Source organism: Myotis yumanensis, unplaced genomic scaffold (assembly GCF_028538775.1).
Source record: "Myotis yumanensis isolate MYYU_CA2020_CCGP unplaced genomic scaffold, mMyoYum1.0.hap1 SCAF_2, whole genome shotgun sequence".
Lineage (NCBI taxonomy): Eukaryota > Metazoa > Chordata > Mammalia > Chiroptera > Vespertilionidae > Myotis > Myotis yumanensis.
The window spans coordinates 148373472-148445560 of record NW_027223753.1 but is presented as its reverse complement, the minus strand read 5'-3'; the positions used below and the strand labels follow the sequence as shown (position 1 = coordinate 148445560).

General features: G+C 37.3%; 1 long non-coding RNA gene across 1 annotated transcript; it reads left to right on the top strand.

Annotated features, from left to right (window-relative positions):
* The first annotated feature begins 37868 nt into the window (after positions 1-37868).
* Positions 37869-59367, top strand: LOC139002141 (uncharacterized). The gene is made up of 4 exons (XR_011470126.1): positions 37869-38022; positions 51145-51205; positions 57935-58031; positions 58458-59367. It is a non-coding gene; the product is annotated as an uncharacterized lncRNA (long non-coding RNA).
* The last annotated feature ends 12722 nt before the right edge of the window (positions 59368-72089 follow it).

The following is a 72089-nucleotide window of genomic DNA, read 5'->3' as shown; positions in this document are numbered from 1 at the left end:
CTGGGAGGTAGTATCATGCTAGCAGCCTGGAACTGCCTGCATAGAAATCTACTTGAATGGAAACAGAGATAATAAAGCCTAGATAGTACCTGGGTCATCCTAGGATAAAGGAGCAACAAATATTCAAATAATACTTTATAACTTACAGTTCTCCCCAAATGAATGAAAATCTCAAGTTGAAATCTGTTTTCATAAGCTAAAGGTGATTATATTTTTAAAATTTACTTGTTTATTTTTCATTGAATTTATTGGGGTGACATTGGTTCCCAAAACCATACAGGTTTCAAGTGCACACTCAATAAAACATTATCTGACACTGCATCATGCACCCATTGCCCCAAGCAAAGTCTCTTTCTATCACCACGGCCCTCCTTTTGCCCACCTCCACGTATCTCCCACACCTCTTTTCCTCTGGCTATCACCACACTGCTGTCTGTGTCTATGTGAGATATATGTACTTCTTTTTTGCTAGTTCATTCACCTTCTTTTATCTGGTCCCCCAAAACCTCTCCCCTCTGACAGCTATAAGTTTGATCTCTGTATTCATGCCACTGTTTCAAATTTTGTTCAATGTAAACAGAGACACAAATTGCATTACTAAAATACCTGAAATCTACTACCCAATAGCAACAGAAAAGCAATCCAGTAGCTGGCTAGGTACCCCTAATCAATAAGTCAAGGATATTCTAAAGCAGTGGAGCAATGATATACAGGGATACGGATTATCAGTCATAAGATGTTCAATCCATCCCACTTGGGGAAATTAGTGATCACTCAACAACTTTTCACAGTGTGAAAATTTCATACTGAAGCAAAAATAATATCCTGTAAATGGAATATAACAAATTCATACTACTGAAGCTCTAGCATTTTGGACAAGGGTAGTATGCTAGCTGGCACTGTAGGTTTTATTTATTGATTTATTTGTTTCCTTATTTATCTACTAGAGGCCCAGTGCATGAAATTTGTACATGGGTAGGGTCCCTAGGCCTGGATGGTGATCAGAGCCAATCTTTGGGGCGACCGGTGGGGCGATTGGGGGCCCCCTGCTGGCACCTGTCTTGGTTGGCCTGGGGCAGGGCTGGGGGCAGCTCCTGTATTGAGCATCTGCCCCCTGGTGGTCAGTGCGTGTCATAGTGACCAGTCATTTCGCAGGTTGTTCCATCATTCAATCAATTTGCGTATTAGACTTTTATTATATAGGATTATTGCTAACTGTATTTCTTTCTTCAAATACAAGGTATTTATTCCTTCTAGAACTATGCAAGTGGCTAAAGTCTCATTTTTATTGTCTTGCTGTGGGTTCTGAATAGGTCCAACATACTGAAAAATATGAAACATAAACTTTAAGTTCTATCACTGAGGTGGCATATCCTTGTTTAAATAATTCAAAGAGAAGAGCACTGATGAATTTGTCATTCCAAAGAATTCAGTCTGCTATACTTGAGCAAGAAATACATTCTTCAGATACAGTGACATAGTAAGGGATGACAAAGCATTACATAAAGAAGGACATCAAGAGGACTACACTTCTGAGTGGTCTCCTCTGTGATTCCTTTCAGGAGATCAGACTATTTGGCAGATATACATGGAAATTTTATACTTTATAAATGTACCTAAATTGCAACTAAAGTTATCTATGAAATTCTATGATTTATGATATAATGTTGCTATTTCAGTTTTTAGATAATCCTGTCTTTTCTTTGGACTGAATTTATAGAATCTATAAATTTTTGCCCTGAGTTTGTCAAATATATTTTTCTCATTTTTTTTCACTTTCAAATTAGATTCTGATGATAGTTCTAAAACACATTTTAGCTCTTTTACCTTAGTTAATATACTTTTTATAAAGCAGTAATAAATATTTTAAATAATCAATTACAGACACAAATAAGTTATAAATTGCTTCATGTTTAGTATTCAATGCAAATTTTATAGCAGAAGAAAAAATAAAAAGTAAACAAAACACATTGGACAGATCATGTCTAAAAAAAACCATTGCTATGCTGTATACATAAAATAATATGATACTAAATGTAAATTGTAATTAAAAAGAAATTTAGCCTAGCCAGTGTGGTTCAATTGGTTGGAGTGGTAATCCATACACTGAAATGTGGCAGGTTTGATTTATCTTATATAATAAAAGGCTAATATGCAAATTGACCGAACAGCAGAACAACCGGTCACTATGACGTGCACTGACCACCAGGGTGCAGACACTCAATGCAGGAGCTGCCTCCTGGTGGTCAGTGTGCTCCCACAGGGGGAGTGCCACTAAGCCAGAAGCCTTGAGCCAGGCTCAAGGCTGGCAAGCACAGCAGCGGCGGTGGGAGCTCTCCCGCCTCCTCAGCAGTGTTAGGCCATCAGTGGGACATACCCTGAGGGCTCCCAGACTGCAAGAAGGTGCAGGCTGGGCTGAGGGACTCCCCAAGTGCAAGAATTTCGTACACCAGGTCTCTAGTTGAGATATAATTGACACATAACACTGTGAAATGTTAAGGTGTATACAACATGATGATTTGGTACACAAATAAATTGCAAAATGATTACCATAATAAGCTTAATTGGCATACTGATTACATCACATAATGACACATTCTTTTGTTATGAAAAATGTTAATTTCTATTTTTAATAATATTCAAGTATATAATACAGTATTGTTGACTATAGTCACCATACTGTATAATAGATCGCCAGATTTTATTCATCTTATAAATGAAACTTTGTACCATTTTACCAACATTTCCACATATCCCCCAACCCTTGTCATGAACAACCACCGTTCTACTCTGCTTCTATGAGTTTGGCTTTTTTTAGATGTTACATAAGTGTGATAATAAAATATTTTTCTTTTTCTGACTTATTTCACTTAACATAATGTCCCTAAGGTCCATCCATGTTGTCACAAATTGCAGTATTTTCTTATTTTTAAAGGTTGAGTAATATTTCATTATATACCTACCATTTTATATGCACACAGGTTAGCAAAAGTAGATTAATAACAATAAATAATATAATAATCAATCAATAAATGATAAAGAAGAATGAACTTTGTGTTTCTCTTACTCAAAACTATAAACTACATTTGACCACTCCTATTTATATAAAAAATCTTTACCCATTCATCTATTGATTGACACTTAAGTTGTTTCCATATCTTGGTTGCTGTTATTTCATTTCCTTCACATATATATCCAGAAATTGGAGTGCTAGATCATACAATATTTCTATTTTTAATTTTTGAAGAACTCCCACATTGTTTTTCATAGTGGCTGTGCCAATTTATATTCCCACCAACAGTGCACAAGGGGTCCCTTTTCTCCACATCCTCATCACTTATTATCTCTTACCTTTTTTATAGTAGCCACTATAACAGAAGTGAGGTGACATGTCATTACATCATAATTCATTGGTCTGAAGTAGAACCTGCGGTTCTACCTTTCTGCCTAACTTCCAGATGATGCAATGCCACTCATACATGGGCCACACTGTGAGTGGCAAGGTTCTCATCTACTTACAAATCCACTGACATGTTACTTCTTTATCCATAGATTTCTATAGATTTCTTTTTGTGTGCATATTAACTGATTTTGTTAGGATAAAGACCAGGGTGATAAGAATATGAATTTCTAAGAACAGCATATTCCCTAATAATCAAATGCATAAGTTATTGTAATATACTCTGCTTTTATTAGATGATCAGCAAAGAGTTATTTACCAATTTATAGCATCTATATAAAACCCACCCCCTGTAATTTTGAAACCATTCCTTGGCCCTCTTTGAAAGGAAACATGGTGCTTTCCACAAAATGAAACATTTTAAACAGCATTAAACAAAGCAGAAGAAGATTATTAATTTGTCTTGGCCAGTGTTTCTCAGTGTTAGAGCATCCCTCTGTGCACAGGTTCAATTCCTGGTCAAGGGCACATACCTGGGTTGCAAGTTTGTTCCTTGGCCCCTGTCAGGGTACATTCAGGAGGCAGCCAATCAATGTGTCTCTCTCACCTCTCTCTCTCTCTCTCTCTCTCCTTCTCCCCCCCACCCCTTTCCTCCCTCCCTCCCACTCTATCTAAAAGCAAAAGAAAAATATCTTTGGATGAGGATGAAAAAAAATAAAAAGAAGACTATTAAATTATGATAGAGTACTCTACAATTACAAACTATTTACCTTAATTATATGCTGCCCTGACATTCAATAAAAATGCAGATGAATGATTTAATGTATTTATAAGCAAGATCAAATTTGAATATTTTCACTAAATATGCCAGTGGTATCTATTAGTTCCTCACTTGGCCTTGTTTTCTTTCTCACCTTTGGCTAAACATTATTGGAAGAGACATACTGGTTTCAGGCTTTTAATCCTATAAAATAATCAAGAAATAAAACACCACTCAAATAATCATTTTTTAATTATAAGCCTAACTTGACATTATTAGAGTCAGGCTATTAGTTCTGCTCAGAGGTGATAACCCTTTCTCTAACACAAAGTCCACATATTACCATTTGTGCATTCTTTTTCATGAAATAAAACACAGAGACATGGGTCTGATAAAAAAGATAAGTGCATAATCATGGAAAGAGACAAATAAAAATTAAGAATAATTTTTTCTTCAATGACACCATTTCAGAGCTGACTGTAGAAAGAGTCATGCAGGCTCTTTATTATCTGAGAGTCAGGACCATTTGAAAGAAAGAACCATGCCAGGATAATTTCTCTCAAAATTCAAACACACACACTTAGAAATCTTTGAAAAAACAATCTGCCATGGACATCACAAATATCATAAATTCCTTCATATAAATGTCATGAGTTTCATGTCCCTTAAGATTGTGTCTACATGGGAGCATTGGTGACTGAAGGGAAAGTACAGGGGATCTAAAGAGGGAAGAGTAAAATGAAAGACTAACCTAACTCACTTTTGCCAGCCCTCCCAAAGCATATAGATGAGAATACAATATTAAAATGTTAAAACCACACACAAAAAGTATTACTTCAATCATAGAAAAAAATCTATAAAATTTATTCAACACTTTTAATTAAATACAGCTAGTTTTTATATCCAATCACAATAACCACTATTGAGTGCTTTCAAAGTAAGAAGAATTTTGCATGCGTACACTCTTTAAATTTTGTCCTTAAACAACCCTATGATGTAGGTTTATTTTAATCTTCAACTTACAGGTAAAAGCATATCTAAAAAGATTAATTTATCCAGAATCATACTTCTAATTTGTGATACGGCTGAGATTTTTTTTAAAAAAAATCTTTATTGTTAAAAGAACTACAGATATCTCCCCTTTTCCCCATTGATGCCTTCTAGCCCATACCCACACCCTGCCCCAGGTCATCACCACAGTATTATCTGTGTCCATGGGTTATGCATATATGCATACAAGTTCTTTGGTTGATCTCTTCCCACCTACGCATGCTTTACCTCTGAGATTCCACAGTTGAGTCCATGCATAGTACTCTGTGGTGTAAATGTACCACAGCTTCTTTTTAAAATTTAAATACTTTATTGTTTAAAGTATTACATATGTCTTCTTTTTCCCCCATTAACCTCGCCCCTGTCTGGGTCCATTAGTTATGCTCATATGCATGCATACCAGTCCTTTGGTTGATCTCTTACCTACCTCACCCTTGCCTTCCCTCTTAGGTTGGATGGTCTGTTCAATGCTTCTATGTCTCTGGATCTATTTTTGTTCATCAGTTTATGTTGCTCATTATATTCCACAAATGAGTGAGATCATGTGATATTTATCTTTCTCTGACTGGCTTATTTCGCTTAGCATAATGCTCTCTAGTTCCATCCATGCTGTTGCAAAAGGAGTTCCTTCTTTTTTTACAGCAGCATAGTATTCCATTGTGTAGATGTACCACAGTTTTTTTCAGTAATTATATCTAATTTTTATTTTTATTTTTTTTCCTGAGAATATACTTCATTTATGTAAGCATCGATTTTTAAAAGGCAATTAAAAACTGTACCACAGTTTTTTAATCCACTCATCTGCTGATGGGCACTTAGGCTATTTCCAGATCATAGCTATTGTAAATTGTGCTGTTATGAACATAGTGGTGCATACATTCTTTCTGATTGGTGTTTCTGATTTCTTGGGATATATTCCTAGAAGTGGGATTACTGGGTCAAGTGGGAGTTCCATTTTTAATTTTTTGAGGAAACTCCATACTGTTTTCCACAGTTGCTGAACCAGTCTGGGTTCCCACCAGCAGTGCATGAGAGTTCCCTTTTCTCCACATCCTCACCAGCACTTGTCGTTTATTGATTTGTTGATGATAGCCATTCTGACAGGTGTGAGATGGTACCTCATTGTCATCTCAAAATTAACACCCAGAAATCTATGGCTTTTTTATACACCAATAATGAACTCACAGAGAGTGAAACTAAAATAAATCCCATTTATCATTGCAACAACAAAAAAATAAGATACCTAGGAATAAACTTAACTAAAGAGCTAAAAGACCTGTACTCAGAAAACTACAGGACATTGAGAAAAGAGATAAAGGAACAGATAAACAAATGGAAGAATATACTGTGTTCATGGATTGGTAGAATCAACATCATTAAAATATCCATAATACCCAAAGCAATCTATAGAGTGAATGCAAACCCCATTAAAATATCAACGGCATATTTTACAGACCTAGAATAAACTCTCCAAAAAATCATATGGAATAAAAAAAGACCCTGAATAGTCGCAGCAATCCTGAAAAAAAAAAGAACAAAGTTGAAGGGATCACAATACCAAATATCAAGCTATATTACAAAGCTACAGTTCTCAAAACTGCCTGGTACTGGCACAAGAACAAATATATAGACCAATGGAACATAACAGAGAACCCAGAAATCGACCCAAGCCATTATTCTTAATTAATATTTGATAAAGGAGGCAAGAACATACAATGGAGTCAAGATAGTCTCTTCAATAAATGGTGTTGGGAAAATTGAGCAGATACATCCAAAAAACTGAAACTAGAACACTAACTTACATCATACACAAAACTAAACTAAAAATGGATAAAGGACTTAAATGTAAGATAGGAAACCATAAAAATCTTAGAAGAATCCATAGGCAGCATAATATCAAACATATGCCAAAGCAATATCTTCACCAATACAGCTCGTAGGACAGTGGAATCTAAGGAGATATTAAACAAATGGGACTACATCAGAATAAAAAGTCTCTGCACAGCAAAAGAAACCATCAACAAAACAACAAGAAAGCCCACTGCATGGGAGAACATATTATCTCCAATAACGGTTTAATCTCCAAAATTTATAGGCAACTCATACAACTTAACAAAAGAAAGATAAACAATCCAATCAAAAAATGGTCGAAGGACCTAAATAGACACTTTTTGAAAGAGGACATACAGAAGGCCAAGAGACATATGAAAACATGCTAAAAGTTACCAAAGCTTTTTTATCCACTCATTTACTGATGGACACTTGGGCTCTTTCCAGATCTTAGCTATTGTAAATTTAGCTGCTATAAACATAGGGGTGTATATATTCTGTCTGATTGGTATTTCAGGTTTCTTGGTTATATTCCTCAAAGTGGGATCACTGGGTCAAATGGCAATTCATACTTAATTTTTTGATGAAACTCTATACTGTTTTCCACAGTGGCTGAACCAGTCTACATTCCCATCAGTAGTGTACTAGGGTTCCCTTTTCTCCACATGCTCGTCAGCACTTGTCATTTGTTGATTTATTGATGAAATCATTCTGATAGGTGTGAGATGATACCTCATTATCATTTTAATTTACATCTCTCTGATGATTAATGACTTTGAGTATTTTTTCATATATCTCCTGGCCATCTATATGTCTACTTTAGAGAAGTGTCTATTTAGGTCCTTAGCCCATATTTTAATTGGGTCCAATACCCATTTTTGATAAAACCTTTCAGCAAAGTGGGAATAGAGGTATCATACCTCAACATAATAAAGGCCATATATGAAAAACCTACAGCCAATATCGTACTCAATGGGCAAAAACTAAACACATTTCCCCTAAGATCAGGAACATCCCTGAATGTCCACTTTCACCAATCTTATTCAACATAGTGTTGGAAGTCCTAGCCACAGTGATCAGTCAAAAAGAAGAAATAAAAGGCATCCAAATTGCAAAGGAGGAAGTAAAACTTTCAGTATTTGCAGATGACATGATATTACACAGAGAAAACCCAGACTCCACCAAAATATTTCCAGATATAATAAATAAATTCAGCAAAATAGGATACAAAATTAATATCTAGAAATTGATGGCATTTTTATATACCAATAATGGAAGCTCAGAAAGAGAAACCAAGAAAACAATCCCATTTACTATTGCAATAATAACAAAAAATGAGATACCTAGGAATAAACTTAACCAAGGATGTACAAGACCTGTACTCAGAAAACTATAGGACATTAAAGAAAGAAATAGAGGAACATGCAAAAAAGTGGAAGCATATACCATATTTATGGTAGATATTAATTCATCCAATCCAATGGAAGATATTAAAATACCAATGGCATATTTCACAGATTTAGAACAGATATTCCAAATATTTATATGGAAGCAAAAAAAAAAAAAGAAAAAGACCCCGAATAGCCTCAGCAATCTGAGAAAGAAGAACAAAATTGGAAGGAACACAATACTGAATGTCAAACTATATTACTACAAAGTCATTGTAACCACAATAGCCTGATACTTGCACAAGAACAGGCATACAGATCAGTGGAATAGAACAGAGAGCCCAAATATCAACCTCTGCTTTTATGGTTAATTAATATTTGACAAAAAAAAAAAAAAAAATTTGACAAAGGAGGAAAGAGCATACAATGGAGTCAAGACAGTCTCTTCAATAAATGGTGTTGAGAAAATTAGACATGTACATGTAAAAAAAATAAAATTAGACAACCAACTTACATCATTCACAAGAATAAAATCAAAATGGATAAAGACCTAAATATGTCACTAAACCATAACAATCTTAGAAGAAAACATAGGCAGTAAAATCTCAGACATCTCTCAGTAATATTTTCACCAATACTTTCATAGGGCAAGGAAAACAGGAAAAAATAAAGAAATGGGACTACATCAAACTAAAAAGCTTCTGCACAGCAAAAGAAACCATCAACAAAATGAAAATGGAACCCACCGTATGGGAGAATATATTCACCAATGATGAATTTGATAAGGGGTTAATCTCCAAAATATATAAAGAATTAATACAACTCAGCACCAGGAAGATAAACAGTCCAATTTAAAATGGGCAAAGGGCCTGAATTGACACTTCTCCAAAGTGGACATACAGATGGCCAGGAGACTTATGAAAAAAATGCTCAATGGGTTCATTCTCCATTTTCCAAATACATACCAGCAACTACATAAAATATGAATGAAGGCAGCAATACGGCTTTACATTGTTTATAACTATTCAGAAATTGGGAAATATAGTAGGTTTACAACCATCAAAGAAAAATCATTGCATTTCTTCCAAATGTCAAGCACTGCTACTGATGACTTACTTAAATCTGCTTCCTTATTCTGTCAGCTGTTCACATATCCACCCTTTATTGACATTAATTGATTGACCAATATATGCGGGACACCAGACTGAGTGTTAAAATAAACATTCTTCACAACTATTTAAGACCAAGAAATTTGTCTAAAATACAAATATCTCTTTCATATTGTCCCTTAGGACTACTTGGTGCCAGCATGTTCTATATTTGTCTTCTATTTCAATAAAACTAACTGGTAAGTAAGTAGAGTCTTGTTTTTAATTTAAATAATCTTTATTTCTATAAAATTCACTCTGTGCCATTGAGGAACTTGCTACTTCTTGTGATCAAGATCCTTCCTATTGATGTATCTTATTGCCCTCAGTAACCTGATACATATTTTGCTTGAGCTATACTGTATTTGTGTGCTGTATCTACTTACAAAACACAGTTGAAATAGATAAGGCTTTTGAATTTAATAATTACTGAATAAACAAGGCATAAAATTAAGCAATGTTTCTCTCTGCCAGTGGGCATACATATGCCATATATAATATTTTCATTAATATAGGAATATTCACTAAACAGACATATTTATCATTAAAATAATTATTTTGGTAAAAAGAGACAATTGCAATTTTTTTTACATTTAATGTTTCAGATTTGTCATAGAAACCATAAAGTCAAAAAAAATTATATGACTTATACTTCAGATTTTCATTAATAGTCACAATTTCAAATATTCTGCCCCCTATAAGCTCATGTTTACTCATCTGAAAATATGTGCTAATATGTAGACACTAAAACATGTGCTGTCTGGCTTTCTTACCACTTTCTCTTTTCCTTATCCCCCGACTCCCGCCCTAATTGTGTATAAAGGTGATGGATAAAAGAAAGCTTCAGCATGTTCCAGAATATTCTCTGCAGAATTCAGACTCATTCCATTGTATTTAGAAGTTTTATAACATATACATTTATTGTTAAACAATAGAATGACTATTACTTTTAACATGGTGATGTTAAAAAAAATGAGAGGAGCTAGAGCTGTAGATTTGGAAAAGGGACAGAAATTAGTGCATTCATTAATTGAGATCAGCTTCACATTATCAATAATATTATTTAGTTTCTTGTAATAGCTTTTTTTTTATTCCAGTAATTACTACCGATCTGAGACAATATCCTTGAAAAAAACATGTAAGTGAAAATCAATTGTATATTTCCTGGTATCACTGTGTATCAATCACTCCATTACTGACAATCTTAATAGGGTAAAAACAGATGCTAAATTACTATTCTTCATTTTCCATCACAATAGAAACACTAAGATGGTCCTAGTTGATGAATTTGCTGAGAGTTATTTTCTATTCGTGAACAGTATATTCCAAGTTTGGTCTTCACATATACAATATACATTACACACTTTTTTGTGACATGTCCTTGTAAATGGTAATTACTTTTCTATGCAGAAAATGTAGGAAGAATCTAATGTCATGGCAGCAATTGAAGCAAGAATACTCTGCCTATGGTAAGGTTTAGGAATAAGAGAATGGCACAATAAGAAGAAGCTTAGAATGAAAAAGAGATAGATACAGTGAGAGAAGACAAAAGGGAGAAGAGGAGTAGGACAGAAAGTGGAGAAGGAAATGGGAAAGGGAAGGAGGAGAGAAGAAGAGAGACAATTGAGAGAGAGATGTTTTGTCAGCTTTATATGCATAGATTCATCACTGTTGTTATGGCTCAAATACATTAATTTTAAAAAGCAATTTCACAACTTCTTAAAGACAATATTTATCTTGCCTTCAATTATTTTCCCTGCTGAGAAAACAAAACAGAACAATGAAATTACCAGAAAATAATGAACATTCTTCAGTTTTGCCTCTTTGTGGTGTGTGTATGTGTGTGTGTGTGTGTGTATGTGTGTGTGTGTTGGGGTGGGTGTGGAGTGGAGGGGTAAGATGGGAGATTAACAGGAATTATGGGGAAGGCAGGCAATTACTGATGATGAAAAACTTAAATGGGTCAATATTAACAGAGAAGAAGATTTCTATATCTGATTTCCATACCTGAAGGAAGTTTTCTATACCTGAAAAAGCTAATGCTGTCCTGTCAGGATGCAAGACTTCTGGAGATCCATTTGGCTTGTTTGTTTGTTCTGTTGTGTGCAATGCTCCTTATCTTTGTCCCTTAATGAATCTAGGTGATAAACATCTAGAGGAGAGAAACTAAGACAGTGAGAAATAGCCATGCCCTGAGAATACTTAAAGGACCATGCATGTGTAGTAAGAGAAGAACTGACATTTGCCAGCCATAGTCAAGTTGCTGCAGAGAAAGTGTCCTTTGCTGTGTGACCCAGGAATGCTTTAGTCAATAATTAGTACTTACTAAGCATGGATTCTATGTGAAGCACTCTGCTAATCATCAAAATTCATGGGTGACACTGACCATGACATTCCTACCCTCATGGAGCTTCTTCTGGTAGGTGTAGGTGTTGGCATGGATAAGGTGTGGTTATCATTTTCCTAACCACTGCTCTTCCTGGGGAGTTTCCCATGAGCAAGTCTTCATAAACACCCAGAGCAATGAGTAGAGCTGACATCTACAATCACAAAGGTGAGAGAGTTCAATTAAATTCAGTGAGTTTCTCGCCCTAGCCAGTTTGGCTCCACGGATAGAGCGTTGTCCTGCAGACTGAAGGGTCCAGAGTTCGATTCCCGTCAAGGGCATATGCTTGGGTTGCAGGCTCGATCCCCAGTGTGTGCTTGCAGAAGACAGCCAATCAATGATTCTTTCTCATCATTAATATTTCTATCTCTCTCTCCCTTTCCCTTCCACTCTGAAGTCAATAAAAATATATTTTAAATAAATAAATAAATTCAGTGAGTTTCTCTAACATAAACTGACAGAAAGGAAACTAGGGCATTGGGGATTTTGAACCAGAGGATTTGTGTTTTTGTATCTTTTTTAAATTTCACCCTAGGAGAAGATGCTGAGGGACAACCCTACTATGAAGGAAAAGAAACCTCGGAAGAACCAGAGTGCAGTCCCCGACATCTACAGGGATTAGGAGTCAACTAAAGCTCTGCCAAGATTTTTCTGAAATTTAGAACCAAAATCCTTCCCTGATGATATTTCCCTCTGCTTGTGCTTTTAGAGTTTTCTGAAATTATTCATAATTTTACCTCTCTTAATAATCTAATCTAATAAAAGAGAAACATGCAAATTGACTGCACCTCTGCTATGCCCTAAGCCATGCCCACCAGCCAAACAGAGTGACTATATGCAAATTAACCCAACCAAGATGGCGGCAGGCAGCCACGGAGCTGGAGCAAGCAGGAGGCTTGGTTGCCCTGGTGATGGAAGAAGCCAAGCTTCCCGCCAGCCCTGGCTGGCTGTGGCCTGCGCTCAAGGCAACAAAGTTTCAATTATAGAAGATAAATAAATCTCAGATACCTGATTCCAGCCAGCCTCCACTGGGAGATTGGGTGGCTGGGGGCTGTAGCCAGGCTGCAAACAGCCATCAGCCCCTCACCCAGGATGGCCACACCTTCATGGGGTGAGGGTCCCCGCTGGGGGGCTTGGCCAGCCTGCAAACAGCCATCAGCCCCTCACCCAGGCTGGCCAGGCACCCCAGGGGGGACCCCACCCTGAAGGGGCTGTGGCCAGCCTGAAAACAGCCATCAGCCCTTCACCCAGAATGGCCACACCTTCATGGGGTGAGGGTCCCTGCTGGGGGGCTTGGCCAGCCTGCAAACAGCCATCAGCCACTCACCCAGACTGGCCAGGCACCCCAGAAGGACCCCCCACCCTGAAGGGGGTGTGGCCAGTCTGCAAACAGCTATCAGCCACTCACCCAGGCTGGCCAGGCACCCCAGCGAAACCCCTACCCTGATCCGGGACACCCTTCAGGGCAAACCAGCCAGCCCCCCTCCCATGCCCCAGGCCTCTATCCTATATAATAAAAAGGTAATATGCAAATCGACCCTAACAGCAGAACGACTGGGAATGACTGGTCACTATGACACACACTGATCACCAGGGGGCAGATGCTCAATGCAGGAGCTGCCCCCTGGTGGTCAGTGTGCTCCCACAGGGGGAGCTCTGCTCAGCCACAAGCAAGGCTGATGGCTGCCAGTACAGCGGTAGTGGTGGGAGCCTCTCCCGCCTCCTCAGCAACGCTAAGGATGTCTGACGGCAGCTTAGGCCTGGTCCCTGCTGGCAAGTGGACATCCCCCGAGGGCTCTCGGGCTGCCAGAGGGATGTCTGACTGCCAGGTTAGGCCCAATCCCCCGGGGAGTGGGCCAAAGCCAGCAGGTGGTCATCCCCCGAGGGGTCCCAGACTGCAAGAGGGCACAGGCCAGGCTGAAGGACCCCCCCCCCCCCACAAGTGCACAAATTTTTGTGCATTGGGCCTCTAGTGAAATTAATAATATATCAATTATACATTTAATGATAATGCATGTAATAACTATCATTTATTGAACACTATATTCGAATCATTGGACCCTAAGTAAGTTCTTTATTACTATTTTTTTTGAGGTAAGCAACACTCTGAGATAATCATTTTCTCCATTTTTACAAATGAGAAAAATTAAACTTCATAGAGATGAACTGCTTTTTCTGAAAGTCTCATAGACTTGAGATTGGCCTGAATAATTCCTAAGTCCCTGCTAAAGCCAAAGCTTCTGATCATTTCCAAGTAGCCAGTTAGAATACCATTGCGTATAGTGGGGAGAAGAGGGAGCAGGAATTGTATGTACATGCATAAAGAAATAGCACTGACTGACTATTCCTGAGAAGGAAAACTTCACAATGTATACTTTTTTGTGTATTTGAATTTCGTGACATCCTCGTGTATAAATTTTTTTTAGCACAAATGCTAAACTGCCTTTCAAATTCCTTCCTTCCTGTCCTAAGTTATGCTAAGACAATCCGAGGGAAGGGATTTTTGTCCATGCTCACCTAAATGACAGGGGTGTACTAATATGTTGGTCGTTTGACGTGAGGAAAGCAGAACTCATGCAAGAGTGAGAACACTCCTGCAGAAATGACTGTTAAAAGGAAAAGGTCAGCGCCTAGCTTCAATAGACTGGACGGTTTCCTTCTTGGCTCCTTTCTGCTGACGTCAGTTGTCTACTAGAGACAGTCAAGCTTAAAGCACCTTATTTTACACATAACTCTGACCCAATAGTGTTTTCATTGAGGCATGTGAGTATACAAATATATGTTCCCAGAAAATTATTTTACTTACAGACATCTCTTCCTCTCTTGCGCTCACTCTCTCTTGTTTCTCTCCCTTTCCTCCTCCTCCTCCTCCTCCTCCTCCTCCTCCTCCTCCTCCTCCTCCTCCACTCTGCCTCTCCTTTATTTACTTCTCATTGGAGGGGCTAATTCTGACTCTAGGAAGAAGCAGCTGCTAGTTTAAAACATTAGAGAAACCTGATTCTAATTATGTTAAGGTATCAGTATTCCTTTAGCCCCATCCTGCATAAATTTTTAAAAATATTTTTTTATTGATTTCTGAGAGGACAAGAGAGGGAAAGCGAGATATAAACATCAATGATGATCGAGAATCATTGATTGGCTGCTTCCTGCTTGCCCCCTACTGGAGATCTTGCCCACAACCCAGGCATGTACCCTGAACGAGATCGAAGCAGGACCTCCTGGTTCATAGGTCAATACTCAATCGTTGAGCCATGCCGGCCAGGCTCCTGCATAAATTTCACGAACCATATCTATAGACCACGGCATCCTAGACACTCAGATCTAAGAACCCACCTGTGAATTCTAGCTGACCAGAACACAAGGTTCATAACAGCCTTTCCCTAATTGCATCGGTCAGTTGGTCCACTGCTCAGTTAGCTGAGAATCCCTGAAGCACAAAAAGGAAGGGACAAGCATCCTAGGAGGCAGTTTCTTATTCCCTGGCTATGCTGGCCTGCAGACAGTGATTGAGAACCACTAACAATTCTTAACACCTGACATTTAGTTTAAGGGCCTTTTAACGTTCAGAAGCATTTAGGAAAACATTGGTAGTAGCAACTTACAGAGTTATCTTTATGGGAGCTACTGTATCTACTAGCCAGAAATGCTGAAATGTTTAAAAGTAAACTGTTGCCCCTAGCAGGTTTGGCTCAGTGGATAGAGCGTCGACCTGTGGACTGAAGGGTTCCGGGTTCAATTTTGGTCAAGGGCATGTACCTCGGTAACAGGCTCCTCCCAGGCCAAAGCTCCGGTCAGGACATGTGCAGGAGGCAACCAATCGACGTGTTTCTCTTACATCAATATTTCTCTCTGTCTTTCCCTCTCTCTTCCACTCTCTAAAATAGTAATAATAATAATAATAATAATAAATGAAAAAACATCCTCAGGTGAGGATTTAAAAATAAATAGATAAATAAAAGTAAACTGTCCTCTCACGTCATTGATAATTGATTAACTCTTTTTTCTTATAACTTCAAGCCTCTATTTATTTGGAAGATTGAAGGCAGAACCTTCAGCTTTTAGGCATTTTCTTTCCAAGTATAAAACCATTGTATTTTCTCAGAGCATTTCTTTTGCATGTAGCAGCATGTGATTAAGAGGAAGAATAATAGTGTTGTTTCTTAGTTCTCAACAAGAAGTATATCATAACTAGGGAGATTTTTCAACAAGCATATTTCCTTTGCAAAGATATGCTCTGGTGAAAAAGGGAGGAGGGGAAGAGAGGCTGTGGTTGGTGACTATGCCCTTTGATTGAAACCCCTAAGGATTGATGCCCTCTTATCAATCATTGATAGAAAAAGACTGCACCTCTGAATCAGGAAACCTGGGTGTCTGTCAGAGCCCTGCCATTCCTCATTAATTTATTCATTCAACTAAGACGCAGTGTTTTCTCTGTCAGGCACTGAGTTAAGTTCTAAGTCTAGAGTGGTGAAATAGAGAGGTTTCTTGACCTCCTAAAGCTGAAAGTCTAGTTGGTGCAACAGATATTAAACAGATAATCATCCTAAAATCAATTCAATTTGAAAATTATACGAAGGGAAATACAGTACACTCTGAGAACATTAGCTATGTGACCACAGAGAGGTAACCAGACCTCTGTGCCTTAGCTTCACCACATGCAAGATGACATAAGCCAGACTGGTAAGAATACTTAAAGAGGAAATAGATGTAAATGAGGCTTAGAAAATTTCATATGGTAAACATCATAAGTTAGAGAGATTTTTGTCAAAAACACACAAGTAACCCATGTCTTCTCCTTTATCTAGCACATATATTCTGGTGACCACCAAAGAAAAGGAAGCTACAATAGATCCCGTGAGGTTCAATGAATCCTGCAGCAGGTATGGAATCACTTAGTCATTGTTAACTGATGACTAGGCGCAGATTGTTCCAGTCACCTATTATTGCAACAAACTACCTCACACTTCAGTGGATTAATATAGTTAAGAGTTCAGAAAGGAATCATCTGGAAAATTCTTCTGCTCCAGATGAATGTAGTATCAATTGCAGTCACTGAGTGGTATTTATCCTGTAGCTGACGTGGTGGTGGTAAGGGTGGGGTGGGGGTCAAAGCCTGATACTTGCAAGGAGATCTAGAAGACCAGGCTCAGTGGGCCCTTTTGCCCCTTCAGATAGTCACTGTCTTCACATGGTCACTATGTTGGGCTTCTCATAAGCTAGATGGGGGCTCTAAGAGTGAGAGTGCCAAGAAACAGAAAGTAGCACCTGTCACTGGGCCTGGGAATTATCATGGTACCACTTTAACTACATTATAGCAGTCAGACCAATCACAGAATCTGCCCAAATTCAAGGGGAGGAGAAATAAATCTCATTTCTCTGTGGAAAAAATGTCTAAGAATGTATAGCCATCTTTAACCTGCTGCACAAACACTGGTAAGAATCAGCTGTAGCTTAACTCTTTCTTTCTTTGCCTCAGTCTTCACTCGTCCATCTTTGTTTCCACAGCCTATATGGATCAAGCAAGCTCTTGCATTTATATAACATTTATAACAGAAAGAAGAAATATATATGAAAAATATTTCTCCAGGGGCCCCCATTAGAAAAGTGATTGAAGGGAGAAGCTAGAAAGTTTCTCTAAACAAGCCAGCACTAGGGCATTCAACCCAAAAGCTCAGAAATGAGTGAGAGTGCGGTTCTCATTAGACCTTTCTCCTTCCTGCATTGGGTGCAAAAAAAATTATTTTGTTTTTCCTTCTGACAATTTATTAACACGTAGAAAAAAAAAAACAAAAACAAAAAAGTCCTCAGTGCCTGTTGTCATATGTTCAGATCCTGACTGAAAAGGGCATTTCTAGGCATATGCTCATTCTGATCAAGTGGCAGGTGATTCTAGGGGTCTTAAAGAGTTTATTATGACAGAATTTCAACTGAAGTATATTCTTACCAGCTATATAAAATGTACAGGAAATGATGCTTTATCCCAGAGGAAAAGGCATGGCATAAAATGAGAGCATGGGTTTGGAACCACATAAATAGGAGTTTGAGAAGCACTTCTGCCACATGGGAAACTGTGAGACTGACAATATCACATCCAAGCTTCCATTTCTTCAGCACCGTTGCTGTTGAGGAAATTGAGAGTAAAATGTGCCTATGCAATGACTGACACATAGCAGATTCTCAAGAAATGGTTGCTGAGGGAACGAATAAAATCCACATCATCAAAGCAATCATCTGCAAAATAAGATTTGATCAAGAAAGTGATGACCTCTAAAATAATAGAAGAGGAAGTGAATGTTTATTAAGTGCCTACTATGCGGTAGGCATTGTGCCAGCTGCTGGGAAGAAAGATGAAAAACTTAGGCTTCCTCTCAGAGAAAAGCATGTCCCATAAGAGCTATGAGAGACAAAACCAGAGTGTGCTGTGGAAATGCAGAGCATATGCAGGTCTCACAGAAGGACAGGAGAGAGGCCTGGGTGGATTTTATGAGTGAATAGGAATCAAGCAAAAAAAATGGAGAGGGTAAGATTATTTTTAAAAAGGCAAAAGGGCCCATTTAAATATCCTTCAGATCAGGGCTGAGAAGTGGCGGGGAATGGATTACTTGAGTGTTTTAAAAAAGGTTTACTAATATATTCCTTATTCATCATCAGATCCTTGGCAGTGAGCCCAGTTCCAGGCACATAGTAGGTACTCAATAAGTACTCATTATGTGGGAAAAGGAGGAAAGAGAAATGTGGGGGGCCTTATGAATTTTATATGTTGGGGATTTCAGGTGGGGCCTATGTGATTAGATTTCTCTTTTCCAAATGTTTATCTCATAAGACTCTGGGGAAAGAATTGGAATGAATTAAACATATAGGAAGGAACAGCTAAGAACCTGTTACAGTGATCTTCCTGTGGTGGGTGGCTAAACTTTGACAAAGATCAAGGCAGGCGTAACATTCTCTCACCATTTCACCTGAATCAGAGAATCTCAAAGCTGCTTCCTCACTTGCCTTGAGTATGACATTGAGACATACATCAGAGTACCAGTCAGCTCACAGTATGTTCCTATTGACCTACCTGAGTGCTCTCCCACCAACAAAGCTCTCTCCTGATGAAGTGGCAATTTGGCTTCTAAGCACGTTTTTGCTGTGAGAAGATGTGTGAAACACAGGCCAGTAGAAAATGTTCTGTTTTGTGGGAACTTTATTTTTCATGTCCTTTCAGCTGCATTTTGGATTTTGCTCTAAGCTCTAGACCAGTAACCTCTGGCAGTCAAAAGTTCAATCGAAGAAAACACTAGTTTGTACATGATTCTCATCATGGCAAAATGGCATCATCTGCTTGAGGCTGTAAGATTGTAGATGAAAGGGGATTGAACATGAAGTCACTAGCATTCTGGCTGTCAAGCAGAAAAGAGCAAGTGGTCAGTTGGATGGAATGACTTACAAGATCCCTTACAGGGTCAAATATTTATCTAAAGGTGGTCAGAAAATAATCTTGATCCACTCAGCTTTACCTCTTGCTTTTCTCTTACTTAGATTTACATCCATTCATTCACTCAACAAATATCTCTTGAGAGCTCATTTTACAAGGGGTGTGGGAAGTGAAATGGTGCACCAGATAAAGACAGGCCCTGTTTTCAAGCACTGCCTCGAGGCAATTGAGAATTAGGCCAATCTTCTCAGGGTTTCTGAAATACAGTCTAATTGGTTTCACACCAACACTTGGTTTGTGCCCTCATTTTCAGAAAAAATATTTATTTGTTGAAGGATTTACTCTTCTCTGTCCTGTGAATCTTCCTTGTTATTCACAGAATAATTCCTTTGTTTTATAGCCATTTCATAAATGTTAGCCTTTGATGATATAAAGTGTTACTTTCTGACTGACATTACTTGAAAGGACAGATATAAATATATACTGGTATACAGTATTGCAGCATAACGTGGTTTTCCAAATTGGCACCACAAATAAAGATTGGTGTCTACAAATGATGATATATTTGAAACACCTTCAGCAAGATTGAATTCCAAATAGTTTACAGGAACTTCACAAAAGATGAACTTAAAGTGATTGTTTTAGCCCTCAGGTCAGAATCCATTTAAGAAGTATTGTAAGATGAGTTTAACAGGAAGATAATGTTAGTTCCTGGATGTGACAAGTCACATATTTCAACAGTGAATTTTTTAAAGTTGGCATATGAATCAATGAAGAAGGGAGAAGAAAAGAAATTCGACTGCTCATCATTTTCTAAAGAACACATAAAGCTGTCACAGAGAACAACGAAACTGTTCTCTACCCTCCAGCTGAAATATTCCAGAAACAAGAGATTAAAATGTGACTCGATCCTCCATGCTATACCTGGGAGAAAGTGTGCTGTGGATTTTATGAGCAACTTGCCAGTAGGGTCAGGTTCAGGGGAGGCTCTCAAACCTTATCTATCATTGTTATCTGTAATCTGCTAAACACAAAAGAGGAAGTAAAGACAAATAGGACATGGAGGACTCAATAAATACTGAGACTTTTGTAATGTAAAAATGTTTATTCCACTTCCTCATCTCAGGTCCCCATCTACTATCTGAACACTGCCCTCACTACCACTCTCCCCAAAACCTATAAAATATTTCTTCACTATTTACACGATAAGATATTCAGTCTTCTCTCTTGTTATATCCAAATATCAAAGGAATAGCTTTCTACATTGCACTGTCAAGTAGATATTCAAAAGAAAAAAGAGAGCTCTATTTTAAGTAGTGAATTCTCCACAGTCCATTAAGAGTTGAGAAAAATAGATGCTTGATAGTTATCAAAAGGTCAAATATTAAGAAGGCATACTGTGATGTATATGTTTATAAAAGATTCCACTTAATCCAATCATTTATAACCTCAAAAATCCTTTTTCCATAATTATCAATCAATGTAGCTAACTGATTTGTAACCTAAACTCCATCTCTGAAAAGTTGAGCAAATTATTGCTATTTCTAACTACAACTCTAGGAATTTTCATGTTATACATAACAAAAATGCTTTTTAATGTTGGCACTGCTTGATAATTTAATTTTTTTGATAATTTAATTTTAAATTAGAGATTAAACCTAAGAATATCTGAGGATGTTCTAATTTTCATAAGTTATGTAAATAATTGTGAATGGGGGTAGTGGTAAATTAAACATAAATTGAAGTACATGGGGTACAGAGTAGTCACTTAAAATACACTTATTGAGTAAATGAATGGCTTTTGAGGGGAAGAAAATTAGACTAAAATTCATTGCCTGGCACTTCTTCAATGAGGCATGTAATCATCAGCACACACTGATACAAGACCACTCAAGCAACTTGTACAAAAGGTCAATGCAGGAAAAATTCATATGAGGTTGATCAGAGTAGGGGAGTAGTGCTAAATTTTGTTGCTCAATGTTTAAAAAAAAAAACAAAGAAGAGAAAACAGTCACTTCTTTAGGGGAACAGGAACCATTTATAATTTATATTTCTCCCGTTTCATAAAGAAACATATGTGGAAACCAGAGTTAACTGGCTCTGTTAGAGATGTGTGTGCCTCCACCCCCAAATTTATATGTTGAAAGCCTATCTCTTTACTTGGTTGGGGCTTCTAAGGAAGTAATTAAGTTTAAATTAGGTCATAAGGGTGAGACCCTAATCTGCTAGGATTAGTGGTCTTAAAAGAAAAGATACCAGAGAGCACTCTCTCCACATCCAAATACTGAGAAGGTCATGTGAGGACATGGTCAGAAGGTGGCTGTCTGCAAGCCAGAAAGAGAGCTCTCAGTAGAAATGGAATTGTCTGACGCTCTGATCTTAGACTTCCAGCTGACAGGCTGTGAGAAAGGAAAATTCTGTTGCTAAGTCACTTAGTGGGAGGTATTTTTTTATGGCAGCCCAAGCAAAGTAGGACAGGCCCCATAGCTCTTCTTTATTCCAGTGAAGGGGTAGTAGCCCTTGGAGACTGGTATTGACAATATTTCCTGGATGACCCACACTTTCATCTGAATTTGCATCCAGGCAAAATGATGCTTTTGGCATTCAGATCTCCATCAAATGGCTTTACCTCCTGCAGTAGATATTTTGATATGCTGGTCAGATCCCCCTTCAGGACCAAAAGACTTACTCCTCCAGAAATTGGAAGAGTGCTAATAACTCAGATATCTCACTATCTTATAAAACCGTTCTCAGCTGGAGAAAACTGTCGCCACTGAGGTTCCACCTGCTTCCTGGGTATCTCATCCTCACGTCAGAAGCTGCTTCCTAGAGAACCCAACCTGTAACTAACTCCCCTCACCAGAATTGCCTCTAGTTTTACTTTGCTGGTAAAAACTGGGTTTCCAATTAAAAACTACAAGGGAAGAGAGTCATAAATACAACCTGATTCAAGAATGGAAAGGAAAACTTGGAGGGAAAATAAATTACTAAACATGTATGCCTGAATTGTAGTTTTGGTTCTTTAACATGAGTTACCAAGTTTTTCCTCCCTAACATTTTTTAAGTGGCAATATATTCTTATTATTTTTCAGAAATGCCACCAAATTAAAATAATTTCACTACTAGCAAACTTCATGTTAGAAGAAACCAATGTCCATTTTAAATAGGAAGAAAATTGATAACTTCAAGAACTCTAAATATGCGAAGCCTACTCCCATTTCCGTTGTTTTATTAAGTCTCTCCTCTTCTTCCCACTCTTCCTTGTATTAAAATATAGTGTATGCTACTTTGCCTTCAAAGCCCAAATCAAGTCTCAATTTCTTTATGTAATCTTCTTTGTACAACTCTAACTCTTATACCTGTAGATTTTATGTGTATTATTTAATTAATGCACTGAAAACATTTGAGTTCTTTAGTTTATCTCTTTTTTTTAAAATATATTTTATTGATTTTTTACAGAGAGGAAGGGAGAGAAATAGAGAGCTAGAAACATTGATCAGCTGCCTCCTGCACACTCCCTACTGGGGATGTGCCCGCAACCCAGGCACATGCCCTTTGACCGGAATCGAACCCGGGACCCCCCAGTCTGCAGGCCGACGCTCCATCCACTGAGCCAAACCGGTTTCGGCAGTTTAGTTTATCTCTTGAAATGTCTCATAAGCTTTATGAGACAGAAAGTATTATAGTTCTTTAAATCGCTCAATGAGCCCAGTGCCTTGAACATCACCTTCTGGACAAAGGTACAAGAACTCACCATTGCATATTTTTAAAGAAAAGTGGAGGTAATCCTTTCATGAAAAAATGTCTAAATTTTCTTTTTCTATGTGAAAAATAGAGGATACATTCCCAAGCTGTAATTGCATGGAAAAATTATCTGTATCAAGAACCTTCATCTATATTTAATACTGATGAGTGGGGTTTGGAGATACCTTGTAATCCTTATTCAGACATTCTACAGGTTAAAATGAAGTGGTTATAATAAGTACAGAATGCTGGTTTAATTTTTGCTATTAATTAATTCAACACATACTTTTTATGCACTCATAATATTCCAGGAGTTAGGGATATAAAGCTCATTGCTGTCTAATCAAAGCAACATCATTTCCTTTATTAGTTCCAGTGAGCAAGTAGGAGCAGGTAAGTTCAGACATTATTGGCCAACCAAACTGGTGTGAAAGGAAGACACATATATTAGATTTACAAATCCAGATCCATAAAAGAATATTTTTACAGTGTATTAAATCATAGATTCTATCAAAATCTGCATAGAATTTACCAAAAACTACCCTATATTTTAATCCTCACTAAAAACCTATGATTGTGCACTTTGCAAACAAATAAAGTGAGAATCAAATACACCTTGAACAACTTGACAAATATTACATTAAAGCATTGTCTGCTCTTAGCTACTGCACTATAATACTGGTATTATTATTCTAACACAGGTCAATGAAAACAACCCTCAAAGATACTTTGTATGATAAAACTTTCCTATTAGGTATTTCTTGTTTACATTTTTATGAAGCATAATGTGCTCTCTATTTTAATTTTATTTTTTGCCTGTAATAGCAGCTACAATCTTAGCTAGCTAAAAAGTATACTCAAATAGAACCTATTGGAATTTAAAATAAAACTATGTTTTCTCTATAACTACTCCCTTTCTCCTTCTAATTACATAATTACAGAGATACTGAGTTTTCTTTTTACAACATTGAAATATATGGGGTACATAGTCATCACTTAAAATATACTTATTGAGTATAAGAATTGCTATTATATTAAACTAGAGGCCCGATGTATGAAAATTCATGCACTGGAGGGAGTTCCCTCAGTCTGGCCTGCCCCCTCTCACAGTCCAGGAGCCCTCAGGGGTGGGAGGCAACCCGGTGATCAGGGGAAGGCAATGCTCCATCACACCTCTGCTGCTACCACTGCTGGCAGCGCAAGCCTCAGCCAGCCCTGCTTACCTGAGACTCAGGCGGCCCTGGGGGGCTGGGAAGCCAACATCCAAGGCTTGCCTGCGCCTCAGGAATTGGCTGGGAAGCCACCATTCGAGGCTTGTCTGCACCTCAGGCTGGCCCTGGGTGGCTGGGAGGCTGAGGGGACTGGGAGACTCTGGAGGCAGGCACGTGGAATGGCTGGGCCAGCCTGGGGGTGGACCCAGCCTTACCATGTGCCTGCCACCATGGCGGGGCTGAGGGGACTGGGCGCTGCCATCTTGTGGCTGTGGTCACCGCCATCTTTGAGGGTGTGGCAGTCAATTAGCATATTCCCTCCTTATTGGCTGTGGGCACTGCAATCTTTGTGATGGTGTGAGGGTCAATTAGCATATTCCCTCTTTAAGATAGGATAAGTTTTGATGGAAAGAAATTTGAATTAAAATTCATTGGCACAAAATGAAAAAAAATCATTGACAGCGTTGAAGTTATCTCAAATGAACCCAAGTCTGATATTTTGCTCTAAGATTTTGCATGACATTTGAAAGTCAAGTAATTAAGAAATATTGTTTTTGTCCTTTTTGAAACATAGCAAGCAATGGCCACCCAATCATTCTTGTATTAGAAACCATCTCTAAAATCTGACTTCTTTCTTATTAGACAGAGCTTACCATACTTGGTGAATAAAATTAAAATGTTGTGCATAATATTATTGTTTTAAATTTAAATAAAATTATATGAAGTTACCATTTTAAATGATGTCTTGTAAAAGACTTTAAAAGATCTCCTGAGTTTGCCCTAAAAATATTTAGTAATATGTAACAATGGCCAAATTTTGAAATAACATCAAAAATTAAGCAGAAAATTACTATTGCCAACATTCTTTGGAAATCCCCCTAACTATAAAGTTTTATATACATGTAACTACAATCATTGGTCCACTGGTATTATGCTCATCACTAGGGAAACAGAAACTACCTTCACCATTTCTCTCTTCCCTCTGAGTACACAGAAAGGCAATAACTGTACAAAGCTTAAAATTGGAAAAAGTGAGCCATCTGTGATTTTGTGTGAGAACTGTCTGACAGTCCTCCAAGGTCAGTCTGATGCACCCAATCACACCAATGAATACTTCAATTCTAGCCAGAAAGAAATAGCAAATCCTTGAAAACTATCTGGCAGGTAGTAAGTAGTAGGAGGGCTGCCAACTCTGTAAACGGTCCCAGGAGAAAACTGAGAAAGAAAAGCATAAAATAAAAAGAGAGAGAAAAGAAAAAAGAGGGAAACCCAGGAGAAATGCTGGTAATCATGGTCTTCAGGGACTTCCTCTATAGAACGTCAAACGCTTCATAGTGAGAAGTGTCTGAAGATCCCAACACAGTGCAGCAGCAAGGACTGAGCAAGCAAGGCTTTGGAGAATTATACAAATAAGCCTAATATGATAAAGTTTGGGAAAGATTTCAAACCCATCACCCTACAGAATGCTACGAAACGAAACACAGAAGAACCAACACAGGGTCCTCAAAAATTTTGCAGTGCAAGAGGAAGTATGATTAGCATCACACTAACATGCCAACATTGCAGATCACCTGTGAAAAGCAAGAGCCAAAGACCTTTTGTAAATGCTTTGGAAGTCTGTATAGGATGTATGAAAATGCTATTTCTATGAAAATAAAACATATCATGAAAAGAAAACACGATAAGAAGAAGAAGCAGATGGCTGACACTGTTACACTCTGAGTGAGCTGTCAGCAGTAAAATGCACAAATGACATCGCAGAAAATAAAAATTGTTATTAACCCCCATGGAAAATAACACAAAAGAAGAGATACTATAGCAAAAAAGTTTCAATAAATATCTGGAGGACAAAAAGCAGAAGATATGATAACTGATTTACTTGGGTAAAGTAACAATCCAGGTGCCTGCAGGTGAACTGAGGAGCAGTGAGGCAATCTGACCTAAAGCCTTTGAGAGAATTAACTTTGGAGGTACCAAGGTAATAGGATGGGCAAGGACTGAAAGGATGAGCTGGAAGACTGTATACAGGGCAGTTAGAATCTTGCAGGTCCCCTTCTCCATGCCTGTGAGAAGAGGATTATTCCCCACATCCCCCTGCACTAGCAGGACAACAGCTGTCTATTCTCTGAAAGGCTATAGACTTTGTGACAGGGGCACAGTGGAGAGTAGAAGGGTGTGTGACAGTGAAAATGAGATGGGGTGAAGTCTACCCACTGCACACTCCTGGTTCCCCCTCATTCTCTTGCCTAGATATTGGATGTAAGGATTTTCTCTTTCCATTCTGCCACAAGAAGCTGGAAAAGGGAACTTTTTGTGTATAAGTCTATAGCACGAGAAAAGAAGTCCTCGTTGTGACATTGTGTGGTCCATCAATTAAAAGGCTGGGTCTCCCCAGTATTTCAAGTATCCACCTTGAAATATTGGGGGCACCAGTCTGTAAGATACATGATTATCTAACCACTATGCTGTACATCCAAAACTCAGACAGATAATTTTGAATGTAAACTGTAATTGACAAATAAAACTAATTTAAATAAAAAGGCTGGCTCTCTTCCTGCTCACCATAGGTTAACTAATCTGCCAACTAACAAGCCCACTCTCCCACGAAGACATTCAGTTTCTAATGAGTTTTTAGATGGCTCTGAAATATGCATGGACAAATCAAGAAAAACTATTATTTAAAGAATGTATTCATAGTAAAAAGCAAAATCAAAAGGAATACCAAAGAAAAGCTACAACAAAAAAGTAAGGGGGAAAAAAGGAAGGAAGAAAAGAAAACTACATATAGAGAGTAGATAAAAATTATGTATAATACACACACACACACACACACACACATTTAGGATCAAGAAAAGACATAGTGTTTTAAATAAATAAATAAATAAATAGACAAGCAAACAAAAAGATAAACATAACTGCTAATTGAAAGATCAGTTGGAGGCCGAAAAGGAGGTGACACAGGCTTTATTAGAAAAAAGACCTGCCTAGCTTGTATTGCAAAGGAAGAGCAGCAGCCCGTGCAGCGGTTAGAACTCCTTAAGGAGAATGAGGAAGGCACGAGGGCTTGGGATACTTGATAAGAGCTGGTTGGTTAGTCAGTGTTCCTTCTGGGTTGGGGCCATATCACATTTACAGTAAGTCATTGCCATTCCAGGGACGGGTGGGTTTAGTAATCACATTCCAGGGAAAGGTCAGTAAGTCATCACCATTTCAGGGATGGGTGGGTTTAGTAATCACATTCCAGGAAAAGGTGAGTCTATCATTAATAGGAGAAAAAGATAATATATATAATAAACAGACCTTTAAATTCAAATACAATTGAAATTAAAAATTAGAAGTCCAACTATATAAAGCCAAGTAAATCATTAAAAAATATGGGGAAAATTAGATAAATTGTGATAGTCCCAGAGAATCAATAGGGAATATCCAAAAATCTAACCATTATGTAACTTCATCCCCACTCCACCATCAAAATAAAGAACTTAAATATTATAGAGAAATAAATTATGCATATGAAAATTTCACAGAATGACTAGGCTAATGAGTGAAATAAAAATTTCAGGACAACAGGCATAAAATAAAATTCTAAAAGCTTCCAGAAATGATGCAAAAACAAATACCAAAATACAAAAAAAGAAAATCATGATAGCCATTTTCATCAGCCACACTGGACACTAAAACACGGAGGAATTATGCCTTTCAACTTCTCAGGCAAAATTATTTTACCTTAGTAATCTATTCTCATTCAAACTATCAATCAAATGAAATGGTAGAATAAAGATATGTTCAACACCTATTAAGTCAAAAGTTTACTACCCATTTCTGCCTTCTTGAGTGGCTGCTGGAAGACATATTTTGGTAAAACAAATGAAAGAAAAAGGTTGACATGGAATGAAGGAAACAGTAGGTTCCATATAGAAAATTTATTAGGAAGTTCCATCCCTGGACAGGTAGCTCAGTTGATTAGAGTGTCATCCCAATATGTCAAGGTTGTAGATTCAATCCCTGGTCAGAGCACATATAAGAAGCAATCAATGAATGCCTAAATGAGTGGAACAACAAATCAATGGCTTTTTCTCTCTCTCAAATCAATAAATAGAAACAAAATTAAAAAATGAATTAAAAAATAAGTTCCATGGCAGCAGTTGTGCAATAGGTCTAGAAAGAAATAGTCCATATTAGAGCATGAGGTTAAAGAGCTGGGAGTGGGTAGCTTCCAAGAATAATAATAAATGAAACTATGACTATTTTGATTTTTGAGTGTTTGAATAAAATTATTACTAGGCAGATCTGTTGGAACATTTGATAAAGGATTATTGACAGGCAAATAGAAAACTAAGCAAAACAGAAAGAAGTATGAACTCCAGGACAAACAAAAGGCAGTGTATTATTAAAATAATAGTACATTATTTGGCTCAGTAATGACTAATACTTACATAATAGTAATAATGCAAACACTGGCTGTTGACTTAACCAAAAATTGTGACAAAATGTGGGGAGATCAAGAAAGAAGGATAATGGTAGTAGCTTAAAACTCAATTAGTAAATAGTTCATATTTAATGGAAACATCCATAAAGAGCATTTTAAAAATACTACTTTAACATATGGAGGTACATAAAAATTTATAGCTAAAAGAGTTAAATAAGAGTAGAAATGAGTGTAGGAAGGGGTGAGGAAGGGTGAGGGGCAAGAAACTCTAATTTTTAATATAAATCCTTTAGTTCTATTTTTTTATTTATATACTTGTACCATTTTATTTTTAAAACATGAACATTAAAAAGACGTTTAGATGCTCTAAGAAAGAAGTGAGTATAATTAAAGTGTGTCAAAAGATAGAAAAAAAACATAACTTAAAAAGTTCTATTCTCAAAAAAATAAGAATAAAGAGCAAACAAAGTTATTTAAAACTAGAGGCCCAGTGCACAAAATTTGGCACTGGGGGTATGCCTCAGCACAGCCTGCACCATTTTCAATCTGGGACCTTTTGGGGGATGTCCGGCTGCCAGTTTAGGCCTGATCCCACAGGATCCAGCAGTCTTACATCCCTCTCACCATCTGGGAATGCTGGCTCCCAACTACTTGCCTGCCTGCCTGCCTGATTGCCCCTAACCACTTCTTCCTGCCAGCCTGATCACCCCTTAACCACTCCCCTGCCAGCCTGATCAATGCCTAACTGCTCCCCTTCCAACCCTATTGCCCCCACTGCCCTCCCCTGCAGGCCTGGTCCCCCCGCAACTGCCCTCCCTCCCTTGCAGGCCCAGTTGCCCACAACTGCCCTCCCCTGCCTGCCATCTTGTGGTGACCATCATGTGACCACATGGGGGCAGCCATCTTTGACTACATGGGGGTGGCCATCTTGTGCGAGAAAGTGATGGTCAATTTGCATATTATATACTTATTACATAGGAGGATAAATGCCATCTTAAATGCATCATAAGCCGAACTGGTTTGGCTCAGTGGATAGAGCGTCGGCCTGCAGACTGAAGGGTCCCAGGTTCGATTCTGGTCAAGGGCATGTACCTTGATTGTGGGTGCATCCTCAGTAACGGACATGCAGGAGGCAGCTGATGGATCTTTCTCTCTCATAATGTTTCTCTCTATCCCTCTCCCTTCCTCTCTGTAAAAAATCAATAAAATATATTTTAAAAAATGCATCATAAAAAATTTTAACTGACAAGTTTTAAAACACTCTCAAGTCCCCAGGCCTAAATAAATGAATTAAATAAGCTATCATGGAGTTTTAGACTAAAAGCTATGATTCCATAATTCAATATTGAAACAAATTCTTGCTCCATGTATGAAAGTATATAAGACATATTTTCAGTCAGATTTTAAAGTGTTCAGAGCTAAAATATTAGCTATCTATGTAGTATTCTTAAAAGTTGAAGTTTTCAGATGGTTTAAGATGACAAAATTAATCTGAACACATTAGAGGTATTAAAGATGTACTAAGAAATATTCCTGCATTACTGTTGGAAAATCAATGGGCAGAATGAAAAGATATATCTATATGTATAAAAGCCTAAATGACCATTCAACCACTTGACCGGTAGCTATGGTGTTCACTGACCACCAAGGGGCAGACGCTCAACGCTCAGGCATGGAAACATGGAACAGACTGATGAATCTCAGAGGGAATGGGGGAGGAGGGTGGGCAGGAGGAAATTAACCAAAGATCTTATATGCATACTAGAGGTCCAGTGCACAAATTCATGCACTGGTGGGGTCCCTCGGCCTGGCCTGCGGGGATCTGACCAAAACTGGCAGTCCGACATCCCCCGAGGTGTCCCGGATTGTGAGAGGGCTCAGGTCAGGCTGAGGGACCCCATGGGTGCACAAATCTGTGCACTGGGCCTCTAGTTAATTATAATATTCAAAAGGGAGTGTTTCCTTAAAATGTTACCAAAATGATAACAAAACTGAAAAATGTGGAGAGGTTTTTGCCATATTTCCTTGGGACATCTTGCTGAATCTTAAAAGCAAACAGTGTCATTATTAAGCTTTATCTTTTGTTATGAGAAGAGCCCTGTGATTACAACAAGAAATCCCCAGGGAAACATATATAGTTTCTTACATCCAACTAAAATTGATTTTCAACTCTTTTTAAAAAAGCAAAAATCAAACTATGACATGCTGGATTATATTTTTTCTTTTATCTTGTCTATATTTTCTACATACTCCTTAACAATGAGACTTTATTTTGTTTATGAGAGAAAATGTAGATTCTAAATAAAAATTTCTGAAATAGATACAAGAATATATGAAAAAATTTTTACTCCTCAATTAACAGTATTTATTTAAATATTTATAGATAACAATTATGTGCCAAGGGCTAGGTTAGACCATTCACATGTGTTCCCTGCTTTCCTGAAACTTTCAGTTCAGCAGGAAAGAAAGGCATGTAATACATAATCATGAAAACCATTAAAGTTTAAAATTCAGTTAACACATACCATTAATTCCTGTCTTTGCAATAATGATAATGAACTATTTGCTAAGGTAGTAATCTTGGTTCTATTTTGACTTCTTTTATATATGGTGTAAGAAGTATGAAAAAAAAATGGACACCATATTTACTCAGTAGGGTACTGAGAGATAGATTTGAAATTTTGGGAAACGTGAAGATTGCAAAGTTTATTTGCTTTGGCAAGTGTCAAACAATGGTTATTGGTACTAATTCAATGCCAACAGGGATCCCCATTTTGGGGTGTGGTGAAGGAGGAAACTTTATTCAGTGCATAACAGCTCAGCTGTGATATAGCACTGATGTGAGAACAGAATAGCTGTGGAACAACTCAATTGTGATACAATATGACTGTGAAAACAGCACAGTTGTGAGGCAGCCCTAGGGCCAGGCCCCTCTCTGACTAGACAGCTCTGCTCTGCTCCTGCTGGTTCTGCTCTTCTTTGCTCTGCTGCAAGCTAGTCTGTTTTGTGCTGTGCTGGTCTGCTCTGCTCTGCTCCAGTGAGACATCTTTGGTGTTTCAGCTCAGCCAGGGAGATGCAGTCTTTAGATTTCCATGGAAAGAAAAATGTGCTTTAAGAGCTAGAGGGGAGTTGGCTTATATAAACAGAAGACCCTGCCCCTGGTGTCTGATTGATCTGTCCTCATGCAAATGAAGACTCAAAATCCTCACAGTTTGATTGGTCCAAAAGATACTGTCCTAATTGGTTAAAATTGAGCTGCACTGATTGTTTTGAGCTGTGCAGATTGTTTGAAACAAGCAGCTATGACTAGATGGGAAAAGCCTCAGTCCTATTGGCTGAAATAGAAGTATAGGAACTCCTCTACAAAGACTGGCTCAAATGGCAGAAATATAGTACAATTCAGTTCAGAGGCAGGTAGTTCAGTGCAGGCCTCTTCCTGAAGTGCAGTTTGTGTGAGAGGCCCCTATATAGAAATGGCTGCTAGATTATTTTTTAAAAATTGAGTCCAGTTAGCCACCAGGAGCTCTTCTTAGTAAGTGTCTTCTTTCTCAGTGTTCACATAAGTAAGAGGTTATTTGATCATCCTGGTTATTCCTATTTACTTAGAATAGGACTTGAAGAAATCACATCATCACTCTTATCTTCAGATTCTTCTTTGAAATACAGATAACTTCTTTCTCATCCTGCTCATATGAGGATTAAAGAAAACATCCATCTATGTTGCTAAATACTATGCTAGAAACTTACATAGGTTATATCATTTAATCCTTACAAAAATATGAAGTTGTTATTATGCCCATTTTATTGATGAAGAAAATGAGCTTCAGAATGATTTAAAAACTTATTACAAGTTGTACACAGGGTCAAAGATGGAGTTGGAGGCCAGCCAGTGTGGCTCAGTGGTTGAGCATCAACCCCTGAACCAAAAAGTCACTGGATCAATTTCAGTCAGGGCACATGCCTGGGTTGTAGGCTCAATCCCCAGTAGAGGACGTGCAGGAGGCAGCCAACTTGTGTTTCTCTTTCATTGATGTTTCTATCTCTCTATCCCTCTTCCTTCCTCTCTCTCTAAAAAAAAAAAAAAAAAAAAAAAAAGAAGAAGTTGGAACATGAAGTTAAGTCCTTTGGATTCAAGACCCTATTCTCTTCCCACTAAATCTTACCTTATCTCACAGCTATTTTAAATTTAAAAGAATACATTTATAGATAATACATAATTCAAGAGATGAGGCCCTACTGGTGAAAGAGCTGATGCCATGACATGCAAATGAATGTCTACCAGGAATGGAGGTGGTTCTTCTTGGGAACAGGGGGATTGACTGGGTTTGAAGTCCTTCTCAGGCCTAAGAATCTAGATGGGTTTGTTGTTTATTGTTGTTTTAAGATATAAGTATTCCTCCTTTGCTTCTGCAAGGTTCCTCTTAAAATAAAGCCAAAAGTAGTGGCAGTTGCCAAGAAAATAACTTGCATCATTTGTTTCTAATGCAGGTGGTTGAAACTTGAGTTATGCTGAAATGCTGAAACACAATAGCAATTTATGTGTTGGAAAACTCCCATGTGTGTCAAAATATGTTAGACACTGCATCAACAACAGGCTGCTTAAAACCGTTACGGTGAATTTCTTAGCTATTTGCAAACTATTTGGAAGTATGAAAGGGAGAAGTGTAAACAATTCATGAAGTTTACAAAAGTGTTGCAGCATCTTGGAAATACAGTTAATTTTTAACTTGCATGTCTTTAACATTAAAGCACATGAAAACACTAAATTTAAAATACCTAAACTTCAAATATTAGCAGTCTAAAGCCGGGTTTGGTAGCCAGGAGTGACTATTTTATGTTGTACTCCCAATGCAATGAATTTGGAAAGAAAGTACCATTAGTCAAAAAGATTTCCTCTTACTTGAAAAATTCCTTCCTATCAAACCACCTATGCCAAATAAAAGGGGAGGGCATGTGCCCCCTCTCTCCCTTGCCCAGTACAGGCACCTTGTTCTAGGGATTTCTTGAGCATGTTAAAAATCTAGCTGGAAAGCAAATAAGCTGATTAAGACCAAAGAACTGTAGCAAAAGTATCTTTTTTGGACAACCTATTTCTGCCTGCAATGTAGATTCTGATTCTAAAATTAGGAATTCTAATCCTGGTTTCCTGCCCTTTAGAAGTCAATACACCAGTTCAATGTCTCAGATTTTGTATTTCTAAAATAAAGATGGTAATTTTGTATGTTCTATAAATTAGAAGCAGAAAAGAAAATATTTGCATAATGTATTATCCACATTTCTTTTGGAGAAAATGGTGATTTATGCAAATCATCATCACTAGACAAGACAAAAGAATGAAACAGGCTTTATTCATTTCAGTTTTGATATTCACAGTTTAGCTAAATTTAAAGTAATAATAAAAAATGTTCTGAAACTGTTAATTATTAAATGTCAGAGGCTGATCAAGTTTATTGGGTATCTTTTCAGCATGTATATCTGTTTGCAAAGAGAAGCACTGTGTGTCTGCTTTAACTCCAAGTAGCACTAAAAACCAAAGTCAGCTGGGAGGATCCCCATGAGAGCATCTTCACTATAGTTGTTTGGCATCCAGGTGTTGTTATAGTCCCTCTCCATCTACCTTATGCTATAACCTGATCCTATTTCCCGTGACTTGCTATAGTTAGTGTCTTTTTACTTAGTTATGCCGCCAGGTGTATTTTGGGTGGCTAGTTTCTAATCTAGATTACCAAACAAGTAAATAACTCTGAGATACAATGAGAACAAGGGCAGAGGCCAGGCTTTATATTCATCTCCTATTCCCCTTCAACGCCTAATACAATGCTTGGTGCTCAGTGTTTGCTGAAAAGAAATTAAATACTAAACAGAGATTGTGGTTATGAATACAGAGGGGAGAAGTGGTGGCTGTAGCAACTGAGGATGAGGATGCAGAATCCCAACTTGGGAAACTGCTTTTGTGTTCATTCATTTCTGTTTGTGAGACTGCAGATTGACTGATAGACAACTTAGCAGCAGAGTGCTACCAAAGAGAGATCTTTTCTGCTTATTTTCCATTAGGCAGAAACTAAAAACCACTGAGACTTCCCTGTTGGATCCTGATCATGGAGATTTCTGAACAAAGGATGTGGGACAGTGTTTTCCTGTGAGTCCCAAACCTCCGATATGTATCAAAGCTGCACCTTCAAAATCCCCTCCACCCCTGTGGCCATTACCTCCTTTTTGTGCTAATCCCACTATCATCAGTCACAAAAAAAAAAAGAAAGAAAACCAGAAAAAGAGTCCAGGGGTACTAATCTATATAAAATTCCTACAAAAAGCAAATACAGTTAATACCATGTCTTATTACATTGAACCCTCCCTTACCAGAGTGAAAAAATGTGATAGGATCTGTAAGACTGAATCCTTTTTACACACCACTATTCAAACTAATCCTCTCTGTGGTTCAGGGAACAAAGAATTCTGAAATGGGGAAACAGGGGTCCTGCTTTTTATTTCCTAACTCAAGAAAAAGCCATTAATCTAATACCCTGCACTGTATTCAGAGCCACAGCATCATCAAGCAATTGATGGTCTGGCTAACTCACTATTAAAAAGCAAATAGTCTGTCTAGCTTTAGAATCTCCTCCCTTAGACAGAGTAACCGCAGAGGAAGCATCAACAAAAGGTAATAACTGGGCTGAGAGGACTTCTATTTTGGATTTCTGGTTTAGTCTTGATATTAGCTAAAGCTGTTTGAGAAGTTTTAATACTTTCAAATGTGAATTTGCTCCCCCTTCTGAAGTATTGTTTCCATTTGGTCCACATTAAATCATTTGTCTAAGATTTACAATAAGTCTGTTTACTAAAGCGAGGTCAAAACTTTGTCCCTAATATAGAATATTAATCAATATGTACAAAAGAGTGCAGTTAGAATAGTTATTTAAAGAAAAATATCAGAATTATTCTGAAATGTAAATTTTTAAGACACTATTATCTACAGCAGAGGTTCTCAACCTGTGGGTTGCAACCCCTTTGGGGGTCGAATGACCCTTTCACAGGGGTCACCTAAGACCATTGGAAAACACATATATAATTACATCTTGTTTTTGTGATTAATCACTATGCTTTAATTATGTTCAATTTGTAACAATGAAAATACATCTTGCATATCAGATATTTACATTACGATTCATAACAGTAGCAAAATTACAGTTATGAAGTAGCAACAAAAATAATTTTATGGTTGGGGGTCACCACAACATGAGGAACTGTATTAAAGGGTTGCAGCATTAGGAAGGTTGAGAACCACTAATCTTTGGCTTTCTAATTTTTTTTTTTTTAATTTCTTTAATAGCAGTCCTCTTATTGTCACCAAACTGTCTGACTCCTTAGATTAATTATGACAAAACACATATTAGCATTTTTTTAAAAATAGCAAGTATTATGATATGGTGAAGGTATCATCACAGAAGTAGAGGCAGAAAAACATGAATAAATATGATGTAGATCAAAGAGCCAATGGGTACTGATCCCAAGAAAAGAACTAAGAACACAGTACCTTTTTATCCATCCATTCATTAATCATTATTTACCCCCAAGTTACTTTCAAAGTTGTGTGCAAAATTCACGAATGAGTTCTTGACAGATGAAGAAAGAATAAAAACGAAAGAAGAGTAGGAAGCAAGGGAAGGAAGGATGGGGGGAGAGAGAGAGTGGGAAAGAGAGATTGAAAAAAATGAATTATATATTATCCATTTTTTAGTGAAAGATAGTTTAGGACAGACATTTTTGGACAGTTCAGCTAAATACCATGATGTTGTGGGGGGCAATTTATTTATTTATTTGAAAAGTAAAATGAAATTAAGAAAAGTACTAGTAAGATTGGAGCCAGATCAGACCAAAATTTAAAAGAAGAGAAAGAAAGGAAAGAAATCTAGTTGTATACTGCTACTTAAGAACAAAACTATGAGAATTTAAAGTGCAATGATAGTGAAGAAATTTAAAAGAAAGAAATAATTTCAGAAAAAAAAATACCACAAGAAAAGAATATATCATATTCTTATAATTGATTAGATTACCAAAGGACATATAGTAACATGGAAAAGTCAGATTAAAGGATCAACATGGAAGAATGGTGAATGCCCTTGTAGGGAAGATAAAAGTCCAACATCCAAATGGGAGATGTCCAGTACTTAAGTAGATGCTGGAGGACTATTAAAGCCATGTTTATAAAATTGCTAATAATTACCCTAGAAGTGATAAACCACACTCATCAAAGTGGTAATTATAAAGTTACTAGAGGCCCAGTGCACAAAATTTGTGCACGGGGCAGGGGGAAGTGGGCGGGAAGGGGTCCCTCAGCCCAGCCTGCACCATCTCCAATCTGGGACTCCTCTGGGGATGTCGGACTGTCTCTTGCAATCTGGGACCACTGGCTCCTAACTGCTCGCCTGCCTGCCTGCCTGATCGCCCCTAACCCCTCTACTTGCCTGCTTGATCACCCCTAATCACCTCTGCCTGCCTGATCACCCCTAACCACCTCTGCCTGCTTGCCTGATCACCCCTAACTGCTCCCCTGCTGGCCTGATAGCTCCTAACTGCCTCTGCCTCACCCTGCACCCAGAACCCAGGATTCCCTCCTCTGGTCGGTCACAGGCACCTGGGACCTGACCTTTCCTCCCTCTGGCCAGCTGCAGGCACCCAGGACCCAGGCCAGCTTTGCCTGGGCCGGCCGCAGCCGCAGGGGACCATGGGTGGGAGACTTCACTCAGGCTGCAGCCGCAGGCATCCGGGACTGTGGAGTGCATGACTTGTCCCTCTCTCGGGCCACAGGCGCAGTCCCAGCCGGTGGTGCCTGAGACCATGGGGTGTGTGGCTTGTCCCTCTCCCAGGCCACAGCTTGGCTGGTCCCCATTCCTCTCTTGTGAGCTCATTTGTGCCTGGCTGGTCCCCATTCCTCTCTCCCCAGTGTTGAGTGTCTGAGCCATATGGCATGACTGTGTGAGGGTGACAACCATTTGCATTTTAGCTCTTTATTATATAAGATAGCAAAGAGGTAAAGAGTTGGATTCCATAATTGATGCATTTTGTCTGTTCCTTTGTTAGTCACTTCCATTTATCCTCTTGCACTCACTGTTTAAACGTTTGCTGATCAGTTGCTTTACAGATTCTGTGGAGCACTGGAAAAGCATGGGTGAGAAGGAATGGTCCCAGTCATCAGGAGTTTCCAGTACAGAGAGGAAGAACTGCAGAGGCACAACACCAAGTCCAGCAGAAACAGGTCAGGAGGGCTTTTTGGGGGAAGTCAATGCAAATTTAGTCCTAAGAAAAGAGTAAAAACCCCAAGGAAGAGGAGTAAGGTTATCGAATGGATGGGGTCAGGGCTGTCCAGGAAGAAGAAGCAATGTAAGGAAGCAGCACCAAAGTATAAAATATCAAATGTTTTTGAAAGGAAGCGTGGATTCATAGAGCAGGGAAGATTAATCAGTCTAATTACTGAAGCTTTGAGTCAGGAAATGGAAGTATATATGAAATGTTGAACTAAATTGTGGAGGGTTTCATATGTTCTGAGCAGCTTAAACTACATCACTTCAGCCATGGTGCAGGATGAACTGGGGTTAGGAGTGTGAGGAGATAGGAGCAAGGAAATCGGGTTTATAAAAAGATAAGTAATTCAATTAAAGTAATGGCAATAGCAATGAAGATAGAGGGCAGAAATGTATCCAGGAAATATTCAAGAAGTAAAATCTATGTCTTACTAATTAATTCAAAGTACATGAAAGTTGAAGAAGTATAAACACCAACTTAAACTGGCATTTTATTAGGATGATTGGGGCAAAATATGCTAAGTTAAGTTTTTTTATATTTTGACTTTCATGTTATCTGTCAGAAATCCAGTTCCAACATTTTAATGCATAGCTAAAACTCAGGCAAGAAACAGTGCTGGTTGTATAAATCATAAGTCAACAAGTGATGGATAAACATAAAATTCAAGGAATAGAATTTCAGAAAGAAGTTAACGTTCTACTTTGTAGGTCAGATCTGCAAAATTTCTTTTTATTCAAAACATTGGTTGCTTTTAATCTCAGGGGGAAAAACAAGTTGATTTTTATTTTTTTAAAAGAACAAAAGAGTAAATGAAATTCTACAAAATAAGTATATCATGAGAAGACAAGTGTGAAAACAGATTTTCCACCAAAATTTATGGGGAATTTAGAAAAAGAGAATAGAAAGAGAGAAAGGAGCAACCACTGGAGAACCAGAACCACAAGTGGTTTTTATCTTTAACAGTCACTAGATGATAAATGATGGTTTCCTTGCCTTGCTTACTCTTCACCTTCTGGACTGATATATATTTTTAAATGCAAGTTAATATACCATGTGCTGTAATGCTCAGGCATAAGGAACCCTAGAAAACAAAACTTGAACGACAGCATACGTTTATTTGAGCTAAACTGATTCCCATGGCATTTCTCCATGATAAATCCAGTAGCAGTTCTTTAATGGCATAAATTCTATGATTTTTGCTGCTTCCCTGCCAATGCACTCAACATCTTTCTCGGGTATTACAATCATTATGTAAAGTGTGTAGATGGCTCTTTCACTGCTGATTAGCCTGAAGTTATTAAATATTTAATAAGTGTTGATTCAACCTAACCATGGCATATTCTACTTTCCCTGCAGATAATTAGTCTAAGAAAGATGTGCATGCCTTCTCCTAGATGAGTTCTGGAAACAAATGGCAAGATAACACAGCTTATTTCTCCCCGCCCCCTAGGAATTATCTGCAAACAAAATATAGACATTTCTATAAATATTTTCATCAATATTATTTGGATAATTTGAACCTGAATGTTAGAAAGCAAGGGAATCGACCATTTGCTAGAACTTACAATGACTTCTAGTATGTGGATTCCTTAATTAGTTAGCTTAGAAGATTTTTTACTAATTACAAGTTAATTCATCTTTGTCACCTCTACCTAGTGTCTAACTCAGTGCTTTATAAATGGTAGACACTCCACCAGTTGTATTATGATGAAGATGTTGAATTATTTTTAGGCATAATATTATTTCTTATTGTTGGCTTGGGTGATCCAGATTATAAATTTTATTATTATGTTTATAGTATTTACATCTCAACTTAAGCTGTCACACTAATTTAAAAATTGATCAGAGGAACAGCACACATTCCAGTTCAATTTTCTCACTTCAGTTGTTAAAGAAGACCAAAGAAAAACCAAGCATCATTTAGAGAAATAGAGTTACACTTTATTATTACACCAGCGGGCTCAGAGAAAAAAAAAAAACTCTTTCAAATTCTGAGCAAAAACATGGAGGAAGCTTTCCCTATCTATATTTTTCCACCCCCTTTGTCTCCCAAATAAGGGTTTTTCTGGACCTTACAGTAGATGACTAGCTTGCAAGGTCAGAGAGCCAAGTTTATCTTCCTATTATTCAAGCAGCTAGAAAGCAAAGTTAATTTACAGAGTAAGGGGCTGTCTGAAAATAATAGAGTTGACTCACAGAATAAGGATCATCTAATAGCAGTGAATTTCAAACAGTAATTTTACAAAAATAGAGGTTAGCCTTCTCACAGTTACATTGTTACCCTGCATTCTTAAGCAGTTGTCTTTCCTGGTCTCAGAAATATATACAATCTGCCAATAATCTGAACTGATTTTATTAGTGAGAAGGAAATATTTGTTTTTTCCTAATCTCTGAATATGTTTCCTTCTTTCCATATTATTTTCTTTGTTCAGCAACACCTTTATTCATCCAGGGGTGTTTGTACCTTATCAGTTTTTCAATCCTGCCTCTTTGTTGTTATATTCTTAAACTCTTCATAAATAATTTTTATGTGACAGTAATTCTTAAAGTAATAAAATAATGCAGTACTGATCTGAAATACCTGCTAATATGTTATTATACCATTAGTTTTCTTTTTCTCTAATGAAGTTTCTTTAAAATGGATTTTTTTTTTGCTTGGTTTGAGGAGTTAAGAATCTGTTCTGATATAAGTTCCAGCTCTAAAATAGAAAGATGTTTCTAGATCAGACCTGATAAACATTTGTCTGTTATTAACTACTAGTGACCCGGTGCACAAAATCCATGCACATTAAAGGGGAATTAATTAGAGGAAATATCTTAATATTGCTATTTGCCCTTTCTCTATAATAGAAGTGTCAGAGATGAAAGAAAATTAGTAAAATGTATATGAAAATCTTCCTCCTGTCAGAGTCTTGGGGATGCCTTGGGAACCAGAGTCAAGTCCCCGCCCACCCACATGCACCTTGAAATCGCACAAGACCCAGACCCAGCCAGCCCTACCCCCATTGGGCTAGATCCAGACACAGCCAGCCCCACTCCCATCAAGTCCTGCAGGGGTGGGGGGCGCAGCCTGAGGTCCCCCGGCCTGGGCCAGGGTGTGTGCCTTGAGGTCCCCCATCAAGCCCCACTGGATGAGGGGCATAGCCTGAGGTCCCCTGTCAAGCCCCACCAGGCAGGGGGCACAGCCTCAGGTCCCCTGGCCCAGCCCAGCACCACCCAGCCTCAGGTCCCTGCTGATTGCTTGTTAAGGGAACTCAGCCTCCACTGTGGGCACAGCCATCTTGACCATTATGGTCAATTTGAATAGTCCCTCTTTATTAGATAAGATGTTGCAAATGACTTCTTTGTTGAAGACATAAAAGTAGTATAAGTTTTAAGACATTTTCATAATAGCATTTAGGTAAATGTTAATATTACCTTTGATTTTAGCATACAGATTTTTGTTTGTATTAGGAACTGAATAATGGAGAGAACACGAAGCAAATAACCTTATTTGGAATTACTTCTGCAATGCAATCAGTCTTATTTTTCAAATTGTCATAGAATTGCTTTAAGCTAAGAAAATCTCTATTGATTATTGAAACAGAACAGCTAAAATCAGTTTCTTAGGAGATATTGCAATAAACACTTGGACTATGTGCAGAAAATTTTCTGAATTTGGGAAGCAGTATTGGCTGCTATGAGCTGAAACAAATCTGGAATTGTAAATTCTGATTCCTGTTTCTAAAATGTCCATCATAGGTCATTTCATAATCCTGGCACAAGGTTTATTTTGAAAAATAGGCCAAAAATGCATCTACTTATAAAAATGTAATTGAAACATATAGTCCTTAGATGTATCCTTTCAACTGATGTTTATTAGTACCTGGGTTATTTATGGCCAAGAACTAAAATACAAGTTGGAAAACATTTTCATGGTTTTATATTTTATAAATGGCAAAACTAAAACTGATGAGTTAAATTACAGTGGCAGCACTCACCTAACAGTCATTCCTAGAACCAGAAATGTGCAATGCATCAAGCTCTTATTCCTCCTTCTTCTAAGGGAATTTAGTAGAAACATGTTTCTGCAGAAGCAGAAGAGATTGCTAAAAGAAATATCCTTAGAATTATGGGGGTGTATTCTCTAAACAGCTATCTCCGAAGAGCATGTGTGGTGTGGAGGAGTAAGAGGTTAATATCTAACGCATGATTCTTTATAGTACCTTGAATTGTAGGGACATAATGTCAAATTCTTCTAAACAGCTGCTGTTGGCTATATATAGGTGTGCATCATAGCATTTGTGTCAGTATCAACCACTTTGTTTCCTTCTTATGTAAAAATAATGATAGAGAATGCATTGTAAAAAATTCAAATATGTTGACTGTCCATTTACAGGGTATTTCTAACAGATTATTCCAGGTAGTATTTCTGATTGAATGGCTATTCCATAAGGAAAGAAGGAGAAAGGGAGAGGAGGAGGGCCAACTTTGTAAGATTGCATCAATGCTTTGAACTGGTATAAAAATCAGGCAGAAAAGAATTATTTAAAGAAATCAGAATAGAAACCCTGGATGGCATTTCTCTTTAACACGTTAAGCACCCAGTCAGTCACTGGTGACTGACACTATACTTTCCGTCAGGAAGACAAAACAGGCTGGGTGCTTAACGTGTTAATCTAATATGAGTGAAACAAACATATCCAGACATGTAGACAGTTGGGCTGTAAGCACCATCAAAATTCTCATTAGTTTATAGAGCCTCAGAAATGAAAAAAAAATACATAAAAAGAGAAATAAATAAAAAGTAAAAGAAATAAAAAGAAGTGTGGGGTAGACAGAAAGTATTGTAATCCTTGGAAGAGGAAAATAAGCCCCAGTGAAAGGAGTTAAAGTAGAATTAGGTAGTTAGTGTGAGGGGTGGAAGCAGGAGGAATTGTGGAAACAGCTGAACAAAGATGTGTTTTGGCTCTAGCTGGTTTGGCTCAGTGGATAGAGCATCAGCCTGCAGACTGAAGGGTCCCTGGTTCGATTCCGGTCAAGGGCACATCCTGGGGTTGTGGGCTCAATCCCCACGGGGAAACATGCAGGAGGCAGCCTATTAATGATTCTCTCTCATCATTGATGTTTCTATCGCTCTTTCCCTCTCCCTTCCTCTCTGAAATCAATAAAAATGTATTTTTTAAAAAAATGTGTTTTGCAGGAAACAGGGTGTTTTTTCTTGGAAGTGAAAGAGAACAATGTTGCAAAAAGGCCAGGAACCAATCAGAGAGCGGCACAGATGGACAAAGAGCAGGCCTTTAGCAGATATGAGGGGAAGAGCAGAAGGCTTCAGGGGCAACCCTTCTGAATTTCCCTCCTGAGTGGGGAGCCTGTGCTTGTTTGCAATAAACTCCTGCCTTGTTTGGCTTCCTCTGATTGGTGAGACATGACCCAGGGAAGAATTCCTGCTTGCCAGTTCCTATATCACCAGGAGGGCTGGCAAGAGCTAGAGTTGGTATTGCAGGGAGTCAAACGGTCATTCATCCTTTTAACAAATATGTGTTAAACGCTTCCTACACACCAGAGACTGTCATAATGTTAGAAATACAGAACTGAACTATAGAGAGTCATCGATCTCAGAAACGTAATCTAGTGGGGAAAGTCCAACATAAAATGGTAAACGAATAAATACAAAATGTATTATTGGGCATTTTATGGTTCATTCGAGTGCAATGGAGAAAAACAGATTAAGGGGTTGGAGAATAACTGAGGCATATTTTAAGTGAAATAATTTAAAAGGTCTCTTTGAGGAGATAATATTGGGGACAGACCTGAATGGAATGTGTAAGGGATTTATGCAAAGATACAGAGGAAGAACATTTCAAAAAGAGGAAAAAGCAAGTTTATAGTCCTAAGGCACGAAGGAGTGTGATTGGAATCGACATCAAAGATGTAGACAGGGACAGATAAAGAAGGCCTTTGTCACTTACTCTAAGTGTGATAGAAATCCACGGGAGAATTTTGAGCAGGGGGAGACAGAGCTTGATCATGTTGAGACTGACGTGATTTCGGACTGGAGAATGCATGTTTAGAATGGCAAGAGTGGAGGAGGGAAACCAGTTAGCTAATAATTATTGCAGAAATCAGGGAGAGAAATAATGGTTGGAACTAGAAAGGCAATGATAGAGCTGTGACAAAACACAGTAGGATCATAATGGGATTCTAGATATATCTTGGAGGTAGAATTCATTTTTAACATGTTAACTTTTAATAGAATAATGATGATAACATATGAGATAATGCTATAAAATCACCTTACTTCACTTATTTTCCTCCTGAGCACATGGCTAGATTCTCTCTCTCAAATTTCCCTTGCAGTTAGGTGGGGTCCGGTGGCTGGGTACTGGCTGATATATAACACTGCTAGCCTTAGCTCCTAAAACAGCTCCATGAAATCATCTATGCGCTAGCACTCTTTCCTCATCCACCAGAGTCTGCAGAGGATCTACTCAAACACTCTCAGAAAAGGGGACAGACCCTATCTAATTCTGGTTTTGCTAGACATAATGATGATGCTAATGTAGTAAACATTTTTATAGAGTGTAAGGCATTGTTTTAGATTCACGTACATTATCATATTTGATACCCCCAATGGCACTGTGAGGCAAGTAGCATCATTATCCTCACTTTACAGATACCTCCTCAGGTGAAAACCTCTGGTGGCCACTTGTTAGACATGGATTTAAGTAGTGGAGCACAGTGGCTTGGAGCTTGGACCAAAAAAATCACATTAAACCATGAGTTCCAATCCTGGCTCTGATTATCAGTGAAATAATCCTTGGCAAATTGTTTAACTTCCCTGGTTCTTTTTTCTTTTCTTTCTTCTTCTTCCCTTTCTTCTTCTTCTTCTTCTTCTTCTTCTTTTTTTTTACTTTTAACCTGTAAAATGAGGACAATAATGTCTACATAGGTAGTGATGAGAATGTGAGGGTGAAATAATTTTTAAGCATACTATATGGTATTTTTCAAAACTGCTTGATAAATAATTGGTATTGTTATGGTTATTTCATGTGGCCAGACTAAGAGGCCATCAGACACTGGTCCATGGAAAAGAATCAGCTCAAAACAGTACATGAACGTGTGGGAATCAGTGAGCCAGGAATATAAATCCTTCCAGGTGTCAACTTAACCCTTTCCTTTTTTTGCTACTTGGGAAAGAAAAAAGGTGGTCTTAATTTTCTTTTCCCTGAAAGAAGACTGAGATTGAGGATTCAGCTTATTTTGAGGACATTCTCAGAAAACTGAAATGAACGTGAGAAAGGAATGGGAGGAAACCCAATAAAGCATAAGTTATTGAGCTGGTTATGACTGTGGGCAAATGAACTCAATCCCACTGAGGACCCTCTGAGGAATCATGTAGACTGCACCTCAGGATTTTCTATCTAGAGTGTCTGGGGCATTCATCCTTCACCGTATTGGCTGAGAGTTGCCATTCAGAGACTAACACCCCCTCCCAGACCCTCTACCTTAGCACTTTCAGAATGCCCTGTGTTTAGTGCACGTGACCTACCAGACTTTACAAAAATCCTGAGAAGTGAAGAAGAAAGGCAGGAACTTGGGATGCAGTGCTGTCAGTATGCAGACAACCTGCCAGCAAGAGCCACCGCTGATATCAGAGTTGTGCCAAGGAACAGGTTTCACAGTATCAAAAGAAATGGATGTGGAAAATCAGCTTCTCCTTAAGATCCCTTGTCTACGAGCACCCAGCCTTCCATATTCTACCTGTAATAGGTGAAAGATAATGAGACCCAGTGAGTTGGATACAAGATTTTCTGAATGATTCTGCATAAGAAGGTAGCAGTTGAACCACATCAGAAAGGCTCCTTAATCAAATACATTTTGGAAATATTGACTTAAAAAGTGTTAAACAGACATCAGGTCTGGGATTTTTCTCATCCTTTAAAACGATAAAATCTACAGTGAATACTCAAAGGGATATTGTTTGGTATCTTCTAAATTTATATAAATATTGGTTACCTTTTGATGATATACTATTGACATATCCCAGAAAAATGTTTTGGAGAACCTACTTGAGAAAGTATTCAGTAGGACCATATTGTCTGATAGGATAACAATAAAGGTCATCTTCCTTGTGATGTAAGTGGAAGGAAATTCTGAGAACTAATAACCAAATAATTAGGCTTGATAAAGGTATTTTCCGGAAATATGAGCTCAGTGTGACTGTCTCAAGAGAGGATACATTTCTGCTTTTATGTTTAGGTTTCCTGTAGGTATGATATTGGGAAAGGGGTACATAGAGGCTACTGCTTTATTTTTACTCTTTTCTCACCTACTTAGGCTTTAACTCAACATCCAAACTGATGGCCCTTAACTTTGTTTTTGACCTGCCAGAATCTCTTGAAGTGTGTGGGAGTCAAACTGGCCCTTACTCCAGGAATTCGTTTCTCTTTACACGAATTCTTCCTAAATGCAATAAGCTTTGAAATGATACAAAATGGGAAAGCAAGACAAAATTATAAAAGACAGGAAGGCTCTAACAGAGAGTCTAAAGAGAACTTTAAAATGTGATTCAGCTTGTAAAATTGAAAATTAATACAATAAAGAGAAATTGAGCAAGATGCTGTTTCAAATGTCAAGAGAACCTTAGAGATCAGTAAAATTAAAAAGAAATGTGGGTACAGCATAGGGATAGTAGAAACCATTTATAGCATGGCATGAAAATTCTTTTCCAAGGTTACTTTGACCACTGTGCAAGGAATAATCAAATGAGAAACATTTATGTAACTGGGTACTCTGTTTTAATCATCAGCTAAAGCAAAATTTGAGAGATAAAATTATGTGGAACAGTCATACACCTTAAACCCAGGTGCCCATAGTCTACTTTTGTCAATAACATCAATTCTGATAGACAGAATCACATAATTTGATGCAACTGAAGTGAGCAATAAAATTCATCAGCAATCCAGAATCTAACGACAAAAATAAAAAGTATATTCAAAAAAATGTTATCTAAAACCTAGTCAAGGAACAGATAAAGAAAGAATATTCAAAGTCTAAAACTAGAGAATTTCTGAAAACATTTCAGTGAGGATCAAAATTTTGCATAGTGTTCTGACTAAATGTAAGCCAATTTGTGAGGACCACGAAGGACATATCTCAGCATCATTATTCCCTCCACCTGGAATACTTCCTTCCTAGGCTTGCAATGGGCTAGTTTGTCTGTAGAAAATTCTCTATCCTTAGCCAAGGTGAGCTTGGCTTCTTAATGCTCTTTCAGAGGCTTCCCCCACCCCTATCACAGCACTTCACATATTTCACATTTTCTCATTAACTGGTAGCTAGTTGAAAACAGGCTCTATGGCTTTTCCATACCTGGCAATCAAAAGAGTTAAGATTTTAGTAGTTATTTAATAAGTGATTATTAATAGAGTGAATTAATAAATTAATGAATAACACAGTGATCACTGGAATTAAAGTTATATTTGAAGACACATGAGTACTAGTTTTTAAAATATAATTTAATTAAACAAGCCAAAGTCCAAATTTTAGTTTTGACCTATGCAGCTGGAGTAGTTTTTCTTTTCTTTATTTCACTTGAAATACTACAAGATATCTAAAACTACTAAGTGCAGTTTTAAAATGCATTATTTGTCACTTCCATACCTTCTCAAAATTCACACTATGTTTAGCTATAACTTCTATTGAAAATGATCTTTCAATATTTACTGATGTTTTTTAAATCAGCTATGTTTCTTTTAATGGTCTTTGATATACTAATAAAAAATCAATCTCAGATAAAGAACCTTACTGGGGAAGGAGTAACACATAGTAGTTAAGCATGTGGCCTCTCGAGAGACTACCTGGGTTAAACCTGGGTCCAGCCTCTAATATTTATTTTTATTAGTTATTTAACCTCTTTATGCCCTCATTTTTTCATCTGTATAACTAAAATAATAATGATACCTGATGCATATGGTTTATGTGAGAATTAAATGATATAATATATAGAAAACATAGATCTGTTTCTGACATACATTAAATAATAAATATTAGTACCATTTGACTATCAGTATTATTAAAATGCCCACCACAATATTGGCAGATCTTATTTTTTACCTAGAAAACCCAAAAATGAAATATAAAATTTAAAAAATATCTTTGTGAGCTGACCTCCATTCTCAGGGCTCTTTCCTTCGGTGAGATGAATGTTTTTCCCTACTTTATCCACATGATCTCTACTTCTTGGTCCTGCTCTATAAATTACCATTCTAAAGTCCAAAGGAATATCTTCTCCTAACTGAATTAATTCTGTTATTAGCCACAAAACACAGTGGCTTTACACTCCACAATTTTTGCAGTGTTAGTGTTATTACTTATTTATTTAGCTTATGTTTTAATATATTTTTGCCCCTCCTTACCTTCTATCGATGCTGGGAGGAGGTAATACAGAAAGGGAATTTTGGTCAGGACATAATTGAGTGATAGAGCAATGCCTTGCCCTAATCCACAGAGCCAAATCATCTAGGGCAACCCATGGCCTATTGAAAACCACTGCCGTAGGCTAAGCAGGGGTCTTACCAGGGTGGTGTTACCGGATAATGAGGGTGCTCTCCTTATGTTGGGGTAATCAGAACTGCAGCGAAGTAAAGACATACCTATGGAGTAGGTTTCCATGCACACAATGCAATTTACTTCGTGTGGCAGCTGAGGAGGGTAGCAGAGCCTTGGAAGGACATGAGGTCTCCAAGACCAGGGGTTGGAGGGAAAGTGCATGCCGAGCATTCCGCGCCATGAGTTATACTATATAATAAAAGCTTAATATGCAAATTGACCATCACACCCTTGCACAAGATGGCCACCCCCATGTGGCCATAAGATGGCTGGCAGGAGAGGGCAGTTGTGGGTAATCAGGCCAGCAGGGGAGGGCAGTTGGGGGCAACCGGGCTGGCAGGGGAGGGCAGTTGGGGCAATCGGGTTGGCAGGGAAGCAGTTAGGTGTCGATCAGGCTGGCAAGGGAGTGGTTAGGGGTGATCAGGCTGGCAGGCAAAAGCGGTTAGGGGCATTCAGGCAGGAAGGCAGGCAGGTGAGCAGCTGGGAACCAGCAGTCCTAGATTGTGAGATGAATGTCTGACTGCCGGCAGTCGGACATCACCCCAGGGGTCCCAGATTGGAGAGGGTGCAGACAGGGCTGAGGGACAACTCCCCCCCTCTTGCATGAATTTCATGCACCGGGCTGCTAGTCTAAATATATAAAAGCCTAATATACTACGTGTCTGACTGAGCGGTTGACCGACAGGTCGCTATGACATGCACTGACCACCAGGAGGCAGATGCTCCAACCGGTAGGTTAGCTTACTGCTGGTGTCTGGCTGATCGGGACTGGGCGAGACGGGGCTAGACACACCCTGGATCCCTTCTGCGGTCCCTCCCCAGCCACCAGCCCCGAATGGCCTTGATCAGGACTGGGCAAGATGGCCCTAATCAGCCCCAATCACTGGCCAGGCGGAGGGACCCCATCTGTGCATGAATTTCATGCACTGAGCCTCTAGTAATATAATAGGAGGAAAATGCACTCATCTGGTATTTGAAACTTAGGTCCAAAAGTATTACCTCCATCACAAATTATAAATAGGATAAGTTAGTTTTTCTATTGTGATTTTCATTTCCCTATTTCTAAAATGAGAATAATCATTTATTTTTTAAATATTTTACAGAGTTCTCATGAGAATAAAATGAGATAACATTAAAAAAATTAACAAGGCTTGATAACTTAAGATGTCTGCATAGCAAAGTGGAAGGACCATCAAACTTCAAGTCAGAAAGACCACGGTTTGCAGTGACCATTTGCCCCTGTTTAAGAGAATAGAAATAAACTAGGAACGAGCTTCGAAGCCACGTGAGCCTCATCTGTAAGAGGAGCTTAAGTGGTTTCCTCATAGAATTTCACAATAATTAATTGAAGTATTACAAGTATTAGGCAAGGTTCCTAGAACACAGAATACATCCAATAGCAGCTGATTGTCTCTTTTTCTATAACAAATTAATTACACAGACATTAACTATGTTTTATCATTATATAAACATACTAAGAGTACAGTGCATGACTTTTAGCTTATATAATGTGCTTTATTCTAACATATCATTTGAAAAAAAAATCATCTTTTGAGGTCATTCCTTTCCTTTTAAGTCCATGACTTACCTGGTCACATTCTCTGGACAAAGCAAATCTATTTCTTTTTCAGTTTTTGTTTTTCCATAAACACATTCTAAATAACTGTTTCTAATACTTATTTTCAGTTTCTACATTGCCTTCAATATCAGTGCTTTTCTTTGACCCACAGAATGAAGCTTTTCTACGTGTACTATAGCCATAAACTTCCAAAACCTCTTGACATACATTTGTTAAAACTTCTCTTTCAGTTGCAAAGCAGATTGTGTGTTTTTTTCCACTGTCTTTAAAAGATCTGGAGTTTTCTTAATTTATCACAGATTCTTGAAGAAGTAACAGTTAAAAGGAAGGCAAAGTTTAGTATTTTATTGAACAAGACTTCCCAAAACTTGAAATGTGAAATTATTTTTGAGCAATGCACTGTTTTTTTTTTTTTCTAACAAAGATATTCAAGGTAGGGGTGTGTTCTATCCTTCCACACAATAAGCGACTGAAAACAATTTTTTTAAAGATTTTAAAATAATAGCATAGATGCATGCTGAGTTCTGTTAAAAGGAATCATGGTATCAATTTAATTTATTATGTGGGTTGTGAAATACATTTAAAGAACTTTATCACAATATGTGATTGTGTATTCAATACCTACAATACGCTTTTCAAAAACATCTCCTTTGTTTCATAGCTAACCTTGCTGCTGTCGTGCATATCACACCAGGGCTATTCTTTTGTCTCTCCATAGGAACTCTTTTCGTATAACCTTCAGTAGCTATACAGAACAAAGAGGTAAAATACCTTGAAAATAAGGTACACTTAACAAAAGGTTGTATGCCTTCCTATTCTGCAATCTCTCTGAGTCTCTTTGAAAAGTTTCATTTAAATGTCTATATTAATGATGTTTACGTGTGGGCGTCTTTTCAATTTCAGGGCAACTGAATGAACTTCCTTTCAAGGACTAAAATTCAAGTGCACTGAGTTAAGGACACTGGTAAGTACAATATGAATAGACTTTATGAAAAGGTTTCCACTCATCTATGACTTGAAAACTGTAGTTTTGATGCAGGATGTTTTGCCATGAATATGTCCCTACTAATACAAGGAGAGCCAAAGATCTTTATGTTCCCACACTCACATAAGCCAAATTCATTTTGTTATGTTATGCATGCATATTACACATATACATTTCATAAATATTTTATTTGAAATGTATGGAAGGATTATTTCTAATTATTATTTAACATAAAATGCTCTAATATTTATGTATTGGACCTTCCAATCATGTTATAGTCACTGGTATTGAGCGGGAACTTTAAAAATCCAACACTAGGCAACAGAGGAAAAGAGAGAGAGAGAGAGAGAGAGAGAGAACTCATGGACACAGACAATGGTGTGGTGATTGTGAGGAGTGGGGGAGTAGAGGTGGAAGAGAGTATAGGGAGGATAAATGATGATAGAGAAAAATAAAATTGCCTAACAAAACTTATATTCACTAGTAAAATAAAATAGAAAAATCCAACACTAGGCCCTGAGTAGATTTAACAGGATTTATACCTATAAACTTATAGATTGGAGGGCAAACACCATGTCTATGTTCTATAATTATATGGAAGTTTGCAGTAACCCATGCAACAATGGACCATGTTTCCCAAGTTCTTGTGGAGCTAATGTTTGATTACATTTCATATTTGAGGTTAACCTTAAATCATGATATGTTTTCCATATGCCAGTGCAACAACAAAATGGTGGCTTTCGAAGATGTGAGAACCAATTTACACAAGACAAATAAAACTTAACTCCAAATGCATTAACATTTACTGTACCTTTAAAATATTAGCTGTGGGTGCCAGAGACTGTTAGGTCAAGCAAAAGGCCAGGGAGCCATGGTCTCTTTGAGTTTCTGTGTTGCATACATGGTAAACTATTGCTTGAGCACATGATGCAATTTCAAGACAGAATCCTCAGAATAACATGATTTACTGAATTTCTTTTTAAAAGTTTTGACTCAAAACTAACAGAAAGATCACCATTACTTAGAACTATAAAATAGTAGTAATGTGTAAAGTTTTTTCTCATTTGGCTCCTTTAAGAGTCATTTTAGCTGTTAATATTACATTTTGAGGACATACATAAAGCAAACATTCTTCCCAGGCACAATGTAACTAGAGTTGACATCAGCCAAGCTAACACCACGAAACTCCCTCATTCTTTTACTTTTAATGTCACTTTCTATATTTTTATAGCAATGCAAGAAACATAAAAAATAACTGGATTATTAGGCTAAAACTGGTATAATCTAGGAATAATCTATTAGAAGAATATAGCAAAGCCAAACAATAATGAACGTTGTTCTCTTGGTTTATTCCTGTGGCAGAGTCCCTAACTTAATCAGCGCAGGGGTAACAAGGCCTGTTAAAGATCAAAGTCCTCTATTGAGTACATTTTGCAGCCTTGGATGTTAGCATGCATCTTAAGATAAAATGTCAATGACAATTGTACCAACCTAGCAATGATTGATAGCTTTCACCCCAAAACATTTCCCACAAACACACACACACACACACACACACACACACACAGGTAGGACAGTAGTTTTTGTGGTTTGTTTTTTTTTTACTTTTCAATCTCTCATGTCTATAAAAAATAATTCACCTTAAACAAATAAAAATCTATACATTTGGGCACCATGAGCTATAGAACAGCAACCTTTGAACATAAAGTGAATTCAATCCAGTTCAATTGTGTTGCCATTCTTACCTTAGGTTGTACCTGCTGTTTGTTCTTACACACATGAGCTCCAGAATGTGCCAGTTGACACCAGTTGACATTATTCACTAATTTCTAATAGTGAAATAATTTTTGATTTAGTAAATAGGCCAACTGTGCTTGCTTTTGTAGTCAGGCACAATTATAAAAATAAGAAATATTAATATAATTATAACAAAATTATATTTGAATTAATTTAGAAACTAGAAAATGTTTTTAATATTAATCCCACCCCATATATTAAAACTCAGGTTTGGTTTCTCTTTTAAATATGAAAATCATTTTTCCTAATCATAAATTAACACAAGCTATGAAAATATATGTCTTTTTTTTTCAAGAATAATAAAAATGAAAATAAATTAAAGTCCCCCTTTTCTCAAGCAATAATTGATATTCTGACATTGAACTGAGCACAGTACTTAAGGCAGAAAGAATGGCCTTCAAATCTGTGCACTAGATGGCTACAAGATCTGTTTCAAAAGCGTTCATCAGGATTTCTTTTCAGACTTTCCTTATGAAGGAAAACATCACCTCGTCTCATTATCCGGATAAGACTCTTTCATTACAAGAGATCTAGAAAGAACAAAACCAAGTGTTGAGGGTTTTTAAATATGCTTTTCTATTTGCCATTAAGAACTTTTATCAGTCTATCCATCCAGGAAGCATTATTCTGCCTCATCTATATTTCACATTTTTAAACTTCCTCTAGTTTTCTCAAGTGCTTTTCAACAAGCTCCAAAATATTTCTCTGTGAGATGGTATTCCTTTTTTTACCTAAAGATGTTATTACTTACCTGGCATTTTTATTTTATTCTTGGTCTCTTTACTATGATGAAGATTGGAGGTGTCAATAAAATTTCATGCAAAATCATTATTTCTACTAACATCCAGATGTTTATCAAAGGAGTAGTAAAACATGTAGTCTTCTTAAGGTTAAGCCTCAAATTTTCATTCAAAATACATACGGAAAAAATGTTTGGTGAAGGGACACAAGGACTTAAAAGGTTAGCAATGGTAAATAGAAAAATTATTCTACTAAAGAACAGGAAAAAGGTAAGTTTCACTACAGCATGAGTTCCCAACTAGATCATCAATGAGTAATGATTTGGTAATTTTTACCCTTCTTCATTAAAGTGATCTGCAATGTCATCAAATAAATGTTTTCACAAATCCAATAGGGAAGCTAATTTACCTACATGCTCCCCCTAACTTGCACAGGCTATGTTTTCCCAGCTTTTATTCAAGAGAAAGATCTGTTGAGAAAAGATTTAAATAAAGTCAGAGGAAATACTTGTTCTAACCACCATAAAATTTTCACTCGAGCATATACAAATATTTTCAAATAATAAAAATTCGCAAGGCTTTTAAAGAGTATTAACAATGTGAAGGATGACACATAATAATGGATCCCAGCAGGAAAATTTTAAATCACTTTGAATAAGATTTTAAATTATTATCACAGGTGACTAAAAAAATAATCAGAAAACCAATCAATCATTGTGACCTTTTACAAATATGAAGTGAGTGGAGGAAAGGCAACATGGCTTAAAAATCAAGTGAGTGATTTTAAAGATAAATTGTAAGATAATAAAGTGAAAACAGACAGAAGAAATTGAGAAAAATATGAATAATATAGAAAGTCTTACAGTCACCTAAAAATATCTTCAACAAAGAAAGCATGAAAAATGAAGAAAGGGACCAATCAGAATACAATAGAATATTCCCTTAATTTGAAGAAGTTTCAGATTGATAAAAAAAAAAGTTGAATAATTTATGAGAAAAAACACACAACTCCTAGACACAACATTGCAACTCTAAGAGTAAGAAAAACAAACAAACAAAAAAACTCTGACATTTTCTACAGAAAAGTAAGTTACTCACATGGAGGATGGTCCACTAAATACTTCTGGATCATTTAAGTGAAAATCAAATACTGACAAAGATGTTCTCATAGGAAACAAGGGGTAAAAAAATGTCTTCAAATTCAGACTTAAAATATTGTGTTTTTAAAAATATTTGAAGTATTACATTCTCTGCCCTGCCAAACTACCAAGAAAATGTGAGGCTAATATAGAATCAGTTTTGCATTCTAGTTTTATAATGCCATAATTCAGAAAATTTATCACCCATGCACTGTATATGACAGATAATAATTGTTGTAGGAAACTAGACAGAAAATAAGGAGAGTTTATTTAACATTAACATTTGGAAGAATTATTTTTTGAAATGTGAATTTTTAATTCCTTAGGATCATATTTTCCTTTGTATGAGTTCATTTATATTTTTTACTTTAAAGCATGAAATATTTATAAAAGCATATTGTGAAAGATGCCTCTTAGTATTTGATTATTTGGAATTAATCTAGACATTGCACAAAAGACTTAATGTTTAAAGCACAGAATGAAATGATGTAAAGGCTGACAACATGAAAATGGTAATATAACTAACAAAAATTGAGAGATAGAATGATGGATTAAAAGAAAAATTAAGTTGCATAATTTCTCATTTTTGATGGCAGAAATTCATTACACACTATTAATTTTATAAGTTAGTAAATCACATATCAAATGAATCTATTTTTTTTAATTTGAGGGACAACTAAAAGAGAAAAAAAAAACAGTAAATAGTGAGATTGGCTGGTGATAGATATTGGAGAGGGAAGACACCAATTGGATTTTATATTTTATTTAATTCACCATATACTGTGAATTTTTTAACCAAACAAACAGATTAGTTCTAAAATTAAAACTTTAATAAAAACAAATTAAAGCAAATATTTCTCTGATAATTGCTAGCTTAAAATAAAGTATAATTTTGCTTTACCATTACAAAAGCCATTACTTCAGAAATGCCTTTAGACCATTAAGGTGTTGAATGATAGCTACTCACAAAACCAAACCAATAAAACCCAAGGGTGAAAAATGCTAGTAACATCACAGAAAGTCTAGATATTGTCATTCTTTTCTCTTAATTGTTATTGTGATCTGTATCAGGTTCAGAGAATAAGTGCTTAGTAAAATGAGAAACTATGATCTTTGAACAAACAGAGAACCTGAATAAACCCAGAAATGGTCAAAGCCCCCCACCCTGTTAGCTTACTCTGAGGTGCCATCAATGTCTCCCATTAGCCACAGTTATCTATATATAGAAAAGCCTAAGTGACCATCACAACCGAACGGACGACCGAACAGGCTGCGTGGGGTGACCAGGCCTGCAGAGGCATTAGTGAGGGGTGACCAAACAACAGAACAGCAGACTGTGTGGGACGACCAGGCCCACAGGGGGGACAGTTGGGTACAACCAGGCCAGTGGGGGGGAGGCAGTTAGAGGTGACCAGGCTGGCGGGGGGGGGCAGTTGGGGATGACCAGTCTGGCAGGGGGGGCAGTTAGGGGAGACCAGGCCAGCAGGGGGGTCAGTAAGGAGTGACCAGGACAGCGGGGTGGGGGGGTGGTCAGTTAGGGGCAACCAGGCTGGTGGGAGGGGTGCAGTTGGGGGTGACTAGGCCAGCAGGGGGGGGGGGAAGTTGGGGGTGAGCAGGCCAGCAGGGGGGGCAGTTAGGGGGTAATCAGGCAGGCAGGCAGGTGAGCAGTTAGGAACCAGTGGTCTCAAATTGTGAGGGGGATATCCGACTGCTGGTTTAGGCCTGATCCCCACGGCAGTCGGGCTTCCCTGGAGGGGTCTCAGATTGAAGAGGGTGCAGGCTAGGCTGAAGGGACCCCTCACCCTATGCACGAATTTCATGCACCGGGCCTCTAGTTGAGAAGAATGTAGCATAGACTGCAATGGCCCACTGATCTGAGAGAAGAAACCAGGACTCATCAGGGATAAATTTTATGGTAGTTCCAATTGTCAAAAAAAAGCGCAAAACTTCATCCTAGCTGGTATTGAATAGGTCAATGTTCCTTACCTCATAGGAAGTGGTATTTTTTAGGGAAAAGAGGTACTTGAGGTCAGAAGGCCTTGGGTTTGAATTCCAACTTTACCCTGTGAACTGAGATATCTCAATTAAGGAAATTATGCAGACTAGCACTGCTCTTGATTCGGTTTCTTCACCTTTAAATACAGATAACAAAAGCAAATGTTTGAGGTTGTATTATGACTTATAAATAAATATATTCTTGTTTAGGATCTCCTGTAATTCTTTTTATGGTTTAAATTCTAGAATAAGCAAATTAAAAGAATAACTTATGTGAACATTTTAATTGTCATTACTAAGAATAAGTACAATTCAAGGCATCATAGAATAGTAGAATCCCTTTCTTGAGAGAATCACACATAAAGGTCATTAAAGGTCATAACATTGTTTGTCAGCTGAGCTGTCCTAAATCAGTGAAGAAATTCAGATTGGTGACAAGAGATCCTGGTTTTGTTTTACTATTTGAATGTTACTTTCTTTTAAAGCTTGATACTAGGGACTTTATCAGATTGCTTCCTCCATCAGTGACATAAAGGACCAATGAGTGTTAACTGCTATACTTGATTTTTCAGATGCTAAAGATCTTACAACTAAGAAGTCATTTTGTCAAGCATACAATTAAAGGAAGTAGTTTCCTATAGAAAAAGTTGGACTTAGAAATGCCCTAAATGCATAAAAAGATGTGCTATCCAAAACTAAATTGAGTTGTTCTCATTTTTTACATTTATTAGCATAACTAAATTCCCTTTCACCATATGTATCAGCCAGTGCACAAATCTGCTCCACTAGGGATTTGGTTCTAGGAAAACAACTGCAGTTGAGGGGAAAATATGATTTAGCATTTCCTCCATGAAAAACAGGGCTATTTTTATAAATTTTAACTTGTTTTTACATTTACAGTGAACAGAAAAATGTACATGTTGACATCTATCTTCTATAAACTGGTTTTCCATTTTACTTGAGAGATTTGTGAAAGTTGCCCTAAGTGATGTGCACAAACAAATCCTAACTTTCTTTTACTCCATATTGTTTTATAGCCTCTGTGCTTCTAGAAGGCCACTTATTCTTGAGGCTCATCTGCAACTGGATTCTTGTTCCCTCCATCTCCTTGTTACGTGTCAGTATCCATTTACGGTAGGTCCCAGCGTATCCAATTCATTGAGTGTCTGATGAAGAAGATGTCCTCATTCATTTTTATGAAGTTCTAAATTAGATTGGGACATTGTTTTTCCAAGGACAATAATATCAGAATGATTTCTCTACTTTTCCATCCTCAGCTCATTCCATAGAGACCATTATTTTATTTGGTTTTTCTTCCTGGAACTTCCTTTAGCAGAGACTGTCTCCCCAAATCAAAGTTTTTAATTATTTACAATGATAAGTGTTTCTAAGTAGGATTAATGTACCAGCACTTAAAGGCAATTCCCTGGGTCCCCAAGGAAACTCTCCCCCTCACACACTGCACTTAGCTGATACAGACTAGGGAAGTATCTGTAGTTTGTACTTGGGCCTTAACTTTTTACTGTTAGCTTTTTTTTTTTCTTTTTCATGTTTATCCAGGGCAATAAGGATACGAGCTATTCTTAATGTTGCTGCTGAAATGCACTCTTCTCTACAACCTGATTGACTTGTTGGAAGGAAATCTGAAGAGCACTCAGTTGAGACAACCACTCCATGAGGGGGGAAAGCAGACCTTCTGTACAATGAGCTCATCCATATCTCAATGTTGTGTACTCTTTTGCATTCTGCACACTCTTTCTAAAATGGACAAACACATTGTCTATTCAGTGTGGCATGTAGACAAGCTGTCTTAATTGCATTTCACACTTTCTTCATATAATTTTTTTTAGAAATGCTAAAAATCTAAAGAATTTACCAAATGTCAAAAAAAAACTCTCTCCTTCTATTCCCAAAGTTTTACTTTTCTCAGCTTTTATGCAAGACCTGAAAATTCCTCCCTCCAGTAGAGCCAGAAGAGAGCCTAGGAGAGTTTTAGACCCTCTGATCCTACTCCTTCATGGTACATTGCTCCCTGCCTATATGCACCCCTGTCCTCTCCACCAACCGAGCCTTGACCTTATTCTACCAGACAATGTTTTCACACCATATTAATCCCTATCATTCTTGTAGTTCCTAAACCTACCTACACACCTTCCTTATATAATTTGTACCCCACTATCCACTGTTTGAGGAAGTGTTTTGACTTTATTTTAAACTATATTTCAATGGGACAAAATTGTGTCCATTTATCTGTTTTTAATTTACAGATCTCAAATGTAAAATGGCTGGTACGTCATCAAAAACATACTGAATTTAGAACACCTTGGTGTAATCCTTAATTCTGCTACTGCTAATGATAAAAAATTTGGTTAGTTACTGAATCTTTCTAAGCCTGTTTTCTCCCCTCAAAATTAGAGATAACATCTACTTCATATCACGCATCAAATGAGAATATCTGGAAAATGTTTGCAATTTTCCCAGAATAAAGTAAATATCCAGTAAATCCTTGCCTATTCTGTGCCTCTTTTCATGTTGAGTATCTCTGTCACTTTCAGTCCAAGTTGTAACAATTTTATTACAAAATGTGAGCATATTTTGTAACAAGTTATAATCCATTTCATTAGAGTATCACCACACCTATAAAATTTTTTTAGCTATACCCATCTTCCCTTGGGCTACAGATCAGTATATTCTGGGATAATAAAATTAAGGTTGCCAAGAAGCCCTCTTTTCTATAAAAGTCTAAAAAGCATGTCTTTAAAATCTGTTGAAAGAATGAATGTTTTCTGTATAGAGATTATCTGTATAGAACTGTTCTGTGTACTTTCAGTGTGGTTACCGATTTCTGTCCTGCCAGAGTGAATTAATTTACATACTCATTACATCATTCAGAGACTTCTTTGGCACTGAACTTTAAGAATGGTCCCATTTTAGGCACTGATGCACATTAAAAATGGAATAGACAATGCTCTCTATCCTCAAAGAAGTTATGTTCCAGAACAGGCAGCTGGCCTACTTCTGTAGTTTAACCCCTACTCTAGAATATACTACTGAAAAATGACCATTGTTTAAACATGTCAATCATAAAATTGCAAGAAAAAGGGGGAAATATCCCTATGTACAAGGTGTATTATACATTTGGGTGGAGAGAGTATTTAACTTTAAAGACCACTCTTCCCTTCCTTTGCCTACATTCCCCTTCCCTCCCTCAGGTATATCTGTCCCATGACTCAAGAATAAAACTTATGAATTCATTCTTTCCATTTAATTGGATAGCCTCTGAATAAAAAGATGGTGATGGTGCCATGATTCTTAGAAGCCTTTTTGCCTAGCTAAGAGAGTATATATGGCACCGCCTCAAATTTTTCTTAAATTTTAACACAGGATCTTACAGCAGCTCCTTTATCTTGACCCTGAGATCATGGTTTTACTGGCAAAACCCTGGATTTGATCATTTCCTAGAGGCTATTTCATTATTTGAACATCGTTTTCCAGGAGAGACTGGTTTTATTCTTGAAGCCAGTAAAACTTAACTCAAAAAAAATTCTACTTGAAAACTAAGCAAATGTTTTTTTTAGTATATATATATATATATATATACATATATATATATATATAACTTATCATATATAGCTAAAGTAAATAAAATGGTACTTTCAACATTCTTTCTATAAAGTCTCTCTGAAAATTTCATTGACCAAATCCACATGTATATTTTTTATCTTCCATAGTATGACAGATTGTAGCCAAAGTATTGCTAAACTTTCTTCTACTACATGACATAGTTCACCATTTTTTTCCAGATCCCAATAAAAAGTGTTCTTCATATTTTTTCAAACTTCACTAACAATCTCCTTGAAATGATTTCAGATTCAGCCTTAGCAGATTCAGAGCCAACATCACATACTTTAGGTTTTCCTTAAAGCATCACCCTGGAAACAAATTCTGTTCTTGTTAGTTACTGAGGCACTAGAAAGCACCCCCAAAACTTGGTAGCTTCAAAACACTTTTTTTTATTTTTGATATAAACTGAGGCTAGGGGGTTTAAATAATTTGCCTGCAATTGGGAGAGCTAGTAAGTGGCAAGTCAGGATTTGATCCCACATTCATATTATGTCCACTATAAAATGACACCACTTCATGGTATAGATTCATTTGTATTCATTTCTATATATGGCAAATATGCTACTTAGATATTTATATTCTAACTTCCCATATCAATTATATCTCAACAGAATTAGGAAATAAAGAGTTTTCATCTCTCATGTTTTATATTGATTTGACTAGCTTTGCTTCATTGATTTTGAAGCAAAGTCATCTGGATATCTAAGTCCCCAAGTATCCAAGATGGCTTCTTCACTTAGCGGGTGTGCTGGCTGTTGACTGAGCATTCCACTGGGACTGTCAACCACAATGCCCATGTGTTGCGCCTCCTGTGGCTTGGTTCTCTCACAGCACAGTAGCTGTATTCTAAAAGGAAGTGTTCCAGGATGTTCCCAGTTGTGAGGAAGAAAAAGCTCCTAGAATTGCTAAAGACTGAATGCAGAACTAGAGGCAAGTTACTTCTGCAATCTTACATTAATTACAGCATGAAACCCACACAGATTTGAGGGGTGGGGATAAAAAACCCTCACTTAAGGTGTAATGCCAAAGTATCGGGGACATCTTTCTCCAACCATATGGCAGGTACTGGTGATGCAGAGTAAATAAAGAAAATACTTGCCTTCTGTGAGCTTATAATTTAGTTATAAATACAAAAGATATGTACAAATAAATTTAAATATATGATTAGTAAAAATAGGTAGTGATAAGTATTGTGATAAAAAGAATAGGAAGTGACTATGCATGAGAGCTACAGTATTTAATAGGGTTCCAGAGAAGACAGCTACAAGGAGGTATCTTATTTGAGTAAAAACTTAAAGAAATAAGAGAGCAAGTCACGCAGATTATCAATGATAGAGCATCCTAGACAGAGTTAGTACAAAAGCTCTGAGGTTGAGAGTATGTCTGTACCTAACAGTCCCACCTGCCACTGAATCATATCGTTACATAATTACCACAATAAATTAAAAACACAGCTGAAGAATCTCAGTAATCATTTGATGAATGTGCTCTCATACTGAGTCAGACAATTGTTATATTGCTTCTTCTTATCATTATTAAATTACATAGTTAGTGAAGATGATGATACTTGGATCTCAGGAAAAAAAAGTTCTCTAGTTCCTATGGCGCCTGAAATCATTAGGTGCCATAAGAACTAGATAGACTATTGTCAAGCATACTGAATGCTTATGAACCAGGACAAACAAGTTTGTTTATTACTAAGTTATGAGTTGAAAAAGAAGTGGATATTTGGGAAGTTAGAATATAAATATCTAAATAGCATACTTTGCCATATATAGGAATGAATACTAATGAATCCATGTTATGAAGTGGTGTCATTTTACAGTGCATATAATATGGATGTGGGACCAAATCCTGACTTGCCACTTACTAGCTCTCCCATTGCAGACAAATTATTTAAGCCCCTTAGCCTCAGTTTACATACCTATAAAATGAGGAAAATAATAGCTGCTATGAAGGATCATGGTGAGCATTAAGAAAAATAAAAGGAAAGTGCAAGGCATGGTACCAACCATAGGATGAGTGTATTAGTCATCTCAAGCTGCCATGACAAACACTATAAACAAGGTGACTTAAACAACAGAAATTTATTTTCTCAGAGTTCTGAAGGCTGAAAGTCTCAGATCAGAGTGCCCAACACGGTCAGATTCTGGTGAGAGCCCTCTTCCTGGTTTTCGGGTAGCTCCCTACTCACTATGTGCTCACATGACCTTCCTTCTGTATATGTATTTTGAAAAGGTAAGATATCGAGAGTTCAAGGGGTGGGGAAAGGTAACTCTCTGGTGTCTCTTCTTATAAGGACACTAATCCTATCATGAGGACCTCACCCTCATGACCTAATTTGACCCTAATAACCTTCCCACATGTTCTCATCTCTAAATATCATCACATTGGAGGTTAGGGCTTCAACATATGAATTTTGAGGGGATACAAACATAAAAATGGGTAATCAAAAAAAATAAAATACATGAAATTTTAAATATTATTGTTATAGATACTCTATTATTAAACCTACCACTAATGGTAATTTGGGTTCTAGAAACCATTTTACTTATGGTTTCTCTTGCTAACCATAGTGTTATGGTAGCTTTTATTTCCTTCATTAAAATTTTCTTTTTGTATTTACTATCAAAATACCTTACTCTCAAGGTGAGTAGGGTTGGATTGTAAACTTTTTGAAGGCAACAGCCATGAGACCTCCTTTTTCTTTTATTTTAAGCCATGGCACCTGTCACAATGCCTGGAATATAATAAATGTTTCATAGATGTGTGATGAATAAATAACTATAATTATACTCTCTACATTCATTCTTTTTAATTACTGTGCCTGCAGTGGACAAATAGAATCTGAAAGGGTGAGCAATAATATAACTTACCACAAATAAAGGCATACAATTAAAAAAATATGTAAATATTACTTTAGAGACTCTATTTAGGTAGGATATTTGTTGATGAAGGCTACAATTTTAAATTTCATATGCTATCTCTGCATTCTGACAAGAAAAGTGGTTCTTTTCCACAGAAAACTGGCCATTGTAAAAGTCTTACTCTTACTGGCAGGAAAATTAGCAGACAGACATGGCTCTGGTCGTTAATGGAAATGTAATCAGCAGTCCATCTTTATGACGGTATGCTGCCATCACCGAATATCCACTTAGGGGGCAAGGCCACGGCTGCAGGCAGCAGTCCAAAAGCATTAACATCCCCCAGGTGACAGCAAGAGGATGAAAAATGCTCGCGGGGAGAGGACCCATTTCGAATTTCCTATTATTTTAAAAGTAAAACAGAAAGTTGGTCATTTTATATCAATTTAGCCTGCTGAGGTTCTCTAATTTGCCAATAAAAGGATATTATAAAAATTTACCACCATCCATCCAATGAGAACTTTCAGCGCATTTGTTAGTTGAAGAGTGTGTTCCCCTATCAGTGATGCATATTAAGCTAGCCAGCTCTCAGTAAAAGCCTTCAGAATAGTTCTAGATCCTTCCCATGACACCCTTCACAATCCACCCTTATTTCCCTATAAAGCTACCTCCCCTGATATTGTTCTTCCCAAAATATGTCATTTAAGATTATAGAACTACTTGTACTTTCTAATTATGCATATGATTATATGATTCTGTGTCTTTGTATACTCTTCTGCTTTATCCTGGCATTCCTTTCTTCCCTGGATTGTCTGGAAAAGTCCTTAATATCCTCCCAGACCAAAGATAGGCATCATTTCCACTATAGATAGGCATTATCCAAGAGGATAATCTCTCTTACCATTTTCTTGGAGTTTTTCCTCTGGATTTGGGATGTATTTCTCCAAGTACATACTTCATTTTAATTACTTATTTAAAACATCTATCTCCTCCCCTAGATACTGGGCTCCCTGAGAGCAGGGTCTATACTTGTGTTATTGTGTGTCCTAATTACCTAGGACAGTGTCAGCTATATACATTTTGAATTTATATGTCCAGGTGAGTTTGGCTTCTAAAGGTCTATTGAAAGCATCCAAAGAAGTTTTCAAAAGATAGGAAATCCATTTTTCCTAGTCCAGCCAAGTATGAGTCGGATATTTGATTTTTTGAATCATCACCTGAGGATATGTTTTTATTTATTTTAGAGAGAGAAAAATAATTGATGTGAGAGAGAAAGATTAATTGGTTATTTCCCATAGTGCCCTGACCAGGGATGGAAGCCGAAATCTAGGTTTGTCACCTGACCAGGAATCAAACCCGGAACCTTCTGGTCTACAGGACAGTGCTCCAACCAACATAGTCACCCAACCAGGCTGGATATTTAATTTTAATCATTCAACCTTTCAAACATTTACTCAATATCTGTCTGAGTCAGGTAAAATGTTGAGTACTAAGAATTCAGTGTTAAATAAAGCCTTGATTTCCAGTATCTTTCATCCAATGGGGAAAAAAATCTATGTGGATATAGATATTTGTAATGCAGTTGGGAAAGTGTTTTAATAAAAACATGAAGAAATGGTTTTGGAAATAAAGGAAGAAGCAATTAACTCTTTCTGAAAGGGGTTGAATAAAAGCTTCCCAGAGCACATTAGATTTGAAGAGAATGTTGGTGGTTGAGTTGTAATTTTACCTGAAGGAGAGGGGGACTGGCAGAGAACATTGAAAGTAGAAAAGTAAAAATTGTGTTTATGAAAGACACAGTTTACCACTCAATAGCTATTTCCCAACTTTTTACTCAACAAGAAGACCCCAGTTTTGTTCACCCTTTTGCAATAATTCCTTTCAAGAAGGCAAAGTCTCTCTCTGAGCACTGTGGTAAAAATTAAGACTGATTTAAGCCAATTACCAAAAGATCCACAATAGCATGAGATGCAATTCTGGTTAATGGAATAAGAGGGGATGCAGGAGAGTCCTCAGTCTTTCGAAAAGCTATGTAAGGCAGAAAATCTCTTTTTACTACCTGCAGACCCTATTGTTTGAAAATGTGATTTGTGGAGCTGGTTCAGCCAACTTGTGACCATGAGAAGAACAAAAGCAACGTGCTCAAGATGGCAGAGAGGAAAAAGGAATGAATCTAGATTTTTGGTGACTTCATTATACCACTAAATGAACTAACACAGAATCACTCTCTCTGTGGCTTGTTTAAAAATGTGAAATAATAAGTGTTATGTTATGTAAGCCAGATAAGTCTTGTTTATACAATTGATGCAGTATAGAAATGCAAATGCATAATGGATGTGGGAAAGAGTCAAAAATGCCACACGTAACTAAGGACATATTTTGGAGGGGAGATGTTTGTAAGAGTGAATAGGGAGTAAAAAGAAGGATTAGTCTGGAAATATAGGTTAAATTTAGACCCTGAAAGGACACCTATGTTAAGAAATTCTCTGTCTTATTGTCTATGAAATCATAGACCCTGAACTGAAGAAGAGAAAGAAGTCTCTGAGGCACAAATCTGAGACTGATTTAAGAATTAACAGCATGTGGAACAGGGAATGAAGACAAAAAATAAAAGGGGGGAATCTTTTAAGAAAATAGAGGGAAATTTTGAATCACATAGAAGTAGAGATAAATAATTTTTAAGGGGTCTTGAATGAAGAGGAATTCCACCCAAGAGAGAGCATCATTTTTTTTTTATTTTTCTCTTACAAAGGCAACAGAAATATTATTTAGAAGGGTTTGAATAGAGTAAAAATCAACAAGTGGAGAGAAATTAAATGTTAAATTAAAGAAACACCGAGTATGCTATCATACTGGCCATTATATTTAATTACTCTTATAAAGTGTAGCTTAATTATAGTTCTCTCAATATAGTTGTAACTGCATTTTGTGAATGCTCAGCCATCTAAATGAATACAGGGTCATACTTACTTGAGTGCTAACACCTGCTATAGTGTGGCTCCCAAAGAAAGGGAGAACGACAGAACCTATGAGAGAACCTAGGGAGAGAACATGGCAAAAGATCCTGGACTGAACCTGGCTACAGAACTTGGCTGGAGAACCTAGACAGAACATGGCAAGAGAACCTGACTAGAACCTGGTGACTGAACCTGGCTAGAGAACCTGGACAGAACATGGCTGGAGAACCTAGCAAGAGAACATGGACACAGCACCTGGCTGGAGATCCTAACCAGAACTTCGCTGGAGATCCTGACCAGAACTTGGCTAGAGATCCTGGCTAGGCTGCTGATCAACTGAACGCTGTCTCCACGTCATTCCTTCTTTGCCGACTCTGTCCTCACCTTTGGGGACCCCTGGACCTGCTGGGGTTGGACCCCAGCAATCTGCGAATAAGGATAGTTTTACTTCTTCTTTTCCAAAAAAAAAAAAAAAAAAGAAAGGGAGAACAACACTCCACTTAATTACCTCATTGTGTTTATTAGAGGAAATTAATAGATATGTCTCCTATGACCCTGTGTAGCCAATCAGTGTCAAAGAGAGGTCGACTAACATTCACTTGAACTCATTTTCACTTTTAAAACCACATTTCTCATTTTAAGCCTTTGCCAGTTTATAGCTACATGGTGCTTCACATTTTTAAAGATTTTTTTTCAAATATATGCATCCCATCAACATTCATTTATTTAGCAAATGTTTATTGAATGTCAACTATATGTTAGGAATTATGCTAGACTCTGGAGATACAATGGTGCACAAAACACAGTTCTACCTCAGACTCTCCTGAAGGAGGTTTTGAATTTCATTCATGCCAACGCCCATGATCTAATGTTTATCAGCAAGTATGAGTTAAACTCATTCTGCTACTATTTCTCTAATTTAGTAGCTTATACAGTTATTATTCATAATCAACTAGAAGATCTTGAGATTTTTGCAGATGTTCCTCTCTTTATTTTTGTCTAGTTTAAAAGGTTTGACTAAAGTTATAGGCTGCTATTTTTGATGAGACCATAATCTGTTTCTCAGTTTTAAAACATCATTTAAAATATTTATGGATGCCTTGGCTCATTTGGTTGGATTGCTGTCGTATACACCGAAAGGTCTCAGGTTTGATTCCTAGTCAGGCTGCAACTGATTGATCTTTCTTTCTCACATTTATGTCTCCTCTCTCTCTATCTCCCTCTCTCTCTCTCAAATCAGTAACAAATATATATATATATATGTTCAAAACAGATTTAAAAGAATGGATAGATGATAATTTTTTTAAAATACAGGTGTAAATACACTTCTCCAAAGGGAAAACTTTGTCTCAGTGATTGAGTTCATTCATAACTAGTTCTCTTGTCCTGCTAGGAAAATAGCAGGATGATTTTGCATCCCTACCTCCCTGAAATTAGGCAACGCCATATGACTAGTCCTGGTCTATAGCTTGTGCTATGCATTTCTTCTGTACTAAAGTATTTTAACTGCTGGTGACTCTCCAGCATTCTTTTCTTGTAATGTGCTAAGAAACTTGAGAATCATGTGTTTGGGACAGTGTGGTTTGAAAATAGATGGTAGAGACCTCAGCAATTTGGGTTCCTGAGTGACTATGTCAATCTGCGTGGGATAGCACTTTCAATAAGAAATAGAGATTGGTGAATTGTTTATTACAACGTAAACCTAACCTAACCTGACTAATATAGCCTGTTGTCTTGGGATCAGAGGCAGTGGTAGTGGTAAACCGGGTTGCTCACAGCTTTATTCTTTTTGTCTCAGTAAACGGTAGATTTCATCTGCCTCCATGAAAAAATCTGAACAGCCCAAGAAGTCAAACTGTAAGGTTGAATCTATAGACACAACACCCCACTGCCTCTTTTTATCTTCCTCTCAAAATAGGTGCCATTGATAGGAGCCAGGAAGGTATACAGTTATCTTCAAAGGCATCCATGAAGTAAATTCTTTGTCCACTTATGTTTTCCAGTCCTGAATTTCTCTTATATTTTCTAAATCCTTTGGTTATTTTTGTTCTTTAGAACTAATCCATTACTCTTTGAAATTGCCTCTCTGGAATAATGCCCTAGACTCAAAGAAAATGCTATATAGATTAGCCAGCTATAACTGTAAACTTCGTGGTTATTCATAGTATTTGTACTTCCAAAGAGAATAAAATGGATTTACTTTTGCTGAGCCATTCCATTTACAGCTGTCATTCAACATACCAAAAATTTTTTCCCTTTGTGTTCAAAGGTTATGCAGAATGCCAAACTGCCTTCTCAAAAAATGATGGAACAGCCATTTCAGGTGGGACAGAAATCATGTCATTTCATTCATAATATCATTATGAATACCAATGCATTTAAAATATTTTAACTTTAAAATGAAGGCCTCATTTTTCCTCAGAAAGAAATAAAATTTATTTTTCACTTCTAAGACTACACTAGCCAAACAATTAATTCCAGTTATAATTAACCTTTTGGCCATGAAAAAAAATGTATGTCCATTTTGTCTACTACATCTATAACATTGTTTTCTGCACCTGATTTGAGTTCTAATTATATCACTCACAAATTATGTAGACTTGAACAAATCATGTACTTTTTAAGAACTCTGAATATTAAAACTCAAACAAACTTTAGGGTCCTCTACAACACCCTAATCCTAAATATGGGGAAACTAAGTTCTTACAGAAAATAGTATCATTTGATAAAAATTGGATGCAGGCCATCTAGTGACTTCATTACTTCTACTCTGCCCCAATAATAGTTAATCACTTACCCTTCAACCACAATTAAAACATCATTGGATCAAGAGTAGCCTGACAGAATATAAACTACAGCACCCGAATAACAGCCTCTGTATGGCTGACCACTCTAACTTCTCTTCCCTATTCCTGAATCTTTAACCTGCACTAGACTCTGCATTCTATTGCTTTAGAAATATGGCCTCCATGTGACAACTTATGCCTTAGTTGTTTTCTACAAAATTAAACTCTGACTTGGCTTTTCTGTAGGAGTAGTAATGGCAAAGGTGGTAGTGGTAGTAGTTGTAGTAAGAGTAGGAATAATAAGCTCATTTTATGTTAAAATAGGCCTATGGTATATAGTAAACCCTCACTTAATATGGTAGATAGGTTCTGCAACTTGAAGCAAAATGACATATAACAAAACCAATTTTATCACAGGTTAACTGATATAAGCAAGAGTTAAGTTCCTACAGCATCTCATCAACATTACAACTAAATGACGTTGAACAAATGGCATTACTCAAAGACCTGCTGTTCTGCTGTTCTGTAAAGGGCAGATGTAAAACCTGAGACACAGAGAGGGTAAATTTCCTATCCAAAGTTCCATAGCTAGAAAGTGGCAGAGCTGGAACTAGATTTGAGGCAGTGTGACTCCAGAGCCTGCCCCTTAACCTCTATGCTTCATTGCTTCCTTCCTTCTATTAAGTCCTATGATATAAGTTTTTATCTCTCTGTTGTCTTGTGACAATAACTTTGTAAAGCTTCTGTTAAAAAAATGTACATTCCTAAAACAACGATGTGAAACCTACCATTTATTTCTCCTTACCTTCATGTATGACATTGTAAAAGTAAAATCCAATTAGAGGGCAAAAAATCTATAAAATTTTGGTTTGAAGTGATCAACATTTTTAACAATATGCTGTTTCCTGAAATAAATTACTATGTGACAAACTTTTACATGCACTCATACATCTAATGTTATTTTAATGCAAATATAGTCTATTTTAAAGTATTGTTTAAGAGCATCTATTGATTAAAATGTATATAAAGACATTCTCCTTCAAACTACCTTGACTTATTACTGTGATGGATGTTAAATATATTTTGTTTCCTTTATATATATAAAACCTCTCCTTCTTTGCCTTTATCCCTAAAGTATATTAGTAACCATGATTACCATATATTACTCTTTCCTAGATTATATTCAGATTTCCAAGAAAACAAAGAAATTTTTAGTATAATTTTTTCTCAGGCAATGTTGAAGAAATTTGATAATTTACATTAAACTTCTATGTGGTCATATAATAGGACTAAAGGCCCAGTGCATGAATTCGTGCACAGGTGGGGTTCAGCCAGCTTGCCCTGATCAGGGCTGATCTGGCCGGGCCGGCTGGCAGGAGGGGACATGGGAGGTTGGCCGGCCGGACCTGCCCCGAGTTGGGGTGTGGGGGCCGGCTGGGGGAGAGGCCCCAGGTGGTTGGCAGGCTGGCCCCACCCACTGGTCATACTCAGGTTGAACTCCTGGTCGAGGGGACAATTTGCATATTACCTTTTTATTATATAGGATTATTCATATCATTTACAGACTGGGAATCATGTGACTAAAGAGTTAATAATTTGGGGCAATCATAAGATAGAGTTTGAGGTGTTGACTTTATCAATGACTCATCACTTACTAGTATTAGCAAGGACTTGCCATTTGGAGCAATCACTTTTAAACCTTATTTGGGGGATAGTTTTTCCGTTTGTTTGTTTGTTTTTTAATATATTTTATTGATTTTTTACAGAGAGGAAGGGAAAGGGATAGAGAGTTAGAAACATCGATGAGAGAGAAACATCGATCAGCTGCCTCCTGCACACTCCCTACTGGGTATGTGCCCTCAACCAAGGTACATGCCCTTGACCGGAATTGAACCTGGGACCCTTGAATCCGCAGGCCGAAGCTCTATCCACTGAGCCAAACCGGTTAGGGCTGGGGGATAGTTTTGACAATCTTTTCCACTCTAATGTTCCTGGAGCCCTTGTCACAGGGCATCACTTCTCAAATAGTAATAATACATGAAAGTATTTTTAGATTTTTGGAATACTTGAAAATGGAGTCAAACCAATATGCATTCAAGATAGTATCTGTTTAAACACCTATTAACTATTTTAATAAAAACAAAACAAAAAAAAAGAGAAATAAACTCAGGATGCTAGTTTAAAAGGAAACACCAAGTGCTTTTTAAGTTAATCAGGATATATTACATGTATTTCGTGAATATTAGTGTATGTTAGTCATTGTACTGCAACAAATAAACCCCCAAATTTTCTGGCTTATCCCAATAGAAGTGTGTTCCTGGTCTGCACAAAGCCTTCCACGTGGTAATTCAAGTACCAGGCTTCCACCATGTGCTGCTACTACTCTCTGCTAGGGTCTCCTTTGTGCTCAGCCAATAGTGGAAAGAAAGCAGGCTCTTTGGGACATATGTCACTTCCATTCATGTTCCATTAATGTAGTGGTTCTCAACCTTGGCTGCACATTAGAATCACCTGGGAATCTTTTTAAAATCCTGATGTCTGGGCCTCATCCTCTGGAAATTCTGTTTCCTTGTTATGGGGTGAGGCCACAACATTAGCATTAATAGAACTAGTAACAAGGCCCACAAGATAGGAGAGAAATGAAGGAGCTGCTTTCTAATAGTCACTCTATCTATACTCCTTAGTGTGTGTGTGGGGGGGGGGGGGGAAGAGGTTGAATCTTTGTGGGACAGCTATCTGTCTATACCACAGCTAGCATTTATAACAAAGTTCACAAACTGAAATGCATCCAGGAATGTTAATGAATGGAGCAGCTTGAATACAGAACTACATAAAGTAGAGGAAACTGTAGTGAAAATGAAATAATATTCTCTGACAAAAGAGGGAAAATGATTCCCAGGCAGAAAAGCATGCATAGCATTGGCAGAACTTTGCAAGAGAGAAAAAGTCTGTATTGAAAAT